The 72,089-nt window shown below is 39.0% G+C and overlaps 1 protein-coding gene across 1 annotated transcript; it reads left to right on the top strand.

Moving 5' to 3' along the window:
* Positions 1-36,238: 36,238 nt before the first annotated feature.
* On the top strand, positions 36,239-62,089 carry LOC115628180 (WD repeat-containing protein 26 homolog). Its single transcript, XM_030524167.1, has 3 exons — positions 36,239-37,261; positions 60,290-61,242; positions 61,298-62,089. Exons 1-3 carry the CDS (start codon positions 36,752-36,754, stop codon positions 61,776-61,778), a joined length of 1,944 nt encoding a protein of 647 aa, XP_030380027.1. The 5' UTR covers positions 36,239-36,751; the 3' UTR covers positions 61,779-62,089.
* Positions 62,090-72,089: the final 10,000 nt, after the last annotated feature.

Below are 72,089 nucleotides of genomic sequence, written 5' to 3'. Positions count from 1 at the left end.
GTAGCCAACTTAAATGCATCGCAAGTCTATTAGGATGGTTCCGAAGCTTAACAACAACATTTAAGTCTTTTTCGTATCTTCCACTGAGCTCTTTGGATTATTTCCAAGTTGCTAGTACAAGCGTATGTCCAAATTGGTTTGAGAACTACATTGTACAAGAGTACTTTGTACTCCAGTTTTAATGGTGAGCGAATTTGTAGAAGCCAATGCAGACTACTAGCTTTTAATTTCATTTGATTTATCTTCGCTTCGAAGTGTTTACTCCAAGTAAGTCGTCTATCCAAATTTACACGAAGGTATGTTACTTCCGTTTCTTGAGTAATGTTGATGTTGTTCAGAGACAATGGACGGCAGGTTTGTCTGTTTAGGGTAAAGGTAACATTTTTGCACTTCTGCTCGTTCACATGTATGCGCCAGTCTGCTAGTCATTTCTCTATGGCTACGAGGTGATATGATATAAGATCTGCTGCTCTTCTTGGGGACTTCAAGAGACTAAGGATGGCAGTATCATCAGCACATGTTGATATTGTTGTAAAGCTGTTTGTCGGTATATTTGCTGTGTGTCGGTCCAAGCACGCTCCCTTGGGGTACACCAGCTTCAATTTGATGGTATTAGGAGAAGAAATCTTTGCATCCACCTGCTAAACTTCTTTGCTATAGGTATAACTCCAGTATTTTATGATTGTTCTGTGGAAGACATTTTTTGATTTTGTGAATTACGCCATCCAGCCAAACGCAGTCGAAGGTTTGGGCGACATCCAGAAAAACAGCGGAACAATACTGTTGTTTTTCAAATGCATTTCGTATTTCAGAGGTTATTCGTTTGACTTGTTCAATTGTTCCATGTTTTTCGCGAAAACCAAATTGGTGCATTGGGATTGCACTGTTAGTGTGTAGGTATTGTTTGATGCGGTTCAGGAGTAACTTTTCAAATATCTTTGATAGATAAGGCAGAAGACTAATAGGTCTATATGATCATGGCTGGAACTTGTGCAGGATAATAGTCCCATTTCATCATGCTGTTGAAAATGATGGTGAGAAAATATACTGCACAGCTCGGCAATTCAATGATCATTTTGGAGGAAATAAAATCGTGGCTCGGCGTTTTTTTTTTTTTTTTTTTTGCTTTGAAACTTGGCCCTTAATGACACTTGTAACTTCTCCTGCCTGGAATACGGTAGGCGTGGTAGCTTCAAGATGATTGGTTATTGGGAGCACAAAGCAATTTGTTGCTGGGTGTGGTTTGAAGACTTTTTCTAAATGGGCGGCAAATAGGTTTGCCTTCTCTTCGTTGCTGCGAGCCCACTTTCCTCTTTGTATACGTAATGGTGATTCACTCTCGATTGGTGCACATCCGCCTGATTTAGCTTTCCAGAATGGGAATCGTTTCCTGATTGGGGAGCGTTGCTCCATATAGTCCATTTGAGCTCGGTTTTTCTCATCTTCTATGGCTTTGCGTAGTAGATGGTTGGCTATTTTTAATCGCTCCTTTGAGCCTTCACTTATTTCGTTGCAGCTCTTCAATATGCCTGTGACATTACAGACACTAGTGCTTCAACTGAGGTAATTATGTCATCTTTGCAGTTAATGTTTGCGCAACCATCAATATGGGAACTTACGTACTTCTTGTATTTAAGCCAATCTATTTTTCTAGAAGTTAAAAAGTGTGGGCGTCCGATTACTGTGGGTGGTCATAAAGGTGAAGAAGGATTAGCGAGTGATCCGATGATAGATCTGTTAAGTGCTCCACACAAATCTGAGCCTGTGGCGCTCTTCTGTCTCACAAGTCTGATTGCCTATTTGGATCAGTGGGCCAATATGTAGGCCAGCCCAAGTCGAGCTTGTTCCGTGGTGTTATTATAGCGTTATATAGTTGTCTTCCTTTCGGGTTAATGAGTCGGGACCACCAATGTGCGTGTTTGGCATTGTAGTCACCAGCTGCTATAAAGCGATCACTTAGTAGGTCGAAGTAATGTACAAACTCTGCCTCAGAAACGGAGAAGCGCAGTGGGCCTATACTGCGGCTAGGCTTAGGCTAGGCTTGACTGGAATGGTTGGCTCTATTCCTTTGATAACCACTTGTAGTCCCTTGCTACTTTTAAGTTGATACGTATAGTAACTCATTTTCTCATCGGCGATGTATTTGGCCACTGATCGATAGTTATTTTCGTCATTGACTTGTATTTTAGTTTTATTTATGCTACCCCTTTTTATAGACGTAACATAGAATTTGTTTTCGCCAATTTTGGTACTGATTTTTTTTAACCAATTCTGTACAATTTGCCTGACGCACATAAATAGGTGGCGGCTTTAGTTGTTTGACCTTAGCTGTTTCGGCGTTATCTTCTTCAGGTAAACTGAGAATCGCGAATGTACTGTTTTTTAGCGCCTCAGTTGGCACAGTGTAGCTGTTATTGTTATTTTGGGTGCGTTGTTTCTCTTAGTTGCTTGTGGGCTTAGTTTTCGTTTAATTTGCACATAGCAATAGAGCCCAGTCTGTATTAACGCTCCGTTAGCGGTTTGTATATTTTTCGGCTGTGAAAGGGGGGGGGTCGCAGTGAGTTAACAATACCGGGCGCTGAGAGACTGCTGTTGTTGTAGTTGTCATTGTAAAAGTCGAAGACACAGTTGTAAGCAAGGGCATTGTACTGGTCGTTGTTGTTATCAGCAATTCATTGGTAAGATAGTAGGGGTCTGGAGACCCACTTTGCAATGTGCTGGGTGAGCATATTAACGCAGGGGAGAGAGAGCGTTCTCTTTCCGAGTCAGCTTGCAGTGATACAGTTGTTGCTGGTAGCGTAACCTCGGGTGAGCGTAAAGTGCCGAAAGTCGACGGTCGTCTTGTGTTTGTTGCTGCTGAGCACGAGTTGGCCCATTTTTTCATTGGTACTTACCGAGCTTGTGCTCTTACTCCTTAGCATTTATATTTTTTAAGCAAAATTCAGCTTTTCCACGTGAAATTTATATGGGTTAAACGAGCACAGGTGCTCATGCATACCAAGAAGCATCTTTTCGCTAATTAAATTGACGTTAATTGCACTTTAATTTTGTTACACGGCGGAGCGATAAATAATACGTCCGTTACAACCATAGAGCTCGTGGAATTTTTAAATACCACCGGCTGGCGGAAGGCTGACCAGCACAATTAGAGATTACAACTCCTAAGTGGGTGAGCGATTAACTTCACCCCCGCCTAACCTAACCAATTACATACTACTTGGGTAGTTGTATAGGTGATAATTTCAATACGAAATAAAATAATACCAAATTGTAAAACGGTATACTAATTTAAAAATCCGTCGGTGCCACACAACTTCGAAATATTTCATATTTTCGAACTTCCTCTCCCAGCCAGCTATCATCAACAGCTGATTGTCGACGCTCACATTTGACTGACTAATTGTGTTTACCCTGTAAACGTTGTAACGTACTAAGTTAAATGAAAGACAGATATGCCATTTGCATTAATATTAGCTCGCGAGCATTTGCGAAAACGCGAATTAATTATTAAAAAAATACAGCGCAAAGTTTGAGGTGCGCATCTGATTTGAATTCCACTTATGTTGCTTATTAAAAATTAAATTTGTTACATTTTTTATAACATCATTTTGAAATTTGTTCAGTTACGGGGTGTGCTTCCATAAATTGGACAAAAAATTTGTCCTGTTGTGGCGATCTATGATTTGCAACTACTAGCATTTGAAATTGAATTCAAAAATTACAAAAATGTACTTACATTTTGTTTCGCTGGTCCGTATTGTATCTATGTTTAAATGACAGTTTATGACCGTTCACATTTTCGGTAACAAACAGACCTGCCACTCGGCGATACACAATTTTACCCAAATTTGTTTAATTAATACACAGTTATTAGGTACTTATTTGAAAGAAGAATTGCGTCAAATATATATTAAATCTTTGACTTTCGTCTGACTCACGTAACAAGACTTAACTCTGCAAAATGTGATATTCGAAAAACGTAATTTTCTATTTGAACCAAGGGAGCATTTCTATTGTGCGGTTGGTTTGGATGCTGTGTATGAATGCTTGTGTTTTAAGTAAACATTTAGTAATTTGCTAATTTAATAATATTTATATAGGATATGCAAAATATTTCTGATGCAGATTGTTCAGAAATACGATAAGGTTTATAATCTAATGATATTCTAATTATTGGTTTTTATGAGGAAAAATATCTTTGTTTGTGTTTTTAATCAAAACTCCTGGCAAAACAAACGAGATTTGATACCACTGTGGCACCGAGAATTGGTTTTGAGGCGAAACTTGGGCGGAAGAGATTTCTGTTTCACCCCTGATTATATTGTTATTCTACTAATTCGAAGTATTGCGCATGAAATTATTACAAATGAAATTGCTATGCTTGTTACCAATGAAGTTTGTACATATAAGTTGAAAAGCAGCGACCCTTTGAATAAGAGCAAGCTGGCATCGCTGCCCACGCATCGAGATGGATTTAAGAGAAAGAGGATAACGGTCACACAGCACGAGGCTAGGAGCTAACGAAAAACGGAAGCTTGAGCTCTTCTTCCGTGAACCGCGAACCCGTGACGTGCATCGAGCTTTTCTCCGGCGAACAAGCAAACAAGTCAGACGTGTTACTCTTGACAAGCACAAAAGCCTTAAGTAGAAACTAACTTCACCTAAGGAAAAATAAATCTGAATATGGCTGTGCAATCCTAGTGAAATCTTGAAACAAATTATAAATAAAGTCATGATTTTACCAATTTTTCACTCGCATTTAATTAATTCAACCCAAAATCCTCCTCCGCTATGAGTACAATTTATATACATATAACTCAGGCACTAGCCGTTCTATATAAAATGTGGTCCACTGCGGCAAGCAAGTGTTGGTCGTGACATTAGCCACGCATTAGCTGACAATATAAAAATAAACGAGCATTCTTGTTTCCCCCTCATCCTCCAGTGCCAACGCCTACAGTAGACACACTTCATATATATTGGACATTAGTCACTATATACTTACGAAATGGTCCACTTAAACAACTTGCATGCAGAATTAACGCCAAAGCACAGGCCACGAGGCGATTGATACCCTACAGTGAGCATCGAGTCCCTCTTGGTACATGGTCCCGTCACAAATTTAAATGTTCTTAACTTTTAGAAGTACTGTAGTATAGATTACCTGATCCTTGATCGATCTCTTAAGCTTCCCACAACGACGCAAAAGAGAAATGCCTAGAAGTGCTAGCTATAGCAACGTACGTATATATGTACGCGACTCTTTCTTACAAGCAATGTATATAAACAACTACATCTACTGTAACAACGCCCTTCGACCATCACACGGTATAGACGGATATAGACGTAAGAGAAGAATGTTACAAATGAAATTTAGTCTATGTTCAGCGGCAACGGCATACAATCGCTTAGACTTTAAGTTTGATTGTTCTACCCAGCAACACTGAAGGCCAGCCACCATTAAAAGTGCAACGTTAAGACATAACTTCATTATATTTCTGGGGCCCAAGCCTCTAATTTTGAAGCGACTCTGGCCGGCGAGTATACCCAGGCCAGAGCGACATTACAAGTGGCGCCTAAGCAGAGACCCCAAAATAAAGTGAAGTTAAGTCACACCGCGACCACGCGGTGAGCTGACACTGTTAAAGCAACGTGGCGGTGACCGCGGGCGAACTTCTGAGCATACATGCTGGAGATGCAGCGACTCATGCAGGGCGCAGACTGGACACCAGAGGAATAGCTGAGGCTTGTACACCAGAACAGAGGAGGTCCGTACGATGGACGAGTATGCACTGGTCATGGAGCGACGGGATAAGCTAAGGCAAGTGAACGCACCGCCGCCGTCCCACGATCACAGCGTTAAATGGCATGACCGTCCTGCAGGCGCTGAGGAATGTTGGGGCATGACGTACGAAGCTGTCCGAATCCACAGCAACTCTATTGCTGTGAAATGACAGGCAGGTAGCTGGCAAAGCTTACGCCGAGCCAGACGCACCAACAACGGGGAAATGGCTCTGGCGTCTGCTGATAGCAGTGGGAGAGCGTCCTGAGAAGTACCCTGACTACGCAGTGCAGAATAGCCGGCTGTACAGGCGCGTCGTCCATGAGCTAGGAGAGGAAGATGTGTCCCCATGGAGACTGTGCGTGGACACGGCCCAGTGGGTGCTGAAGGAGTGCCATGACGACGTGACGACTGGTCGCATGCGTGTTCGCAAAACATGCGCGCGCGTCGCGGACTATTATCGCTGGCCAGGCGCTTCAAAGCTCAACAACGATAAGCCGCTGACAAGATGCACTTCCGGCCAGCGGTAGCAGCGTGCGAGCCATATACGCTGACTTTGTGGGCCATTACCGCGATCCAGAAGAGGCGACGCATATCTTCTGGTGCTCGTAGATAAGTTCAGCAAGTGGACACTACTGGTATCAATTCACTATCACAGCAGCGGCGCTGCGAGAATGGATTCTGGCCCGGTTTGGCACGCCGAGGCAGCTTATCCCCGACAATATCGCACAATGCACAACCTGCTCACTAAAGCAGTTCCTCAGCGAAATGGGCATCCAACACCAGCTGACGGAACCATACAAACCGCAAGAGAACCCAACTAAGCGCAGTAACAGAACAGCAAAAACCACCATCGCGCAGCAAGGCTGATGGCCAACATGCTGCGTGGTACAAACACCTGCCAGAAATCCAGTTCGCGGTTAACATGGCGCATTCTGAAGAATGTGGTTCAGATCAGCATTCATCTTGTACGGATGGCAGCCAAAACGACCACGCTGCGGCCAAATTAATTGCAGGCTCATGGCGGGAATAACAACCTGCTCAGCAGCAAAAATTATACAAAAACAACAACGGAGGCGGAACAGTAGCAGCAGGCTTTCTCACTAGTGGTACCAGAAGAAAAGGGAGTGTGTAACGACGCCCTGGCATCCGTCACTAGAGGAAGACGGCGAGGTGTAGTTTTAAGGGCAAGGAAAGATGGAAGTTAGTCTAAGTGCAGCCACGACGGAATTCAGTCGCTTAGTATTCAAGTTTGATTGTTCTACCCAGCGCCACTGAAGGCCATCCACTATTTAAAATGCAACGCATTGCACCAATACTTCGCTAATTTCTGGAGCAACCCAACTGTTTATCATTACCGCGGTCAATTTATAAATTCGAACATACAGAAATTAGAGGAGTTTAAAGTTTATTTCTACCAAAGAGTTCGTGTGCATAGTATTGCTTCTATGCTAGGCTTGGAAAATGTTTCACGTCCGCTTTAACAGCCAGAGGGTGCTATGCTCAGCATTATTTACGAAAATGTTAGATCAGCCACAACTCATAGAAAACATGGATGTAAGCACATAGACATGGGTCCGATATTTCTGTACGTTTTAACAAAGAAATTGGACAGCCAGACGCATACTTTGTATGAACTATCCATCTAGGACACACGACAACTTCAATCATTTTTTCATGAAGGAATTTCTCTCCTTCCTTGAGCAATGCTTTCTGACATTCGAAACCATCGAAAGCAAGCAGGTCCAGAAAGAAAAACACAAATCATGCGCAGCTGCTACAACTGATGCCGACAAAACATGCACAGTTTGCATATGAGTTGACCACCACGGCTTCCAAAGTCTCATTTTAAGTCAAAACAAGTAAACAAGCTAAAGTCGGGTGTCCAAAATAAAATAAAACAAGCTTTCACAGCGTACACACATAAGGCTATGTGCAATTTGGTGTCTCTAACTCTTATAGTCTCTGATATCCAGGTGTTAATATGGACTGAAAGACAGACAGAGCTAGATCGACTCGGCTCGTCATGCTAATCAAGAATATACTTGTATATACTTTGTGGGGTCTGCCACGCCTCCTTCTGCCTGTTACATTTTCAGCTTCCGCAAACCTAATCTACTCTTGGCAAATATTCAGGGTATTAGGTGTACTCTAATTAGTTCAGTAAAATACGGAAGATTGCAGCAACGCTCATGATTCATAATCCAGACAAGCCACAAACTGATCCAGAGTCTTATCGTCCAATAAATCTACTGCCTTCCTTATCTAAGGTATGGGATAGGCTTGTTGCCAACCGGATTGGTGAAATCTAAGAAAGTGGATGGGGGGACAGTTTAAGGTCCGTGACAGGGACACTAACTCAACCCCTTCCAATGAGAGGTGGAGTTCCGCACGGCAGTGTGCTTGGCTCGCTGCTCTACTTGCTATACACTGCTAGTCAACCCAGACCCGATGAGGAACATATTGAGGATTTCTCGAGGGCTTAAATTGCAATATATGCAGATGACATTGCGGATCTTTGCAACTTGAAAAACTACCGAGAAATAGCAGATAGACTACAGGGTTATCTAGATGCACTGTCAGCTTGGTGCAGAAGTCAGAAGGTCAAGACTTTTAAAAAGGACTAATTCACTGCACGCCTCCTATTCAGCTGAAGCGAGTAATCCTGAAACATCCAACGAAAGCAATTGTGATGTATAATGAATAGAAGTAATAGCTTTCCGATATGGTTTTACGGTATACAGATTTTGGGGATCGCCGCAAAATAATAATAATATAAGCGTATCCAGGTACTGCAAAACGGCAAATTACTAACTGCTCCTGGAGTGGAGGACCAGATTAGAAGGCACACAAGCATAGCAACAGGCTACTGAGACACCACAGTTTGTTTGCAAAGGGACTACTTACTGCTAAACCTTTACAAAGGCTGGGGTTTGCCAAAACGCTTAGATAACAAGAAGCCACCTCTTTCTCCTAGCGCGGAAGTGCTCGAAGTTGGGCTTTTTTGTGTTTGTCAACTTGTGTTGATAAGGTGGTAAATCTGAATGTACGGGTTCAATACTTATGTTAAATTTGCCCTCTTGCGAACAAATTATTTCATTTTATACTAACAACTTGATTTAAGCAATTTATTGATTAATGACGAACTGATGAATAACGAACAACATCGCAAGTATCATGTCAGACGCATGCATAAAATTTAAAAGTGATCATAAAATTTAAGAATTTTTCAACCCGGGACAGAATTAAAAAGATTACAGATTTAAATAAATTTTTTTTAAGGTACTAACAATGTTTGCAGTGGTTTAACGGTTGTTGGCGTTGGTTTAGTCATCGGCATCAACTTCTCATAAAATAAGTTGGCGGTAAATCTGAGACGTTTGAAATGGAATAATTTAAAGGTCAATTTTACAAACTGCAAAATCAAATTCTCTGGTCTTCTTCTTTTTGCTTTTGCTATGAACGCATATAACTTTGTGCCGGAAGCTTGTCTGGGTACAAGGTATTTCACTGTCAGGCTTGCTCGACTGTAGCGTTCTCTCTTGCTTACCTTCACTGAATTCGTTTGAAAAAATTGAAGACAATCTTACACATTCATTCTATATCTATGGAAGGACATATTTTCAAAGGTAAAACAAACTTACAATTCTTACTTGCCTCATAAATCCCAACAAGTGCCGCCCGATTTCAAACTACCTATATTATATTTAAGTAAAAATCAATTACAACTGCTTGGGCAATGTATCGTTACTATATTTCTAAACGTTTTTGAACCGGTATGCAATGTCAAAGCTTAACTAAAAAGTAAAAATATGTTCCCTTAAAAAGTACTCCGCCACAGATGTATCACTTGCAATCATAGGTTCTCGAGAGAGTTCGCACTATCACGAAAGGAAACGACTGCATGGAAGCTATTCAATTTAAGAAGTGCTTTGGTGCTTTTATGCCTAGCTTCTGCCAAACTCCAACACCCGAGCGTCTTTGTTGAGCAGTCAGCAAAAAGTCAGCCATGAACATGTACTTGGTAACCTTTGTCCCGCTAATATACTGAGGTATACGAGTTGGCTCTTACTCATGTAGATACACAAGATATTTATCGTAGTGACAGGGTGAAAGTAAAAAGGTCTATAATTGCACATATAGAACTGTCAGTGTATAAATGTCTATGCGCGTCTATTCGTGTCTGTGTGGACATGTTTGTAGACAACCAAAACACCAGCATCAACAACAGCCGCGGGCAGCGCTTGGGCAGCAAATATATTTATGGCTATAACTTCTTGTTAAATCGGTCTATCATAGTAAAACTTGGCATACGGACACATAATCACTAACTGGGGGTCTTTGCAAAATTCGAGTTCGAAGTTCTAAGAATTACGGGAGTTACGATTTGCGGGGGAGAGGGGGGAGGGAAATTCCAAAATACACATTTTCTGCGTATCCACATAAGGCCATAAGCCTAACGCCTAAATTGGACGAGGTTGCAGCTTCTGCTCCCAATCCTCCTTCTCTCAATGGCCCCTCGGAAACAAGTGTTTGTATCGATGTTATCAGCAGATACGACTTGCGAATCCATTAAAACTTATATTCTAGCAATACTCCTGCTAACGTTGCAATTTCTAAATTTAATTTTTCGGGAAATAGCTCCTTTGAACTGTTTCCGATCGTTTTTGATCCTAAATTTTGGCCTCCTCATATGATAGTTCATGAATTCAAACCGAGAATAAGAACTCAACCAGCTCCAGTTTCATTGCCTCTTGCCCCCTCTTCGTTCACCTTCCGCTTACTCTACATTACCATAATGTTAGAGGTCTTTTATCTAAGCTTAAAAACGAAACATGGTTAAATGACTCTGTTTCTGACTATGAAATTCTGTCAAATATCTTTACCATTTATAGGCGTGCTTGCCCAAATCGTCGTCGTAGTGGTGTACTGATCACAGTCAAATCCAAATATGACTGCTGAAGTAGAATTGATTCGTGTTAAAGTAATTCTACCTTCACATACTGTATCACTTATTCCTTTATTTCTCCTTTTGCTGATTTTCAAGTTTATATGCACCATATAAATTATATCAGCGAAGTCTCTTCTTCTTTACGGGATATGACGCCCTCATTGAAGTCGGTGATTTCAATCTGCAAAATATTCCCTGGGCTTTTCTTAATGGCTCTAATCACCTTGTTCCCTCATCACATCATGACTTTCTTAATTCTGTCTTTGAATTGTGTTTGGTACAAATAAATTTTTAATATTTTAAATAGACGTGCTTGACGACATTCTTGTAAACGAGGGCACGGATGCTGTAATCCTAGATCTTCGCCTGTATCTATTCCCGAAGATCCGAATCACCCTACTATTGAAATTTCGATTTCTCTTTACGAAACTAAAGCCTCTCCCTCATTGGCTTATAAAATTACTTGCTGTTGCTTTCGGAAAGGCGATTAGAATAAGCTCAACAGATTAAATTTAGAAACTGGTCATTTCTGTACGAATCCGATGACATTTAAATCGCGTCTACTTTTTTCTGGGAGACCATTCTCTCCCACTTCGATGTCTGTATTCCCTATACCATTGTACCATCTTCCTCAATTAAGCCTCCTTGGTTTAATCGACAAGTTCCCAATTTAAAGAATAGAAAATCTAGGTATTTTAAAAAGTACAAGCAAACTGGAAATCGGACTTTTTTCTCAATTCTCAGAGTTACACTGAATATCTTGAGCTCTGTAAAGTTCGATTTGTTCAAGACCCTAAGCAGTTTTACAATTTTGTGAACTGCAAACGTAAATCCTCAGCTTTGCCTTCTTTTTCAGCTTTTCTTCTTTTTCATCTGTTAGTTTTAATGTTGATTCATACCATTATAGAATTCCTTATTCTAATTTTATTTTTCCACCCATAATTAGCAGTTCCTGCACTCTGTCAGGTATAAAGTCTGTGCTCAAGGAGTGTTCTACCTCTCTATGCCAACCATTGCTTAAGCTTTTCAATTTACCGTTTGACACTGAAGTTTTTCCAACTATTTGGAAAAACTCCTTCATTATTCCACTCCACAAAAAATGATGCAAGGCAGACATTTCAAACTATCGAAAAAACTATTACTACTACTTTGCATCAAATACCGGTCAACATCATCCAATTTGCTGGAATTTACATCATTGATAAATGATGCATTTCTAGCTAAAATGCAAACTGATGTTATTTATATTGATTTCAGTAGGACATATGATTCAGTGAATCATGTCCTACTCCTGTTGAAGCTTGATCGTATTGGGTTTCCTTCTAATTTTTTGACTTGGATTTCATCTTATCTTAAAAATAGGGCCCAGAGTGTACTGCTCAGATCGGATATCTCTCAACCTGTTCGCGTTACTTCTGGTGGACCTTAAAGTAGTCATCTTGGCCCACTGTTTACTCGTTTTATAAATGACCTTCCTTCTATCCTGTCACATTCTCACATACTGATGTATGATGATGACGTGAAGCTCATCCTATCTTATAACGATCCTCTCTTCCACACTCGTTTGCAGGATGATCAGAAGTGCATGCAGAGATGGTGCTTGGTTAACCAATTTCACCTTAACTTCTCTAAATGTAAGTTTATGTATTTTTATCGGCGCAGACCTCATATAGTCTCCTATACGATTGACAATGAATTATTGCAACGTATTTCTATTGTCCAAGATCTTGGAGTTCTGTTTGATTATAAATTGAACTTCAGTACAAAACGCATCAGGATCGAATTGAGTCTGTTCGGATTCCTTCATTTTACTTTTAGCGGCTTAAACTGGGATCCCAACCTTCGTTTGCCGCCTTACTCGAGCAGACTTCTGCTTATTAATCTTCCGTCATTGGCTAATCGGAGGACTGTCCTTGGAACTGAATTTCTCCACAAACTGATTGCCGGTAGTGTTGAATCTCCTTTCCTATTAGGTCGTCTTAATTTCTCAGTTCCTTCCAGAACGACAAGAAATTATCTTCCGCTTTTTCTTAGTAGGTGTACAACTGATTATGCATCGCACGATCATTTTCGGGTTTTATGCTCGGCTTACAATGAGTATTTTCACCTGCTCTCAATTGAACTGTCTCTTCCTATAATAAAAGCCTTTCTTTTCAGCCATCTCTGGAATCTCTGACCAGGATCGGCTGTGAGACGGGGCATAGTTTGCCGGACAATGGCTAAGGTTAAGCTTTTAAGTATTTCTAAGCTTCTTCTCTCTGTTAAGTTTTTCTTTTTTTTCTCGGTAGATCTATTGACGCCTCTGACCACACTTGGCTGTGAGACGGGGCACAGCGAGCCGAAGTGCAAATAATATTCCCCCACCGGAGGCGTTAATTAGATATTATTGTAATTTGATTAGATTTCTAATTACGCTTTTCTAGCTTATAATATATATAATGTATTTTTATAATTTTTTTATATTTTCCTTATATGTCGACAGTCAATGTTTGTTCACATAAATAAATAAATAAATTGTTATGTGCGGCGCGGCAGTCGTGTTAATTTTTTTTTTTTTGGTTGGCGTCGGATGGAAGGGGGGAAATTTTCTCGGTAAACAGCTGGCGTGTTGATTTTTACACCAAGTACTAGTGCGGGAGAGGCATGAGCAAGTGCTACCAATTGTAGTATAGGAAGTGGTATTGGGTAGTATCGGGATAAGGGAGTTATCGGTTCCTTGATAATGTCAAATTATAGCCTCGGGGATCGTAACGCACAGAGAAAAAAGCAAAGTGGAAGATTTAAAAAAAGGATATAGCTGGTGGACAAGGAGGGAACAAGGAAGCACTCCTTTGGGTGTACCTAGGCTGAGGTAAAGAAGTCGAAAAAAGGGCTATACCAGGAAATAATTTCTTATTATATATGGTAGGCTAAGGACAGCAATAGCGACGGACGGGCCTGAAAAGTGGGCTGTGGGCGACTTACGCAGCGAGCATAACTGGAAGCAGGAGGGATTCATTTTAGCCACGGCAGAGGACAGCGCCAACACCGGCCGCCGACGCTGCATCCTGCACGAGGCCTCGGCCATAGATGGTGCCAAGCCGTCACTCTCTTATGGATCCGCGTTCTTCAGGCGTCCACCAGCCGGCATAATATGTAGGTGTGTTTTGAGAAAAATATAAATATTTATTGTTAGTCCTCTTATGGATCCGCGTTCTTCAGGCGTCCACCAGCCGGCATAATATGTAGGTGTGTTTTGAGAAAAATATAAATATTTATTGTTAGTCCTGCCGCATCTCTGTCGCGGACGAATCCGATCTTGGGCCACAAGCTAGCCGGCGTTGCGACGTTGCGATGATATGGCAAAGGCGGACATAACAAAATAAATAAAAAAAAATACAAGGCAGACGTGAGAGCATTTTGCAATCTCACCAAAAATACGAATGCAATGGATGCGCCCAGTGAGAGGTTAAAACCACCATACGAATGGGTTCTGACTATGCCGACGGCCAACAAGGCAGCGCCCCTCGCACGTCCAAAGAGCCCTAGTCGGCAATAGCAGCGGCAACAAAATTGACACGATCCTGGAAGAAGATGCCAATGCTCACCATACCTAATGGGGCAGCAGTGATATTAATGAAATAGGTGAGTCAGTATACTTGTATGACTATATTATAAGTAGTAACCTACTGAATGTAGAAAACGACCCCACCTTGGTAGATGTTACGTTGGCGTCTGACTTCCTTCCACAATTTAAAACAAGTATAGAAGCTAAAGTCGGGTGTCCCGACTTTGAAATACTCTGTACATATGTGTAGAATAATTATGCGGGTATGTCTCGTGTGCCTATGAAAAGCAGTAAAACCGGCACTACTTGGTCATACATACATATATGGCTATAACTTTCTGTTAAATCGGCCTATCATGATGAAACTTAGCATACAGACTCATAATCACTAACTGGGGGTATTTTTTGAAATTGAATTTCAATGAAATATTCGAGAAGGAGAAGGGTTCTTTTTATTCACATAAGGTATCTGGGACTAAAATTTGGTGTCCCTAGCTCTTATAGTCTCTGAGATATGGGTGTCCATACGGACGGACAGACAGATAGGGCTAGATCGACTCGTCTTGTCATGCTGATCGCATAACTTTCCAGCCTTACAAATCTCTCGGGCCGGACGGCATATTCCCGGCCTAACTCCAACATTATTTGCGGCACATCATGCCTTGGATACTGACTATGTTTAGAAGTTGTCAAAAGATTTCAGGCTCATCAACCTATTCTCGTTTATACAAAAATCTTTAGAGAGACTAATAGATATATACCTCAGACAATCCATTAACAGCAGTATCGGGCTGTCGACTTCACAACACGCATATAGTAGGCAGGCCCACTGACACTGCCCTCCACTCCTCGACATAGTAGGCGGCAGACCGATTTTTATATTTTCATATTATATTTTAATGTGGACAACTCAGCTCGTCACTGGCTGCCACAAATCTCTCAACGAGATGGCTCAGCAGGTCGATCCATCCCTTGATTTTTTTTTTTTTTTTTCGACGGTAGTAGTTATTTATCAAATCTTCTCTATTAGAGACTAACGACAAGTAAGCAAATCTTAATCTAATACATTTGTTTAAATTAATTACAATTAATTGTTTAAATTGCGGCCCTAACTGTTATTGCTGGGTGGGGGGGTCTCTTCGCCGGAGTCGTGTGTGGCTAGTAGCCAACTTAAATGCATCGCAAGTCTATTAGGATGGTTCCGAAGCTTAACAACAACATTTAAGTCTTTTTCGTATCTTCCACTGAGCTCTTTGGATTATTTCCAAGTTGCTAGTACAAGCGTATGTCCAAATTGGTTTGAGAACTACATTGTACAAGAGTACTTTGTACTCCAGTTTTAATGGTGAGCGAATTTGTAGAAGCCAATGCAGACTACTAGCTTTTAATTTCATTTGATTTATCTTCGCTTCGAAGTGTTTACTCCAAGTAAGTCGTCTATCCAAATTTACACGAAGGTATGTTACTTCCGTTTCTTGAGTAATGTTGATGTTGTTCAGAGACAATGGACGGCAGGTTTGTCTGTTTAGGGTAAAGGTAACATTTTTGCACTTCTGCTCGTTCACATGTATGCGCCAGTCTGCTAGTCATTTCTCTATGGCTACGAGGTGATATGATATAAGATCTGCTGCTCTTCTTGGGGACTTCAAGAGACTAAGGATGGCAGTATCATCAGCACATGTTGATATTGTTGTAAAGCTGTTTGTCGGTATATTTGCTGTGTGTCGGTCCAAGCACGCTCCCTTGGGGTACACCAGCTTCAATTTGATGGTATTAGGAGAAGAAATCTTTGCATCCACCTGCTAAACTTCTTTGCTATAGGTATAACTCCAGTATTTTATGATTGTTCTGTGGAAGACATTTTTTGATTTTGTGAATTACGCCATCCAGCCAAACGCAGTCGAAGGTTTGGGCGACATCCAGAAAAACAGCGGAACAATACTGTTGTTTTTCAAATGCATTTCGTATTTCAGAGGTTATTCGTTTGACTTGTTCAATTGTTCCATGTTTTTCGCGAAAACCAAATTGGTGCATTGGGATTGCACTGTTAGTGTGTAGGTATTGTTTGATGCGGTTCAGGAGTAACTTTTCAAATATCTTTGATAGATAAGGCAGAAGACTAATAGGTCTATATGATCATGGCTGGAACTTGTGCAGGATAATAGTCCCATTTCATCATGCTGTTGAAAATGATGGTGAGAAAATATACTGCACAGCTCGGCAATTCAATGATCATTTTGGAGGAAATAAAATCGTGGCTCGGCGTTTTTTTTTTTTTTTTTTGCTTTGAAACTTGGCCCTTAATGACACTTGTAACTTCTCCTGCCTGGAATACGGTAGGCGTGGTAGCTTCAAGATGATTGGTTATTGGGAGCACAAAGCAATTTGTTGCTGGGTGTGGTTTGAAGACTTTTTCTAAATGGGCGGCAAATAGGTTTGCCTTCTCTTCGTTGCTGCGAGCCCACTTTCCTCTTTGTATACGTAATGGTGATTCACTCTCGATTGGTGCACATCCGCCTGATTTAGCTTTCCAGAATGGGAATCGTTTCCTGATTGGGGAGCGTTGCTCCATATAGTCCATTTGAGCTCGGTTTTTCTCATCTTCTATGGCTTTGCGTAGTAGATGGTTGGCTATTTTTAATCGCTCCTTTGAGCCTTCACTTATTTCGTTGCAGCTCTTCAATATGCCTGTGACATTACAGACACTAGTGCTTCAACTGAGGTAATTATGTCATCTTTGCAGTTAATGTTTGCGCAACCATCAATATGGGAACTTACGTACTTCTTGTATTTAAGCCAATCTATTTTTCTAGAAGTTAAAAAGTGTGGGCGTCCGATTACTGTGGGTGGTCATAAAGGTGAAGAAGGATTAGCGAGTGATCCGATGATAGATCTGTTAAGTGCTCCACACAAATCTGAGCCTGTGGCGCTCTTCTGTCTCACAAGTCTGATTGCCTATTTGGATCAGTGGGCCAATATGTAGGCCAGCCCAAGTCGAGCTTGTTCCGTGGTGTTATTATAGCGTTATATAGTTGTCTTCCTTTCGGGTTAATGAGTCGGGACCACCAATGTGCGTGTTTGGCATTGTAGTCACCAGCTGCTATAAAGCGATCACTTAGTAGGTCGAAGTAATGTACAAACTCTGCCTCAGAAACGGAGAAGCGCAGTGGGCCTATACTGCGGCTAGGCTTAGGCTAGGCTTGACTGGAATGGTTGGCTCTATTCCTTTGATAACCACTTGTAGTCCCTTGCTACTTTTAAGTTGATACGTATAGTAACTCATTTTCTCATCGGCGATGTATTTGGCCACTGATCGATAGTTATTTTCGTCATTGACTTGTATTTTAGTTTTATTTATGCTACCCCTTTTTATAGACGTAACATAGAATTTGTTTTCGCCAATTTTGGTACTGATTTTTTTTAACCAATTCTGTACAATTTGCCTGACGCACATAAATAGGTGGCGGCTTTAGTTGTTTGACCTTAGCTGTTTCGGCGTTATCTTCTTCAGGTAAACTGAGAATCGCGAATGTACTGTTTTTTAGCGCCTCAGTTGGCACAGTGTAGCTGTTATTGTTATTTTGGGTGCGTTGTTTCTCTTAGTTGCTTGTGGGCTTAGTTTTCGTTTAATTTGCACATAGCAATAGAGCCCAGTCTGTATTAACGCTCCGTTAGCGGTTTGTATATTTTTCGGCTGTGAAAGGGGGGGGGTCGCAGTGAGTTAACAATACCGGGCGCTGAGAGACTGCTGTTGTTGTAGTTGTCATTGTAAAAGTCGAAGACACAGTTGTAAGCAAGGGCATTGTACTGGTCGTTGTTGTTATCAGCAATTCATTGGTAAGATAGTAGGGGTCTGGAGACCCACTTTGCAATGTGCTGGGTGAGCATATTAACGCAGGGGAGAGAGAGCGTTCTCTTTCCGAGTCAGCTTGCAGTGATACAGTTGTTGCTGGTAGCGTAACCTCGGGTGAGCGTAAAGTGCCGAAAGTCGACGGTCGTCTTGTGTTTGTTGCTGCTGAGCACGAGTTGGCCCATTTTTTCATTGGTACTTACCGAGCTTGTGCTCTTACTCCTTAGCATTTATATTTTTTAAGCAAAATTCAGCTTTTCCACGTGAAATTTATATGGGTTAAACGAGCACAGGTGCTCATGCATACCAAGAAGCATCTTTTCGCTAATTAAATTGACGTTAATTGCACTTTAATTTTGTTACACGGCGGAGCGATAAATAATACGTCCGTTACAACCATAGAGCTCGTGGAATTTTTAAATACCACCGGCTGGCGGAAGGCTGACCAGCACAATTAGAGATTACAACTCCTAAGTGGGTGAGCGATTAACTTCACCCCCGCCTAACCTAACCAATTACATACTACTTGGGTAGTTGTATAGGTGATAATTTCAATACGAAATAAAATAATACCAAATTGTAAAACGGTATACTAATTTAAAAATCCGTCGGTGCCACACAACTTCGAAATATTTCATATTTTCGAACTTCCTCTCCCAGCCAGCTATCATCAACAGCTGATTGTCGACGCTCACATTTGACTGACTAATTGTGTTTACCCTGTAAACGTTGTAACGTACTAAGTTAAATGAAAGACAGATATGCCATTTGCATTAATATTAGCTCGCGAGCATTTGCGAAAACGCGAATTAATTATTAAAAAAATACAGCGCAAAGTTTGAGGTGCGCATCTGATTTGAATTCCACTTATGTTGCTTATTAAAAATTAAATTTGTTACATTTTTTATAACATCATTTTGAAATTTGTTCAGTTACGGGGTGTGCTTCCATAAATTGGACAAAAAATTTGTCCTGTTGTGGCGATCTATGATTTGCAACTACTAGCATTTGAAATTGAATTCAAAAATTACAAAAATGTACTTACATTTTGTTTCGCTGGTCCGTATTGTATCTATGTTTAAATGACAGTTTATGACCGTTCACATTTTCGGTAACAAACAGACCTGCCACTCGGCGATACACAATTTTACCCAAATTTGTTTAATTAATACACAGTTATTAGGTACTTATTTGAAAGAAGAATTGCGTCAAATATATATTAAATCTTTGACTTTCGTCTGACTCACGTAACAAGACTTAACTCTGCAAAATGTGATATTCGAAAAACGTAATTTTCTATTTGAACCAAGGGAGCATTTCTATTGTGCGGTTGGTTTGGATGCTGTGTATGAATGCTTGTGTTTTAAGTAAACATTTAGTAATTTGCTAATTTAATAATATTTATATAGGATATGCAAAATATTTCTGATGCAGATTGTTCAGAAATACGATAAGGTTTATAATCTAATGATATTCTAATTATTGGTTTTTATGAGGAAAAATATCTTTGTTTGTGTTTTTAATCAAAACTCCTGGCAAAACAAACGAGATTTGATACCACTGTGGCACCGAGAATTGGTTTTGAGGCGAAACTTGGGCGGAAGAGATTTCTGTTTCACCCCTGATTATATTGTTATTCTACTAATTCGAAGTATTGCGCATGAAATTATTACAAATGAAATTGCTATGCTTGTTACCAATGAAGTTTGTACATATAAGTTGAAAAGCAGCGACCCTTTGAATAAGAGCAAGCTGGCATCGCTGCCCACGCATCGAGATGGATTTAAGAGAAAGAGGATAACGGTCACACAGCACGAGGCTAGGAGCTAACGAAAAACGGAAGCTTGAGCTCTTCTTCCGTGAACCGCGAACCCGTGACGTGCATCGAGCTTTTCTCCGGCGAACAAGCAAACAAGTCAGACGTGTTACTCTTGACAAGCACAAAAGCCTTAAGTAGAAACTAACTTCACCTAAGGAAAAATAAATCTGAATATGGCTGTGCAATCCTAGTGAAATCTTGAAACAAATTATAAATAAAGTCATGATTTTACCAATTTTTCACTCGCATTTAATTAATTCAACCCAAAATCCTCCTCCGCTATGAGTACAATTTATATACATATAACTCAGGCACTAGCCGTTCTATATAAAATGTGGTCCACTGCGGCAAGCAAGTGTTGGTCGTGACATTAGCCACGCATTAGCTGACAATATAAAAATAAACGAGCATTCTTGTTTCCCCCTCATCCTCCAGTGCCAACGCCTACAGTAGACACACTTCATATATATTGGACATTAGTCACTATATACTTACGAAATGGTCCACTTAAACAACTTGCATGCAGAATTAACGCCAAAGCACAGGCCACGAGGCGATTGATACCCTACAGTGAGCATCGAGTCCCTCTTGGTACATGGTCCCGTCACAAATTTAAATGTTCTTAACTTTTAGAAGTACTGTAGTATAGATTACCTGATCCTTGATCGATCTCTTAAGCTTCCCACAACGACGCAAAAGAGAAATGCCTAGAAGTGCTAGCTATAGCAACGTACGTATATATGTACGCGACTCTTTCTTACAAGCAATGTATATAAACAACTACATCTACTGTAACAACGCCCTTCGACCATCACACGGTATAGACGGATATAGACGTAAGAGAAGAATGTTACAAATGAAATTTAGTCTATGTTCAGCGGCAACGGCATACAATCGCTTAGACTTTAAGTTTGATTGTTCTACCCAGCAACACTGAAGGCCAGCCACCATTAAAAGTGCAACGTTAAGACATAACTTCATTATATTTCTGGGGCCCAAGCCTCTAATTTTGAAGCGACTCTGGCCGGCGAGTATACCCAGGCCAGAGCGACATTACAAGTGGCGCCTAAGCAGAGACCCCAAAATAAAGTGAAGTTAAGTCACACCGCGACCACGCGGTGAGCTGACACTGTTAAAGCAACGTGGCGGTGACCGCGGGCGAACTTCTGAGCATACATGCTGGAGATGCAGCGACTCATGCAGGGCGCAGACTGGACACCAGAGGAATAGCTGAGGCTTGTACACCAGAACAGAGGAGGTCCGTACGATGGACGAGTATGCACTGGTCATGGAGCGACGGGATAAGCTAAGGCAAGTGAACGCACCGCCGCCGTCCCACGATCACAGCGTTAAATGGCATGACCGTCCTGCAGGCGCTGAGGAATGTTGGGGCATGACGTACGAAGCTGTCCGAATCCACAGCAACTCTATTGCTGTGAAATGACAGGCAGGTAGCTGGCAAAGCTTACGCCGAGCCAGACGCACCAACAACGGGGAAATGGCTCTGGCGTCTGCTGATAGCAGTGGGAGAGCGTCCTGAGAAGTACCCTGACTACGCAGTGCAGAATAGCCGGCTGTACAGGCGCGTCGTCCATGAGCTAGGAGAGGAAGATGTGTCCCCATGGAGACTGTGCGTGGACACGGCCCAGTGGGTGCTGAAGGAGTGCCATGACGACGTGACGACTGGTCGCATGCGTGTTCGCAAAACATGCGCGCGCGTCGCGGACTATTATCGCTGGCCAGGCGCTTCAAAGCTCAACAACGATAAGCCGCTGACAAGATGCACTTCCGGCCAGCGGTAGCAGCGTGCGAGCCATATACGCTGACTTTGTGGGCCATTACCGCGATCCAGAAGAGGCGACGCATATCTTCTGGTGCTCGTAGATAAGTTCAGCAAGTGGACACTACTGGTATCAATTCACTATCACAGCAGCGGCGCTGCGAGAATGGATTCTGGCCCGGTTTGGCACGCCGAGGCAGCTTATCCCCGACAATATCGCACAATGCACAACCTGCTCACTAAAGCAGTTCCTCAGCGAAATGGGCATCCAACACCAGCTGACGGAACCATACAAACCGCAAGAGAACCCAACTAAGCGCAGTAACAGAACAGCAAAAACCACCATCGCGCAGCAAGGCTGATGGCCAACATGCTGCGTGGTACAAACACCTGCCAGAAATCCAGTTCGCGGTTAACATGGCGCATTCTGAAGAATGTGGTTCAGATCAGCATTCATCTTGTACGGATGGCAGCCAAAACGACCACGCTGCGGCCAAATTAATTGCAGGCTCATGGCGGGAATAACAACCTGCTCAGCAGCAAAAATTATACAAAAACAACAACGGAGGCGGAACAGTAGCAGCAGGCTTTCTCACTAGTGGTACCAGAAGAAAAGGGAGTGTGTAACGACGCCCTGGCATCCGTCACTAGAGGAAGACGGCGAGGTGTAGTTTTAAGGGCAAGGAAAGATGGAAGTTAGTCTAAGTGCAGCCACGACGGAATTCAGTCGCTTAGTATTCAAGTTTGATTGTTCTACCCAGCGCCACTGAAGGCCATCCACTATTTAAAATGCAACGCATTGCACCAATACTTCGCTAATTTCTGGAGCAACCCAACTGTTTATCATTACCGCGGTCAATTTATAAATTCGAACATACAGAAATTAGAGGAGTTTAAAGTTTATTTCTACCAAAGAGTTCGTGTGCATAGTATTGCTTCTATGCTAGGCTTGGAAAATGTTTCACGTCCGCTTTAACAGCCAGAGGGTGCTATGCTCAGCATTATTTACGAAAATGTTAGATCAGCCACAACTCATAGAAAACATGGATGTAAGCACATAGACATGGGTCCGATATTTCTGTACGTTTTAACAAAGAAATTGGACAGCCAGACGCATACTTTGTATGAACTATCCATCTAGGACACACGACAACTTCAATCATTTTTTCATGAAGGAATTTCTCTCCTTCCTTGAGCAATGCTTTCTGACATTCGAAACCATCGAAAGCAAGCAGGTCCAGAAAGAAAAACACAAATCATGCGCAGCTGCTACAACTGATGCCGACAAAACATGCACAGTTTGCATATGAGTTGACCACCACGGCTTCCAAAGTCTCATTTTAAGTCAAAACAAGTAAACAAGCTAAAGTCGGGTGTCCAAAATAAAATAAAACAAGCTTTCACAGCGTACACACATAAGGCTATGTGCAATTTGGTGTCTCTAACTCTTATAGTCTCTGATATCCAGGTGTTAATATGGACTGAAAGACAGACAGAGCTAGATCGACTCGGCTCGTCATGCTAATCAAGAATATACTTGTATATACTTTGTGGGGTCTGCCACGCCTCCTTCTGCCTGTTACATTTTCAGCTTCCGCAAACCTAATCTACTCTTGGCAAATATTCAGGGTATTAGGTGTACTCTAATTAGTTCAGTAAAATACGGAAGATTGCAGCAACGCTCATGATTCATAATCCAGACAAGCCACAAACTGATCCAGAGTCTTATCGTCCAATAAATCTACTGCCTTCCTTATCTAAGGTATGGGATAGGCTTGTTGCCAACCGGATTGGTGAAATCTAAGAAAGTGGATGGGGGGACAGTTTAAGGTCCGTGACAGGGACACTAACTCAACCCCTTCCAATGAGAGGTGGAGTTCCGCACGGCAGTGTGCTTGGCTCGCTGCTCTACTTGCTATACACTGCTAGTCAACCCAGACCCGATGAGGAACATATTGAGGATTTCTCGAGGGCTTAAATTGCAATATATGCAGATGACATTGCGGATCTTTGCAACTTGAAAAACTACCGAGAAATAGCAGATAGACTACAGGGTTATCTAGATGCACTGTCAGCTTGGTGCAGAAGTCAGAAGGTCAAGACTTTTAAAAAGGACTAATTCACTGCACGCCTCCTATTCAGCTGAAGCGAGTAATCCTGAAACATCCAACGAAAGCAATTGTGATGTATAATGAATAGAAGTAATAGCTTTCCGATATGGTTTTACGGTATACAGATTTTGGGGATCGCCGCAAAATAATAATAATATAAGCGTATCCAGGTACTGCAAAACGGCAAATTACTAACTGCTCCTGGAGTGGAGGACCAGATTAGAAGGCACACAAGCATAGCAACAGGCTACTGAGACACCACAGTTTGTTTGCAAAGGGACTACTTACTGCTAAACCTTTACAAAGGCTGGGGTTTGCCAAAACGCTTAGATAACAAGAAGCCACCTCTTTCTCCTAGCGCGGAAGTGCTCGAAGTTGGGCTTTTTTGTGTTTGTCAACTTGTGTTGATAAGGTGGTAAATCTGAATGTACGGGTTCAATACTTATGTTAAATTTGCCCTCTTGCGAACAAATTATTTCATTTTATACTAACAACTTGATTTAAGCAATTTATTGATTAATGACGAACTGATGAATAACGAACAACATCGCAAGTATCATGTCAGACGCATGCATAAAATTTAAAAGTGATCATAAAATTTAAGAATTTTTCAACCCGGGACAGAATTAAAAAGATTACAGATTTAAATAAATTTTTTTTAAGGTACTAACAATGTTTGCAGTGGTTTAACGGTTGTTGGCGTTGGTTTAGTCATCGGCATCAACTTCTCATAAAATAAGTTGGCGGTAAATCTGAGACGTTTGAAATGGAATAATTTAAAGGTCAATTTTACAAACTGCAAAATCAAATTCTCTGGTCTTCTTCTTTTTGCTTTTGCTATGAACGCATATAACTTTGTGCCGGAAGCTTGTCTGGGTACAAGGTATTTCACTGTCAGGCTTGCTCGACTGTAGCGTTCTCTCTTGCTTACCTTCACTGAATTCGTTTGAAAAAATTGAAGACAATCTTACACATTCATTCTATATCTATGGAAGGACATATTTTCAAAGGTAAAACAAACTTACAATTCTTACTTGCCTCATAAATCCCAACAAGTGCCGCCCGATTTCAAACTACCTATATTATATTTAAGTAAAAATCAATTACAACTGCTTGGGCAATGTATCGTTACTATATTTCTAAACGTTTTTGAACCGGTATGCAATGTCAAAGCTTAACTAAAAAGTAAAAATATGTTCCCTTAAAAAGTACTCCGCCACAGATGTATCACTTGCAATCATAGGTTCTCGAGAGAGTTCGCACTATCACGAAAGGAAACGACTGCATGGAAGCTATTCAATTTAAGAAGTGCTTTGGTGCTTTTATGCCTAGCTTCTGCCAAACTCCAACACCCGAGCGTCTTTGTTGAGCAGTCAGCAAAAAGTCAGCCATGAACATGTACTTGGTAACCTTTGTCCCGCTAATATACTGAGGTATACGAGTTGGCTCTTACTCATGTAGATACACAAGATATTTATCGTAGTGACAGGGTGAAAGTAAAAAGGTCTATAATTGCACATATAGAACTGTCAGTGTATAAATGTCTATGCGCGTCTATTCGTGTCTGTGTGGACATGTTTGTAGACAACCAAAACACCAGCATCAACAACAGCCGCGGGCAGCGCTTGGGCAGCAAATATATTTATGGCTATAACTTCTTGTTAAATCGGTCTATCATAGTAAAACTTGGCATACGGACACATAATCACTAACTGGGGGTCTTTGCAAAATTCGAGTTCGAAGTTCTAAGAATTACGGGAGTTACGATTTGCGGGGGAGAGGGGGGAGGGAAATTCCAAAATACACATTTTCTGCGTATCCACATAAGGCATCTTGTACTAAAATTTTGTGTCTCTAGGTCTTATAGTCTCCTAGATATAGGCGTTTATACGAATGAAAAATCGGAAAACCCCCATAGGGGGAAAATGGGGGGAAAATGAAAAAAATAAAACAAACTCGTATAGCGTACACACATAAGACATCTTTGTGCAAAGTTTGGTGTCTCTACCTCTTATAGTCTCTGAGATCCAGGTGTTCATACGGACAGACTGACAGACGGACAAACAGACAGGGCTAAATCGACTCGTCTCGTCATGCTGATCAAGAACTTTATGAACTTTATGGGGTCTGCCACGCCTCCTTCTGTCTGTTACATTTTTCAGCTCCCGTAAACCTAATACAAGTATACTCCTGTACATTTCATGTACAAAGCGCAAAGTTGAAGCTGATGCTTCTTGCATTTTTGGCAAGTCAAAAAACTTCACAATGCTATCACACACTATGAGGCAACTGTTGTCGTACACCCGCTTTTAGTGCCGGCAGCGCCTTTGGGTTATTGAGATCGGTGACTTCGTAAGTCTTCACCGTGCCTAGCGCTTCTTTGTCAAAGACAACAAATGGTTAAACTTTTCAATATTGGAAAGCGATGGGTCATTATCAACCAAATTTTCGAAAAAGCCTACAATATGTATCAGCCAGCTCTAAATTTGGCAGATCTCTTAAAATGTTGTATGAGATCGGATAAGATGATTCTCTGCCAAACTTGGAAGAACGAATGCTGAAATCTCAATTTGTAGCTTTGGTTTTGAAGGCGAAACAAGCATAAAATTGCACATTTTGTGTAAGTCGCCTGACACGACTTGGTTGAACCCGGGTACTTGGGTCTGTATGAATGGGAGCTTGATCGCGCTAATCAATCGTTCGTATATGAATGTGCCTTATGATTCAGAGTCGATCAGTGCACGTGCTGTATGGATCATGCCTGGGTGAAGAACATTCACCAGAGGATGCCCAAAAGGGCACCTTGAATGTTGTACACTCGCTTGCGGATTTAGGAGGAGCATCACGATGCAGAAGAGTATGATGGTGCTCTTTGCACGTGAAACAATTATGGACACTAGTTTGATCCTTTCACTGATGCCCCCTGGCAAAACAGTGAAGACAGAGTTTTTGATGTTTAACGGCAGCTGCGAATCCCCTTCTTAGTGCACACCGATGGCACAATAGGAATAGGATGGTCTTTCTTAGCTCATAGCGGACACGTTGGACACGAAAGAGCTCACTATTTTGAATGAAAACTCTTTTCGTGAAGGATTGCATTGACTCTGCTGATGGGTAGATACGAGTATGTACGTGGACTCTCGGCAATACACGATTAATAGAAATGTTTTAATCCAGTTTTCAAGAAAGTTAGTTGGGCCGAGCCGAATGATGATTTATCCGAATCGAATAACCAATGTTTGTACTGTTATGTTTGTTGGATTGAAAGGGGGCTTCTTCTTTATAGTCAACAATTTTCCACATTGAACGTCCGTACGGCTTTAAGAAATATTGAATGAGAGGTGCGCCAAGCGATGAAGTTAGCGCTTGAAGACTCCAAGTACTCCCCAATCTAGGCCCTTATTGGACACTTGAACGACTCCTGGAATCCACTGCTGAAGCGTGTACCTTCTGTACCAGCGTTGCAAGTAGATAAACTCCATTCAACACAACCTGCCACAGCTTGAGGATGGCCTCCACGTCTACCAGCACTGTCAACAACTTATCCTGCCGTAAGTTGTCGCTTCCTACTGCCTGGAGTAGAAAGGGCCTCTCTTGTGGATCATGCAGATCCTCGCTTAGGAGTCACTTGCTATTAATACCTTTTGACCAGAGCTTGCATCTCTGGAAACATATATATAAAAAACCGCAATCTTCAATAGCTTCTGACTCCGATTCATTTCGGAATAGAGCTATTTCGAGATTTTCTGGGCGCAATCCATTAAAGACGACGCAGTAGCGCTGGGTGTGTGACGAGTAGCAGCAGGATAGTGTGTTGCTTACCCAGTTGCCAAAATATTGAAAAAACGGTTTGATACGTCACCTAGCATACTTTTGTCACTTGAATCCGCCCTAAAGCTTCCCTAGAGCCGGCTTTTGATTTTGAAATCTTCACCGAATAGGAATTTACTTCCAAGATTGCTAAAGTTCAGATTCTGACCTATGGAGCTTCGATGGGAGGTAGAGAAGGGAGACTTAAATGGTACTCATTTGTTAGTAAGTCATCTATACAGCGTTTGAACCGTTACTCCTCCTCTAAGACCCGGGATGCCATGCTGTATGAATATTGTTGGCAAAACTATAGATGCAAATTCTCTCTTGTAACCAGATGTCTTAATCTGAATGTCTATGTTGTGTTCTGCGTCTCTGCTGTGTTCTTTACTTGTAGTCCTGTGCGAAGAGAGTCCGAGTATTAATTATTTAAACGATACAATTGAACTGATTCTGTGGTATTACTTCACCAAATAATTAGTTGTTATTTGCGCTGCGACTCATTGACTCGTCGTGACGAAAACAACTCTCAACGTTGTTTATCTGTCGTAGCACGCATTGGAATGCTATAAAGTACTGCGGCCTTCTCGAGAATGTGTTTTCAATGGCACACACGACCCAAAGAAATGTACTTCTTTATAAAGACAACGTACATAGACTGAGTGTCGGGCTGTCTAGCCATTCTCCTTTTCAAAGCCACAAACTACATAAAAGCTGTGTTATACGAATTTTAGAGTCTTAGCCGGCTGAGGATACACGAATAAATAAATTCGAGGAATACATTTTTTTTTAAAAGAGCTTTTTCTAGGGTGCACAAACTTTGGCAAGACAAATTTGGAACGTCTTCCGACTCCCGAAATTTACGAATAGTGTATCTAGTTGCGGCTATTCTGGGATGGACAAAGAGCTTGAATTTAAGCTCACGAGCAATGTAGACGGAATAGTACTTAGTGCTTATATGTCCTTTTCTTAAGTTGCTTTTTCGATTCTTCGGAATATCCAAATGTGTGAGTATAACATTTGCTATCTGATTTTTATCACCAAAAAACATCGACTCGTAGATTGCCCTGACATTGGTTATTTTAAAGCGTAAAGATGAAGCAGAATATCAGTCATTAATTTGAAAATTTAAAACCAATAAATACGAGGGTGCAACAGAAATGTCTATCGAACAAATTTCGGCACAATATCAATTATCTCTTTTAGGAGGTTTCAAATCTTTTTGCTAAAGATTTGATTAAATATACTAACAAAGACATTTTTCCGCATAAAAATAATCATTGAAATCTAAAACTGAACAATGTGCATAAGAAATATTGGGCATATTCTATGTAAATATTCGTAAATTAGCAAAACTAAACCTCAAGTTAAAACACTAGTATTCACACACAGCATCCAAAACAACCGAACATGGCCCAAATACAAAATTAAATTTTTCGAACATCACATTTTTCTGAGTTAAGTCTGATTTTGTGAGTCAAACACGAAAAGATAAATAAATATGTCTGCTGTTGATCACAGAAATCTTACAAAGTTTTGTGGCACCCGACGGTTTTTTTTTAGTAATTTCAAAAACAAGCGTAGCCAAAATATCAAGTTTTTGTGGCACTCCTAAAAAAAATTTTTTATAAATTGTGCATTCTATCTATTATGCTCTCTTTCCCAGGCTTACGTTACATTGGGCGCATTCACCAGGCACAACTGATAGCTTATCACTGATCATTGATCACTGATCAGTCCCTGATGAATGGACTGATCACTGATCATGATCACCAAATGTTGTGATTATAATCACTGCAAATGTATCACAAAAATAGAGTGATACATTAGTGATAAGATTCGATCAGCTGTATACACATATGTATGTGTTTGTTTGGCCATTGGCAAGTGCGTTGAAAATGAAAGTCGCTTTGTTTTTAAATTAATTAAATGACGTGGTCGATTTTGAAATGAACAATAGTGGAAATCTTCCTTTTTTGCGTAGTATAGGCTTAGGAGCAATATAATGTCCCTAGCACACCATTTGGTATCTTCTGCTGAAATAATTAAAACAAATACAAAGTTATTTTTCTATAACTAATTAGATCGACTTGCCTTATGAATTCATATTTTCGTTATACCAGCTGTTTTCGTACAAGGGTTCTACGCCGCAAGTAATAATTGCCTGCATTGCGCTTAGCACTTCCATGCCATGCATTTCAACGGCGCCGTGACTTACACAAAAGTATCACTGAATCACCAGAATGTATCAGTGATCACAGATTTTAGTGATAAGTTATCAGTTGTGCCTGGTGAATGCGCCCATTGCTAGACTAGCAATGTCTGAAGTGAAGCTTTTATCTAAAATTATTATTTGCAGTATGGTTTTTTTTTATGAGTTCGATTTCACCTATGACACCATTTGATTTATGTCACTAATCAGAGCATTTATGCCATGTAAAACTCAGTAGTTCAGAAAAATTTTGCAATATCTCTGACTTGGCATTTTTATGACAAGATTTTATTTATATACATATATTATAAAAAAACAATTTTTTTTTTTTCGGGAATTGGTTAATAAAAAAAATTATTAAGCAGAATTTTACATTCTGTGGAAGGGAAAATACTCCAAAAAACGTTAACAGCCATTTGATTAGGCACATTATCATGAAGCATTACAGTCACTTTTTTTTTTTCACAGTGACGGCTAAATTCAAATATCGGTCTTTATTGTGAATCTGAAACATCTTAGTGGCCATGGAAAAAAACCTTTTTGTGGCCGTCTTTTAAATAAAAAATGTTTTAAATATGTATGTTGTGTTTAGGCACAGAGTATTCACGCATTAGTGATGAACGGTGTTCTGGATCAGATAGCCCGCTTTACAAGTAATCGCTTGAACAAGAAGTTGCTGAGGGAAAAAGTGGCTGTCACAAAATTTCTGCGATACATTTTTGCTACACCTGGCTGTAGTCACTGTTTTTCCTAATGCATTTAAATACTCGTTATTATTGTCAAATTCCGTACTTTGACCCATATCTAGAGCTCATACAAAATAACTTAAATTATAGGTCGATTCATTGGATTTTGTGATTTGAACCACTCCGAAAACTAAGGTACATTACATGTGAATTATAGTTTTTTCTAATGTGTATACACCAGTATTTGAGTAGTCGTATATTATTGGAAGTGTTCAATATCGCTAGTATATACTACTACATGTATTGCGTTGTTGTAGTCTTGTCCAGATATACATACATATGTATGTATGTATGTACATACACATACTTATGCGTTTCATGTTCGTTATTTTCTCTGTGTTCTTATATACAAATATGTATGAAAATCCGAAAGTTTTTGGCACACATGGCAAGAGTATTAAAACAATAAAAATAATATTAAAAACAAATTTATTTTGATATGCAAAGAAAGAAAACTGCAACTGTACATATATATGTATGTAAATATGTATACATCTATTTTTATTGTATACGCATGTACGTGAATACTTACATACATATACAATCTAATTTTTTATGAAACCTGAAAATCGTGAGGCTTGGTATTCAAAAATTTATGAACACGTAAAATATACCTACATATACATACATATTTACACATATGTACCTATGTATGTACTTGCTGGCGTATGTATGTACATATGTAAATACATTTTGATAAGAATGTAATACTCTGCACCTGAAAGATACAAGAGTATATTTAATTTGTGCGTAGTGAAAAAGTGTAAAAATGAGAATGAAATATGACTCGATCGTGCATTGTCTGTTCTTATGTATGAAAACCTGGATCTCAGGCCTAGAGGCACCCAATGCCTTATACATATGTATGTATATAAATACAAATGTACCAGTTTTTTATAATGCACCACCCCACTGCCCACACCCCCCGCAAACAGATACCTTATATGTATGTATACGCAGTACAAGTGAATTTCATAATTTTCCTTCCACTTCCCTGATAAAAATGCTTTTCCATAACTCTAATAATTGAAATTTGGCAATTACAACCTGTTATGTTGCTTAAGTATCCGTGTATCGAGCTTTATCGAGATAGACAATTTTAAATGAAGATCCCATAAGATTAATCCCTGCCCATACTCTAGCAACAGCTGTTGTGGTTGCTACTTTGGCTCAGCTCAGTACTGCACACATGCACAAACACATAGTTTGAAGCTATACCATTTTTGTTGAACTAAATTGTATTTAATTTTTTTTTATACTCTGTACATGAAATGTACAAGCCGAAAAATGTAACAGGCAGAAGGAGGCGTGGCAGACCCCACAAAGTATATATATTGTTGATCAGCGTGACAAGACAAGTCGATCAAGCCCTGTCTGTCTGTGTGTCCGTCCGTATGAACACCTGGATCTCAGAGACTATAAGAGATAGAGACACCAAATTTTGCACAAAGATGCGTTATGTGTGTATTCTATACGAGTTTGTTTTAGTCCTGAGACTGAGAAAGGACGAGTTTGTTCATTTTTTCTGATCCTCCCCCCCACTCCCCCCCTATTACCGATTTTCTATAACTTCCGTAATTCTTGGAATTTTGGTAGTCACATTAGGTTAGTAATTATATATCCGTATACCAAGTTTCATTATGATAGAATGATCGGAAAGAAAGTTATAGCCATATAACCAGGCCCAATGCACACATACATACATATGTACAAGTACACAAACACGCATAAGGCACGATTGTGATGCATGCATGGAATATTTTATATTTAATTAGTTAATATTTAGTTAATTAATTAAATTAATTTAGTTAATTAATTTAATTAAATTAATTAATTTAATTACTTTTTTGTGGGGTGGTACAGGGTATTTAAGAGTTGAGCCTGCTCGACTTTAGCATTCCTTTCTTGTTTTTATTTTTTATAATTATTGTAAACATATGTACAGAGTATTTCAAAGTCGGGACACCCGACTTTAGCTTTTTTACTTGTTTTAAATAAATATTAAATACAAATGGAGTTCCCCGACTTTAATATACTCTGCACCTATGTATGTATGTCTATGCATGCCTGTGTGTGAGCATGTGCGCAGTATAGCCAAAGCAGCACCAACAACAACAGCTACGGAGTGGTGGAATGGAGAAAAGTTCCCAAATACACATGTGTATAATCATCTATATCACGGATACTCTAAGAGCTAGACACTAAATTGGTTTACAGAATACGCAGAAAATGTTCATTTCATAATTTTTTTCATCAACTCGCCTACCGCACAATTACTGATATTCGTAACTCCCGTATGCCAAGTTTCTTCATGATAGGTCAATTTGAAGTGATGTTATAGCCATAATTGGGCACACAGGCACATGATCAGTAATTGGAAGTATTTGCCAAAGCTCAGCCTCAGAACTACGGGAGTAATTGAAAATTGGTAATTGCGGTGGAAAGGGGGAAGTAGGAAAATTATGAAAAATCCCATTATCGGGCGGGGGGTGCTAAATCAAAAAAAAAAAAAAAAAAAAAAAAAAAAACGATTGAACTCATATTGTGTGGTGTGTATATACATATATTCCATCGAAGAAATACCTTTTGGAAAAGAAATGCGAACTCTGAATTTTTTTAAGTCAAAAAAAAAAGAAGTTTTATTAACTTAAAAAAATTTTATTAATTACATTATTTAATTAAATTAAATACAAATTATTCAATACATATATACAAAAAACACAAAGAAGAAGGCGTGGCAGACCCCACAAAGTATATATATTCTTGATCAGGATGACAAGCCGAGTCGATATAGCCATGTCCGTCTGTCTGTATGAGCGCAAAGATCTCAGAAAGTATAAAGCTAGAATTACTAAACTTGGTATCCAGATTCTCCTGAGCCCGAGAAAGGACGAGTTTGTTCATTTTTTCTGATGCATCCCCCCACTCCTCCCCTTATTCACGATTTTATATAACTCCCGTAATTCTTGAAATTGTTAACTAAAATTTGGTGGTCACATCCAGTTAGTGATTATATATGACTCGACTTGTCATCCTGATCAATAATATATGTATATACTTTGTGGCGTCTGCCACTCCTCCTTCTGTATGTTACATACATTCGCAGAAAACTAGTATAGCCTTTCACCCTTCGGGTACAGACTATAAAAATCAAAAAATAAAACAAACTTGCACACACATAAGGCATCTTTGTGCAAAATTTGGTGTCTCTAGCTCTTATAGTCTCTGAGATCCAGGTGTTCAGACGGACAGTCAGGCAGGGCTATATCGACTCGATTTGTCACTGTGATCCAGAATATATATATTTTGTGGAATATATGTATATATATTACGTGGATTCAACCAATTTTTGATTTTTTTTTCTGGTGTAATTATTATCTATTCCTGCTAGAAAACTCTTTTAAACTTATATTGTTAAAAATTCAGATTTATTATACAAGGTGCGTTCGAAAATAAACAGGACTTTTTGAATCTATATGTCGACTGGTGCGTTAGAATCTGCTATTTTTATCGATTGTCCAGTGAGAATTTCATGACATTTCATCGATTGGAAGTGAAGTTATTGCGTTTTAAGTGTCAGTATGTTTGTGTTATCGGTGCGAAAATGAGCTTCGAACAAAGAGCCAACATTAAATTTTGTTTTAAAATTGGTAAAACTTTTACCGAAACGTTTCAGTTGATGGAACAAGTTTATGGCGATAATTGCCTATCCCGTAGCAGAGTGCACGAGTGGTTTCAACGTTTTCAAAGTGGTCGTGAGGACATAAATGACGATCAACATGTGGGCCAATCAAAATTCGTGATCACCGAAAATTCCATCAGCCGAAATCATCATTGAAATTGATGGAAATGGAATTGAACATCTCCAAAACATCGATTTATTGCATTTTGACCTAGCATTTGGGCTTACGAAAAGGTGTGCACGGTTTGTTCCGCACAAATTGACTGACGACCAAAAATTGCTCTCATCGATCGACGCTTGTGACCGATTATTTGACCATTTTAACAATTAACCACTCGCCGTATTCACCTGATATGGCACCGTGCGACTTCTACCTTTTCTACTTTTTAAAGTCCTGTTTACTTTGGAACAGGGTTCGTAAAATGTGCTCGCAACCCGTTTGGACAGAGGCGGCGAGTACGATCGGGTCGTCTGGCGAGGTAACGGGTCGTGCGGGTACGCCGTGCTTCGGCGCGGGTCGCTGCCGACAGCAGCAGTGTCGTACGAGCCGGTCTGCAGTAGCAGAGCGCTCGTTCGTGGTAGGCAGGCATGTATGTGTGATGTGTGAAATTTGTCTTATGGTATGCTTGTGTGTATATATTTTTTAAGGCGAAATGTGCGCGATCTCTTTCACTCTGTACCTGCTGCCTACTCCGTTTCAGCTTGACGCAGCTGTTTTGCCTACGTTTGCACAGTGGTACCTGATACTGTTTTTAAGGATCCGTGGCGTTGCAACTTGGCGTAATTTAAAGGCACTTTTTTACTATATACTCCTATACCAATAAAACCTACAGTCAATTCGTATACTTCATTCACATAACGGCACCTGCAGCGATTCACATATGCTAGTGTATTTTTATGGAGGTGCACATACGTATGTAAATTAAGACGTAAAGATTTGTTTTTGTTACCATTGTTTCTATTTAAAAGGATGTTGGCCGGGGCAGTTATTCAGTTTTTTACAAGATTGAAAGTGTTGAAGACGCATTACAACTTAAAAATAGTGAAATGGGCAAACTTACCAAATATTTAAATACTTCTTTGTTAGTGGAAAGCAGTAGTAGTAAAACTGTGACGTGCAAGATGTGCCAAAAATCTGTGATAAGTCGTGTCCAAATGTACTAAGCGATATTTTAATAGCGAAACTAAATGCGGAATTAATAAACGAAATTTCTTTCGAATAGTAAAAAATATTTTAGAAACAAGTTTATTTATTTGCAAATGATCTTTTTATTTCCTATAGCCAAAAAAACGAAAGACATTCATTCAGAAATCTAGTATCAGGTACCACTATGCAAACGCAGACAAATCTGCTGAGTGAGGCTATAAGGGATGAAATGCATCGCGCACATTTTACCTTGAAATATATACACACAAGCATACCATCATACAAATTTCACACATACATATGTACGACCCGATCGTACCAGCGGCCTCTGTCGGCAGCGACCCGAAAATACCCGCGGCAAAATTTCTCGCGGACCCGAACGGGATTTGCCCGCATTTTACGAACCCTGCTTTGGAACACACCTTGTAAGTTTTCCATAACGTTTAAATCAGTCCGCTTCCCTGGGTGTTACATTATCAGGTGGGCATCAACTAAAATGTTATAAATGTTATAAATGCTATATGCTTACTCAAGAAAGTTTTTAACATCTGTTGCCCCTTGCAAAATCTACTGAAAGCTGTTATATCTCAGTGGGAATATCGTATAAAAGTATTACATTCATTGCCTTCGAAAGCTACCTGACTTAAAATATATATTGTACTAGATGTAAAATAAGCTGACACAGACTAAACAATAAATGTTAGTATAAATATTAAGAACATTAAGTATTTTTCATTCTATTAATATAATGATAATATTAATTCAATTTTTTCTACTGAATTTTGTTTTACTAATTGGCAGCTCTAGAACAATACGCGATTTAAATCTAATTTAATATTTACATATGGAAAATATACATAGATATCAAAAGTCGATCAAGTTGTTCTATACCTAACTTTTTCAATATTCTGCGGGTTGCTTCAAATTATCTAAACGCAATCATAAAATTGCGGGGGAGAGAAGGGCTGCTTGTTGCCGCGTGGTTCTCAAAAAGTACTCAAAATTGATAAAAATAACAAAAAGGCTGCAACTGGTGCCTCAGCCGAGGACCAGCCGCCGCGCAAAAAGGGACGTCGCTCAAGAGGTTCTACTCCGGTTGCGGCCGTGAACAGTACACAGCAACCCGATAACAGCATTGCGACCGCGGCAATAGTAACCAGCGTAGCTTCGACGTCACGAGCAGCCCAAGAACTTTTGCAAAGTTTGGCCGAGAAACCACCAACAAGCTCTATTTATAAAATAAACACACAAAATTGTGAAGATTTTGCTGCTGCCGTAAATAAGCGGAATTCCGAAACAGCGCAGACGAATCCAATGGAAAGTGACCAGGGAAGGATGATGCAAAATTCTTCAGCTTTGACGTCCACATCGGCTGAATCTGGCTCTGCAGCCGGTTCTTCAGATGACTCGGCTTTGACTGGCATTAATAATGTGACTCAAGTTGAAAGAAATCAGGATGGAGGCAACAGTGGCAGTAATAGTAACGCTGCAAATGATCTCCCCTTTACATCTAGTAGTGCTAATACGAACAATGCGAATGGGCACGATCTTAAACAAAATGGATTCACTCCCAACAACAATGGCAACAGTATCGTGGACGTGGAGAACAACCAAGAAAAAAACACCTTTAGTGGCGTACAGTTGGATAAGTCAAATCAAGAGATTATACGACTTATAGGTCAGTACTTGCACGACGTAGGGCTGGACAAATCGGCAAAGATGCTAATGAACGAGTCTGGCTGCTATCTGGAGCACCCATCGGCTACGAAGTTCAGAGAGCATGTTCTATCCGGAGATTGGACAAAAGCGGATGCAGATCTAAAGGTATGTAGAACTCCAAAAAATCTAATCAATAATTCATAATATTCATAATTCATATGTAGCCCAGTCATCTTCGACAAAAAAAAGGGGTCAGCCTCGGAATTTGAGATAATACGCTGAAAATTTGTATACTCCTTTGTTTTGGCATTCTATATGTTGCCTCAAAAGTCAATATTCAAGGTCAAAGGTCACTGTAATCGGGCTTTCTCATATATCTCGCATATATCGCTTCCTATGCCTTGGATGAGATTTGCACATATTACAAAGCTGTAGAGGATAAAATTCTCTAAAACTTTTGTATTAAGCATGAGTTACGGTTAATCGTATGTTGTATAAAGTTCTTTTTTTTTTACTAAAAAATATTATTAGTAAACAATGGCTATTATTCATGTCATATTATTTATATTTAACTAGCAGGTATTGCCCGTCTTAACCCGGCTCAATATAATGTTTCCAATTGTATTTCTTTTGTGTGTGCATAACCTACCCATATGTTTTCACCTTATAAGTTACCAGTAGGAAGGCATTTAAGGTATTTAAGTGAACATTTTCTGTTCTTGACAAAAGATTGTTCAGTAGTCCGTTACATTTTTGTTCTTGCCAAACTATTTCGTTCAACGAACATGACCACTAAACTAATATTTTTTAAAGCTCGTTTTCCCCCTTTGGAGCTAGAATTTCCCAAAAGCCTTTTTTAGTGTGCTCCTACACTATGATGGATACTATGAAAGGATACTTGAGTCCAAATTTCAACTTTTACCGTTTGGGCTGTGCGTTGATCACCAATTAGTCAGGACAAACTGTTTTATATATAGAGATAACGCAACGTTTTAAGATAGACTATGTGCAAAAAAGGGGAATAATTATAAGGGTATATCCTAATTTTAACTTCACATTTGAGTCTTTTCGTGCCATATTGAGTCAATACGGTCACGCACAAGCTCGGAATATGAAACACGGCACTCGTGTCAATGCCGTGCAGCGATGAGCCACGATCAAAAAGCACTGACAATTCTCATCTCAATTTGCTAGAGTAAAACTTTCGATAGTTGAAGCCACCGACACCATCAAAATATCGAAGTTTGAATGCAATAAGCAGAATATTTAAATAATAAAATCTAATTATTTATTGAGATCAATAAGAACAAATCATATACATACATACATACATCTGCCCGCAATGCGAAGCAGAATATGCGTAGCTCCGTTATTCGGTTTCTGCTTTACTATCGCTTACGCAGTCGTTGCTTAGCGACGGTAACTGTAAACTTTTGGCGTTTTGCCTTTGCAATTAACATTAATTGGTCCAAACGAAAGATGTGCGAGCCAAGAACTTGAAGTTGTTGTTGTTGTTTTGTATGCACACATAGACACGAACTGTTGCTTGTTGTATGTATGTGTGAGTGTGTGTATGTGATGTCCCCAACTATTTGATATTTGATATATAGCAAGTAAAAAACATATTGCTATATTTTAATCGTTGAATGCCAATTTGTTGATATAGTTATGTTGATTACATTACCCAAATTTGAAATCGATCGGACAAAATTTATAACACAAACTAATCATTTGAAAAAGTGAATAAATATTAGAACCCCAATAATAAAATTAAATGCGATATATCGAAAATATCGATACTTGTGTTGATATATCGTAATACATGTAGAATACAAATACATCGAAAAACATCGTTTGAGAGCTATTGATTATAATACTGTATTCGATTGTTCACTGTACACATATGTACATACATACATACAAATGTATTTGTATGTGTACTGTAACTGTAAACTTTTGGCATTTTTCGTATGCAATTAACAGCCGTAAATTATCAAAACGAAAGAAGATTTGCGAGCCAATAACTTGTTGTTGTTGTTGTTGTTTTAAAAATATTGATTTGAAAACATAGAACACTATTTATTACAATTAAACAACAGTGTTCGATGGCCCACTGCATACTTACAAATCTATATACATGTATGTATATAAGAATGTATGTACGTACATACATACTTATTGATGTACATATGTACATACTATACATACAGACGTATGTACATATGTATGTACGTATGTAATACATATGGTGCTGGTGTAATTCATAATGCGAAATTCTTTCTAAGGGGAGCAATGTCCCCCCTGCCCAACCTGCGTACGCCCTTGTAGTCCGTTGTCCTAAAAACCCCTTATGCCAAATGTACTAAACAAAGAAAAAATAACATAAAAATGTTTATGTTATAATGTTAATAATTTTTAATTAATTAACATTTCTTGCCCTGTCAGTGCAAGACGAATATACTTTTATACATATGTATGTACATACATGTGTACAAATGAACATTCACACATTAGTGTCTCACATTTTGCTTTGGCTACTTCAACCGTTTGCACGCAACTACACGAACAGCTGCTTGTATGTATGTGTGTGTATGTATACTTAGTTGTCCCCAACTGTTTGATATTTTGTATTGTTTGTTCTGCCTGCATTTGTAAAATGCATATTTTAAAAATCGTTAAATGCAAAGTTGTAATTTTAGTTACGTAGATTATATTACCCAAATTTGAAATCGATCGGACGAAATTTATACCACAAACTTTTCATTTGAAAAAATGAATAAATATTAAAACCCCAATAATTCAAGCTCCAACACAAATTTCGAAAAACCGAGTATGCAGTTTTGTTTATATTCTTTTATAGATTATAAAAACCAAATTTAAAGTTGATCGATTCAGAAATGCAGAATTTTTAAACAAACTTTGGAGCTACTTTTCCCCCCTTTGGAGCTCCAAAATCCCTTCTTAGTGCGCATCTACACCATGATAGGATACATGAGCCCAAATTTCAGCTTCCTAGCTCTTACCGTTTGGGCTGTGCGTTGATTGCCAGTCAGTCAGTCAGGACAAACTGTTTTATATATATAGAGTATGTATGTACATACATAAACATGTATCTACATAAAATACATACATACATATGTAATGTGCATACATATATATATATATATATATATTACAAAATTTGGTGTCTCTATCTCTTATAGTCTCTGAGATCCAGGTGTTCATACGGACGGACAGACGGACAGACAGACAGACAGGGCTAGATCGACTCGTCTCGTCATGCTGATCAAGAATATATATACTTTGTGGGGTCTGCCACGCCTCCTTCTGCCTGTTACATTTTTCAGCTCCCGCAAACCTAATATACTCTTGTACATTTCATGTACAGAGTATAAAAACAGAACAAATGGTTTTTTCGGCAAAATCAATTTATTTAATTTAAAATAGTCTCTTTCTGCTTCAATACAGCTTTTTGCACAATCTAAAAGCATGTCGAACGAGTGTATTAGCTCGTTGGCCGGTATGGCCGCCAGTATGCCGGTGCAAGCCTTTTGAATGGCCTCTACGTCTGCAAAACGCTTTCCTTTCATGAGCAAATGCATTTTTCCGAGAAGATAGAAGTCGCACGGTGGTTAAAATGTGATTTTAGGTCAAATAATCGGTCACAAGCGTCGATCGATGAGAGCAATTTTTGGTCGTCAGTCAATTTGTGCGGAACAAACCGTGCCCAAATGTTCGGTCAAAATGCAATAAATCGATGTTTTGGAGATGTTCAATTCCATTTCCATCAGTTTCAATGATGATTTTGGCTGATTTATGATGAATTCACGCACAGTTTCGATGGAATTTTTGGCGATCCCGAATTTTGCTTGGCCCACATTTATGTCCTCACGACCACTTTGAAAACGTTGAAACCACTCGTGCACTCTGCTACGGGATAGGCAATCATCGCCATTAACTTGTTCCATCAATTGAAACGTTTCGGTAAAATTTTTACCAATTTTAAAACAAAATTTAATGTTGGCTCTAGCTTATTTTCGCACCGTTAACACAAACATACTGACACTTAAAACGCAATAACTTCACTTCCAATCGATGAAATGTCATGAAATTCTCACTGGACAATCGATAAAGATAGCAGATTCTAACGCACCAGTCGACATATAGATAGCGCCACCAGGGGCGCTAGATTCAAAAAGTCCTGTTTACCTTGGAACCCACCTTGTATATATAGCTATAACATCCCTAATCCCTATAATCACTAACTGGGCAGTTTTGCTAAATTTTAATGAAAAACTCCCAGAAATACGGGAGTTATGGATAATCAGTGATTACGGGCGCTAGGGGAAAGGGAGGGAAATTTAAAAATACACATTTTTTGCGTATTGACATATTTCAGCACGCGCAAACCTAATATACTCTTGTACATTTCATGTACAGAGTATAAAACAAGAGAGAACGCTACAGTCGAGCAAGCCCGACAGTGTAATACCCTGTACCCAGGTAAACTTCCGTCACTGAGTTATATGCGCCCATAGCAGCAGCAAAAAGAGGAAGAAGAAGAGCGAACTTGCTGCTGCAGTTTGGGGGGGTTGTGCTGGCGAGGATTTGTTTTGCTAATAACTTTTCTTAGAACTGACCGAATTGAATAAAATTTTATACAACAGTAGACCATTATATATAAATTATGTGTGCAAAGTTTGGTTTAGGTAGCATTTGAAATGTGGACGCTATTGACGAAATTCTATAGCGGGGGAAGGGGGGGGGGGGGGGGGGGAATTAAAAAAAAAAAACATAAACTCGTCCTTACTCGGACCTAGGAGAATCTGGATGCCAACTTTGGTTATTCTAGCTTTTATAGTTTCTGAGATCCTCGCGTTCATCCAGACAGACGGACGGACATGTCTAGATCGATTTCTCTCGTCATGCTGATCAAGAATATATATACTTTATGGGGTCGGAGATGCTTCCTTCTATATGTTACATACTTTGCACAAACCTAATATACCATTTTTACCCTACGGGTACAGGGTATAAAAACAAATGTATATTATCAAGCCAACCTGATTTAGTAAAGGAATTTGGATGTTCCTCAATTCAATGGGGTCGGAGCAATTTTAACAGGAAAGTCCCAGATGCCTTATGTGAATACGCAGAAATTTATATTTTGGAATTTCCATCCCTCCCCCTCTCCCACGCATTTAGTGATCTTTCATAGCTCCCGTAATTCTTGGAATTTTGAACTCAAATTTGGTAAATACCCCTAGTTAGTGATTATGTGTCAGTATTGTGAGATTCATTATGAAACATTATGATAAATGTATTCTGAAGAATTCTGTGCAATCATCACCCCCAAATAAAACAAGTAAAAAAGCTAAAGTCGGGTGTCCCGACTTTGAAATACTCTGTACATATGTTTACAATAATTATAGAAAATAAAAAAAAACTAGATAGAACGCTACAGTCGAGCAAGCCCGACAGTAAAATAGCCTGTACTCTCCACAAAAAGGAAAAATTAAAAAAAAAAAAATTTAAAAAAAATTAAATTATTAAAAAAATGAATGAATTAATTAATTAAATTAAATTAGAATACATGTATATGTTCAGTTTAAACAGCATACATTTATATCACGTACCTATGCGTGTTTATATGCGTGTATGTATGCAGCACAAAGTTGAACAAAAGCAGCAACAACAACAACAGCTGCGGGCAGCGCTGCCGACAGAGCTGCAGGCAGCGCATGAGCAGCGATTTTACTTATGGCTATAACTTTCTTCAGAATTGACCTATCATGATGAAATTTGGCACACGGACACATTAGTACTAACTGGATGTACCTACCAAAATTAAATAATTTTAAAATTCCGAGAATTACGGAAGTTATAAGAAAAAATACGAATTGCGGGGGAGTGGGGGGGTGTATCAGAAAAAATAAACAAACTCGTTCTGCCTAGGGCTTATAGGAACCTTGATACCAATTTTGGTTATCCTAGCTCTTGTACTTACTGAGATCCTTGCGCTCATACAGACAGACGGACATGGCTATATCGACTCGTCTTCTCATCCTGATCAAGAATATATATACTTTGTGGGGTCTGCCACGCCTCCTTCTGCCTGTTACATTTTTCAGCTCCCGCAAACCTAATATACTCTTGTACATTTCATGTACAGAGTATAAAAACAGAACAAATGGTTTTTTCGGCAAAATCAATTTATTTAATTTAAAATAGTCTCTTTCTGCTTCAATACAGCTTTTTGCACAATCTAAAAGCATGTCGAACGAGTGTATTAGCTCGTTGGCCGGTATGGCCGCCAGTATGCCGGTGCAAGCCTTTTGAATGGCCTCTACGTCTGCAAAACGCTTTCCTTTCATGAGCAAATGCATTTTTCCGAGAAGATAGAAGTCGCACGGTGGTTAAAATGTGATTTTAGGTCAAATAATCGGTCACAAGCGTCGATCGATGAGATCAATTTTTGGTCGTCAGTCAATTTGTGCGGAACAAACCGTGCCCAAATGTTCGGTCAAAATGCAATAAATCGATGTTTTGGAGATGTTTCCATCAGTTTCAATGATGATTTTGGCTGATTTATGATGAATTCACGCACAGTTTCGATGGAATTTTTGGCGATCCCGAATTTTGCTTGGCCCACATTTATGTCCTCACGACCACTTTGAAAACGTTGAAACCACTCGTGCACTCTGCTACGGGATAGGCAATCATCGCCATTAACTTGTTCCATCAATTGAAACGTTTCGGTAAAATTTTTACCAATTTTAAAACAAAATTTAATGTTGGCTCTAGCTTATTTTCGCACCGTTAACACAAACATACTGACACTTAAAACGCAATAACTTCACTTCCAATCGATGAAATGTCATGAAATTCTCACTGGACAATCGATAAAGATAGCAGATTCTAACGCACCAGTCGACATATAGATAGCGCCACCAGGGGCGCTAGATTCAAAAAGTCCTGTTTACCTTGGAACCCACCTTGTATATATAGCTATAACATCCCTAATCCCTATAATCACTAACTGGGCAGTTTTGCTAAATTTTAATGAAAAACTCCCAGAAATACGGGAGTTATGGATAATCAGTGATTACGGGCGCTAGGGGAAAGGGAGGGAAATTTAAAAATACACATTTTTTGCGTATTGACATATTTCAGCACGCGCAAACCTAATATACTCTTGTACATTTCATGTACAGAGTATAAAACAAGAGAGAACGCTACAGTCGAGCAAGCCCGACAGTGTAATACCCTGTACCCAGGTAAACTTCCGTCACTGAGTTATATGCGCCCATAGCAGCAGCAAAAAGAGGAAGAAGAAGAGCGAACTTGCTGCTGCAGTTTGGGGGGGTTGTGCTGGCGAGGATTTGTTTTGCTAATAACTTTTCTTAGAACTGACCGAATTGAATAAAATTTTATACAACAGTAGACAATTATATATAAATTATGTGTGCAAAGTTTGGTTTAGGTAGCATTTGAAATGTGGACGCTATTGACGAAATTCTATAGCGGGGGAAGGGGGGGGGGGGGGGGGGGGAAATTAAAAAAAAAAACATAAACTCGTCCTTACTCGGACCTAGGAGAATCTGGATGCCAACTTTGGTTATTCTAGCTTTTATAGTTTCTGAGATCCTCGCGTTCATCCAGACGGACGGACAGACGGACGGACGGACATGTCTAGATCGATTTCTCTCGTCATGCTGATCAAGAATATATATACTTTATGGGGTCGGAGATGCTTCCTTCTATATGTTACATACTTTGCACAAACCTAATATACCATTTTTACCCTACGGGTACAGGGTATAAAAACAAATGTATATTATCAAGCCAACCTGATTTAGTAAAGGAATTTGGATGTTCCTCAATTCAATGGGGTCGGAGCAATTTTAACAGGAAAGTCCCAGATGCCTTATGTGAATACGCAGAAATGTATATTTTGGAATTTCCATCCCTCCCCCTCTCCCACGCATTTAGTGATCTTTCATAGCTCCCGTAATTCTTGGAATTTTGAACTCAAATTTGGTAAATACCCCTAGTTAGTGATTATGTGTCAGTATTGTGAGATTCATTATGAAACATTATGATAAATGTATTCTGAAGAATTCTGTGCAATCATCACCCCCAAATAAAACAAGTAAAAAAGCTAAAGTCGGGTGTCCCGACTTTGAAATACTCTGTACATATGTTTACAATAATTATAGAAAATAAAAAAAAACTAGATAGAACGCTACAGTCGAGCAAGCCCGACAGTAAAATAGCCTGTACTCTCCACAAAAAGGAAAAATTAAAAAAAAAAAAATTTAAAAAAAATTAAATTATTAAAAAAATGAATGAATTAATTAATTAAATTAAATTAGAATACATGTATATGTTCAGTTTAAACAGCATACATTTATATCACGTACCTATGCGTGTTTATATGCGTGTATGTATGCAGCACAAAGTTGAACAAAAGCAGCAACAACAACAACAGCTGCGGGCAGCGCTGCCGACAGAGCTGCAGGCAGCGCATGAGCAGCGATTTTACTTATGGCTATAACTTTCTTCAGAATTGACCTATCATGATGAAATTTGGCACACGGACACATTAGTACTAACTGGATGTACCTACCAAAATTAAATAATTTTAAAATTCCGAGAATTACGGAAGTTATAAGAAAAAATACGAATTGCGGGGGAGTGGGGGGGTGTATCAGAAAAAATAAACAAACTCGTTCTGCCTAGGGCTTATAGGAACCTTGATACCAATTTTGGTTATCCTAGCTCTTGTACTTACTGAGATCCTTGCGCTCATACAGACAGACGGACATGGCTATATCGACTCGTCTTCTCATCCTGATCAAGAATATATATACTTTGTGGGGTCTGCCACGCCTCCTTCTGTGTGTTACATACATGCGCACAAAACTAGTATAGCCTTTCACCCTTTGGGTACAGGCTATAAAAAGAATAAAAAAAATTGGATCGATTTTACCTCTCTCGGTATTCGAACTCACGTAAAGGGTGTAAAATTGCACATTTACATAGCAATTGCGTCTGTGTGAGTGTATGTATGCCTATGCGCATCTATTCGTGTCTGTGTAAGCATTTTCGCAGTCAACCAAACAGCAACATCAACAACAGCCGCGGGCAGCGCTTGAGCAGCGCTGCAGCAGCAAATTTATACTCTGTACATGAAATGTACAAGAGTATATTAGGTTTGCGGGAGCTGAAAAATGTAACAGGCAGAAGGAGGCGTGGCAGACCCCACAAAGTATATATATTCTTGATCAGCGTGACAAGACGAGTCGATCTAGCCCTGTCTGTCTGTCCGTCCGTATGAACACCTGGATCTCAGAGACTATAAGAGATAGAGACACCAAATTTTGCACGAAGATGCGTTATGTGTGTATTCTATACGAGTTTGTTTTATTTTTTTGATTTCAGATTTGATTGATTTCCCTCCCTCCCCCCTCTCCCCCGCAAATGCGATTTTCTCTAACTCCCGTAATTCTTGGAATTTCGAACTAAAATTTTGCAAATACCCCCAGTTAGTAATTACGTGTCTGTATGCCAAGTTTCACTATGATAGACCGATTTACCAAGAAGTTATAGCCATAAATATATTTGCTGCTGCAGCGCTGCTCAAGCGCTGCCCGCGGCTGTTGTTGATGTTGCTGTTTGGTTGACTGCGAAAATGCTTACACAGACACGAATAGATGCGCATAGGCATACATACACTCACACAGACGCAATTGCTATGTAAATGTGCAATTTTACACCCTTTATGTGAGTTCGAATACCGAGAGAGGTAAAATCGATCCAATTTTTTTTATTCTTTTTATAGCCTGTACCCAAAGGGTGAAAGGCTATACTAGTTTTGTGCGCATGTATGTAACACACAGAAGGAGGCGTGGCAGACCCCACAAAGTATATATATTCTTGATCAGGATGAGAAGACGAGTCGATATAGCCATGTCCGTCTGTCTGTATGAGCGCAAGGATCTCAGTAAGTACAAGAGCTAGGATAACCAAAATTGGTATCAAGGTTCCTATAAGCCCTAGGCAGAACGAGTTTGTTTATTTTTTCTGATACACCCCCCCACTCCCCCGCAATTCGTATTTTTTCTTATAACTTCCGTAATTCTCGGAATTTTAAAATTATTTAATTTTGGTAGGTACATCCAGTTAGTACTAATGTGTCCGTGTGCCAAATTTCATCATGATAGGTCAATTCTGAAGAAAGTTATAGCCATAAGTAAAATCGCTGCTCATGCGCTGCCTGCAGCTCTGTCGGCAGCGCTGCCCGCAGCTGTTGTTGTTGTTGCTGCTTTTGTTCAACTTTGTGCTGCATACATACACGCATATAAACACGCATAGGTACGTGATATAAATGTATGCTGTTTAAACTGAACATATACATGTATTCTAATTTAATTTAATTAATTAATTCATTCATTTTTTTAATAATTTAATTTTTTTTAAATTTTTTTTTTTTTAATTTTTCCTTTTTGTGGAGAGTACAGGCTATTTTACTGTCGGGCTTGCTCGACTGTAGCGTTCTATCTAGTTTTTTTTTATTTTCTATAATTATTGTAAACATATGTACAGAGTATTTCAAAGTCGGGACACCCGACTTTAGCTTTTTTACTTGTTTTATTTGGGGGTGATGATTGCACAGAATTCTTCAGAATACATTTATCATAATGTTTCATAATGAATCTCACAATACTGACACATAATCACTAACTAGGGGTATTTACCAAATTTGAGTTCAAAATTCCAAGAATTACGGGAGCTATGAAAGATCACTAAATGCGTGGGAGAGGGGGAGGGATGGAAATTCCAAAATATAAATTTCTGCGTATTCACATAAGGCATCTGGGACTTTCCTGTTAAAATTGCTCCGACCCCATTGAATTGAGGAACATCCAAATTCCTTTACTAAATCAGGTTGGCTTGATAATATACATTTGTTTTTATACCCTGTACCCGTAGGGTAAAAATGGTATATTAGGTTTGTGCAAAGTATGTAACATATAGAAGGAAGCATCTCCGACCCCATAAAGTATATATATTCTTGATCAGCATGACGAGAGAAATCGATCTAGACATGTCCGTCCGTCCGTCTGTCCGTCCGTCTGGATGAACGCGAGGATCTCAGAAACTATAAAAGCTAGAATAACCAAAGTTGGCATCCAGATTCTCCTAGGTCCGAGTAAGGACGAGTTTATGTTTTTTTTTTAATTTCCCCCCCCCCCCCCCCCCTTCCCCCGCTATAGAATTTCGTCAATAGCGTCCACATTTCAAATGCTACCTAAACCAAACTTTGCACACATAATTTATATATAATTGTCTACTGTTGTATAAAATTTTATTCAATTCGGTCAGTTCTAAGAAAAGTTATTAGCAAAACAAATCCTCGCCAGCACAACCCCCCCAAACTGCAGCAGCAAGTTCGCTCTTCTTCTTCCTCTTTTTGCTGCTGCTATGGGCGCATATAACTCAGTGACGGAAGTTTACCTGGGTACAGGGTATTACACTGTCGGGCTTGCTCGACTGTAGCGTTCTCTCTTGTTTTATACTCTGTACATGAAATGTACAAGAGTATATTAGGTTTGCGCGTGCTGAAATATGTCAATACGCAAAAAATGTGTATTTTTAAATTTCCCTCCCTTTCCCCTAGCGCCCGTAATCACTGATTATCCATAACTCCCGTATTTCTGGGAGTTTTTCATTAAAATTTAGCAAAACTGCCCAGTTAGTGATTATAGGGATTAGGGATGTTATAGCTATATATACAAGGTGGGTTCCAAGGTAAACAGGACTTTTTGAATCTAGCGCCCCTGGTGGCGCTATCTATATGTCGACTGGTGCGTTAGAATCTGCTATCTTTATCGATTGTCCAGTGAGAATTTCATGACATTTCATCGATTGGAAGTGAAGTTATTGCGTTTTAAGTGTCAGTATGTTTGTGTTAACGGTGCGAAAATAAGCTAGAGCCAACATTAAATTTTGTTTTAAAATTGGTAAAAATTTTACCGAAACGTTTCAATTGATGGAACAAGTTAATGGCGATGATTGCCTATCCCGTAGCAGAGTGCACGAGTGGTTTCAACGTTTTCAAAGTGGTCGTGAGGACATAAATGTGGGCCAAGCAAAATTCGGGATCGCCAAAAATTCCATCGAAACTGTGCGTGAATTCATCATAAATCAGCCAAAATCATCATTGAAACTGATGGAAATGGAATTGAACATCTCCAAAACATCGATTTATTGCATTTTGACCGAACATTTGGGCACGGTTTGTTCCGCACAAATTGACTGACGACCAAAAATTGCTCTCATCGATCGACGCTTGTGACCGATTATTTGACCTAAAATCACATTTTAACCACCGTGCGACTTCTATCTTCTCGGAAAAATGCATTTGCTCATGAAAGGAAAGCGTTTTGCAGACGTAGAGGCCATTCAAAAGGCTTGCACCGGCATACTGGCGGCCATACCGGCCAACGAGCTAATACACTCGTTCGACATGCTTTTAGATTGTGCAAAAAGCTGTATTGAAGCAGAAAGAGACTATTTTAAATTAAATAAATTGATTTTGCCGAAAAAACCATTTGTTCTGTTTTTATACTCTGTACATGAAATGTACAAGAGTATATTAGGTTTGCGGGAGCTGAAAAATGTAACAGGCAGAAGGAGGCGTGGCAGACCCCACAAAGTATATATATTCTTGATCAGCATGACGAGACGAGTCGATCTAGCCCTGTCTGTCTGTCTGTCCGTCTGTCCGTCCGTATGAACACCTGGATCTCAGAGACTATAAGAGATAGAGACACCAAATTTTGCACAAAGATGCGTTATGTGTGTATTCTATACGAGTTTGTTTTATTTTTTTGATTTCCCCCCCCACTTCCCCCCTATGGGGGTTTTCCCGATTTTCCATTCGTATAATCGCCTATATCTCGGAGACTATAAGACCTAGGAACACCAAATTTTAGTCCCAGATGCCTTATGTGAATACGCAGAAAATGTATATTTTGGAATTCCCCTCCCTCCCCCCTCTACCCCGCAAATCGTAACTCCCGTAATTCTTGGAATTTCGAACTAAAATTTTGGAAATACCCCCAGTTGGTTATTATGTGTCCGTATGCCAAATTTCATTATGATAGACCGATTTAACAAGAAGTTATAGCCATAAATATATTTGCTGATGCAGCGCTGCCCGCGGCTGTTGTTGATGTTTGGTTGACTGCGAAAATGCTTACACAGACACGAATAGATGCGCATAGGCATACATACACTCACACTGACGCAATTGCTATGTAAATGTGCAATTATACACCCTTTACGTGAGTTCGAATACCGAGAGAGGTAAAATCGATCAAATTTTTTTTGTTTATTTTCTTAATTTTTTTTAATTTCTATATTTATTCTAAACATATGTACAGAGTATTTCAAAGTCGGGACACCCGACTTTAGCTTTTTTACTTGTTTTCTAAAAGTCCTGTTTACTTTGGAACACACCTTGTATACTATATAATCTCTGGCCAAGCACTGCCTGCAGCTGTTGTTGCTTCTTGCACTCCACTTCTGTTTTGCACAGATCGAAAACAGAATTTTCGGCATATTTTACTGTTTTACTATCAAAAGGGTAAAAATGCAGTTCATGCAAGTGATGTGTACGGAGAAGATGTGTTGACCAAACGGCAATGCCAAAATTGGCTTGCAAAATTTCGTTCCGGCAATTTCGATCGAGGATGCACCACGTCCTGAAAGGCGTCTTGAAGCCGATGTGGAAAAAATAAAATCGTTTATCGATGCAAATCGTCGAATAACAACTCGAGAGATTGCTGAAAGATTAGATTTGTCTAACGCGACTATTCACAAGAACATGAAACGTCTAAGACTAATTTCAAAGCTAGACATATGGGTTCCACATGTGACTGTGATTTGCTTATCAAACGTCAAAGAAGTGATCCATTTTTGAAGCGCATTGTTACTGGCGACGAAAAGTGGATTGTTTACAAAAATGTAAAGCGCAAGAGATCATGGTCTAAAAAGGATGAACCAGCTCAAACCACTTCGAAGGCCGGTAGTCACCAAAAGTCTGAAGTTATTGTGATCAGCTGGACAAATTGAGTAATGCACTCAAACAGAAGAGTCCAAAATTGATCAATAGAAAAGGTGTAGTGTTCCACCAGGATAATGCGCGACCTCATACAAGTTTGATGACTCGCCAAAAGCTTTTGCAGCTTGCTACCACACACTCCAGACTTCGCACCCTCGGACTATTACTTGTTCCGGTCTCTACAAAATTGTTTGGATGGTAAAACCTTTACCTCAAATTAGGACGTCAAAAACCACTTGTACCAGTGTTTTGCCTGCAAGGATCAAACATTTTATGAGCGTGGAATCAATCTCTTGCCCGAAAGATGGCAAAAGGTATTGGATAAAAATGGAGAATATATAATTTCATAAAATGTTTTACACAATAAATAAATCGTGTTTAAATTAGTTCAGTTAAAAGATAATTTTTGAAAACTTCGATGTTTTTTTAAAAGAGACATCGACATCGATGTTTTCTCTTCGACTTACATCCCTAGTGTCAGGGCGACAGGAGATTGAAGTGAAACTTTGTGATTCGAAATCGATTTAAATTGTTAAACATCGATTTGGGAATCAAAAAAATAAAATAAACTTGCACAGCGTACACAAAGTTTGCTGTCTCTACTTCTTATAGTCTCTGAGATACAGGTGTTCATACGGACAGACAGACAGACAGGGCTAGATCGACTCGACTCGTCATGCTGATCAAGAATATAAATACTTTGTGGGGTCTGCCACGCCTCCTTCTACCTGTTACATTTTCAGCTTTCGCAAACCTAATATACTCTTGTACATTTTATGTACAGAGTATAAAAACTGAACCGTTCAATAAATTTCCAAAAATCCATCTTTTATGTCGGTATGTAAATATTGAATAACTTTGTCATTAGTGAACCGATTGACTTAAGTAGACCAGTGTTGAAAACCTCAGTTCAAGAAATTGTACAGAACCAAATTAAATAAAAATATCTCATACTTGAAAATCGGTTGTTTATTTTCGAAGATATTCAATGTTTACATAACGACATAAAAGATGGCGCAACGAAATAACAAACTACGAAAAATTCTATGTTTATATATTTAAACTAAAAAAGAGCAAAACAAAGAATTTTAAACGATAAATGTATTTGAAATGGAACACAGTCGTTGTTCAACCGCAAATGAAAGCAAACTTATCTGTCCCTGTTAATTATTTCGTTCACAAAAGTCAACGTTGTCTTCTACAAATAAACATAACGGGAAAACCTTGCAGTACTTTTGGAAAATTCTTCCTTTGCAGCTCAAGCACACTACAATCGAAATATAGGAGAAAGAGAGAAAACGAAGAATTGCATTTTGTGGACAATATAATGTGCCAAATCTTTGTTCTATTTAAGTATTTCGCGCATCTTATGTAAGTGTTTATGTACAATCCAGCAACATCATACAATTACAGACGGACAGACATGGCTATTTCGACTCGGGCTGTCACCCTGATCAAGAATATGTACTTTGTGGCGTCTGCCACCTTCTGTTTGTTACATATGTATGTACATTCTTACAAAACTAGTATAGCCGTTTACCCTTTGGCTATAAAAAGTAGCAAAACGTTTAAAGCTAACAGCTGGCGTTTCATCTTTGTGTTGGTCGGCCTGCACTTTTATAACTTTCGTGCAAATTTGTTTGTATTAAGGTCCGTCTCTTTTCGTTACCGCATGCCTTTGTAATACTCACATTTTTTAACAATTGAAAATTATAAATTTATGCTTGCCTACCAGGTAGTCATAAATAAGCGGAAGGCAAATCAACTGCTGATGATTGCGTGATTGTTTTAATGCAGCGAAATTTTTAATCGGAAGCACAACAACAACATCTGCAACAATAATAGCCTGTAGAGCTATAAGTAATTTCTAAGGAAAACTATCAACGACACACGCACTACGTGTGTTTTGTTTTGCATCAGTCTGCTTGTGCGTGTGACTGACACCACATGTGTTACAAAACAAATAGAGGCAGACAAATAATTCATTACAAATCAAAATTAAAAAAGAAGAAAAAGGATGTACCAAAGTTGTCGCCTGTCGCAGTCGGTCGCTTTTTTTACGAGCTCCGCTTTCTTTTTCTAAATCTATTTACATATGTATATGTATACTATTGATGCAACTACAGTTGCTCTACTTCTACAATAACAATAACACGAAGTTTTTCTCTTCGATGATTTTCTGCCAAGATTTTGTTCAAAAAAATCCGTTTCTAACAGTGAAATGTTGATACTCTAAATGGGAATTCAAATAAACTGATTCCTTAATTTACGAAATAAAAACGAATTTTTAAAACAATTTGTTTACTTCCTCCGCATATTTTTGTGGTTGTGTTACATCGGAGAGCGGTTTAGTTTTTTCATTCTTAAAGCTACTTTAAGACCAAAAATAAAATAAATATCTTACAGCCCCTCGTCAGTGGCAGTAATTAAAATAAAAATAAAAACTGTTAAATCAATCAAACAATTTAGTCGAGATATTGACTAAACTAAACTAAAACGAAAGAAAAAACATTCACAATTGATCAAAGTTCACTCAATAATACATAAAACAAATCAGTCAAAATATCTAGCGCAGCAGTAATTTCACACCTCTTCAAAAATAAGCATCACTCAAATGGCACCAGCGCTGAATCGCCAGCGGGAACAAACTTCTGCGGACCTTAAAATCACCCGATCTTCGGATGCTCCTTCTCCCCTCTTGGTTCAGCTCATTAACCAGAAAATGAGCGAGCAGGCACATCACGGACAGCATTCGTCAATCAGAGGAGCGTATAGAGCATGACCTCCAGGATAGGCCGAACGTGATGTCCGCTGAATTCGAAAAACTCACCCAACGTGAACAGCATCTGGAATCAGAAGTTGGTGAGTTGTAACAACTCAAGGATAGAGCTATTGAGCTGGAAGGTGAACGAGATGGCAGCAAAACTTTCTATGCAAGCAAATCAAAGTATTACTTGTGATCCATGTAGCCACGAAGAAAATCTTAAAACTTTTTTTCATACACTGTGCTTTACTAAAAACTAAAACTCACACCACCACCTAGAGTTAAAGAAATTTTCCGGATCAAACAGAATAATAACAAGTAAAAAAGTTAAAGTCGGATGTTCCGACTTTGAAATACTCTGTTTACAATAATTATAGAAAATAAATAAATTAAGAAAATTAAAAAAAAAAAAACTGATCGATTTTACCTCTTCTACGTACTATGTTATTTGTTAGTTCTGTTAGAATTATCTGTTGCAAAACTACTGTTAGGTTATTAAATTTAATCATAATTTATAAATTGCATGTGCTAAGAAAATCCCATTAATATATAGTCCCAAATAATATAAGCAGATCCACAGCGAATAGCAAAACACTAATTAGGGTTCCAGCAAAGCAAAAGAACGGTTTACATATATGCCAAAGTCTTTGCAACAAAATTGAAGAGTTTTTGTATTTGTTTCTAAAGTCTAATGTTGATGTAATATGTGTGTCGGAAACGTGGTTTGTCCCCCAACTGAATGATGTTTTAATTGCATGTGATGAGCATGACCTATATCGATCTGATCGAGAAGGCGATGCGGGTGCTATATACATAACCAAAATCTAAAGCAATAAGAAAATAACCCTCTGGGAGTGCGATAGAGTACTTGTTTCTTGATGTCACTGGTAGTGGGAGCCCAACTGGTATGCTAATTGGCTGCCTTTATAGACCAAATCGTTCCATCGGATACTCAGTGAAATTGATATTATTATGATATATTAGGTTTGCGCGAGCTGAAAAATGTAACAGGCAGAAGGAGGCATGGCAGACCCCACAAAGTACATATATTCTTGATCAACATGACAAGACGAGTCGATCTAGCCCTGTCTGTCTGCCTGTCCGTATGAACACCTGGATCACAGAGACTATAAGACCTACGGACACCAAATTTTAGTCCCAGATGCATTTCTCCCATGCAAATTGCGATTTTTTCTTGGAATTTCGAACTCAAATTTGGGAAATACCCCCAGTTAATAACGTACGCCAAGTTTCATTATGATAGACCGATTTAACAAGAAGTTACAGCCATAAATATATTTGCTGCTGCAGCGCTGCCCGCGGCTGTTGTTGATGCTGGTGCTTTGGTTGACTGCGAACATGCTTACGCAGACACGAATATACGAGCATATACATAAATGCACTCACTCGCAATTGCTTTGTATATGTGCAATTATACACCCTTTACGTGAGTTCTAATACCAAAATGAAATTTTTATACTCTGTACATAAAATGTACAAGAGTATATAAGGTTTGCGGGAGCTGAAAGTATAACAGGCAGAAGGAGGCGTGGCAGACCTTATCAAGTATATATATTCTTGATCAGCATGACGAGACGAACACCTGGATCTCAGAGACTATAAGAGGTAGAGACACCAAACTTTGCACAAAGATGCGTTATGTATGTACGCTGTGCAAGTTTGTTTTATTTTTTTGATTCCCCTCCCCCCCCCCCCCCACTTCTCCACTATGGGGGATTTCCCGATTTTCCATTCGTATAATCGCCTATATCTCAGAGAGATATTATTATTTCTATGTAAATGTGCACTTATATACACTTTACGTGAGTTCGAATACCGTGAGAGGTAAAATCGATCAACATATTTTTTTAAATTTTATAAATTTTTATAATTATTCTTAATATATATACAGAGTATTTCAAAGTAGGGACACCCGGCTATAGCTTCCCTACTTGTTTTGTTAGTGATACTAAGAATATTCTTGTATGTGATTTAATTTACTTTACGTATTTATATTACGTATTACGAATTTAACCCACATTTGACTGAACAAATCGTGTACTTTAGGGATTTTAGGTACATTAATCTTGAACTAATATGTAGTGCAATTGACTTATGTAACTAGAACACCATATATTCACTGACGGGCGTAAATTCTCAATTAAGACAACTGTCCATCCTTTCATAGTGTAGATGCCCACTAAGAAGGGATTTTTGCAAAATTCGAGCTCCAAAGGGGGGAAAACAGGCTCCAACGTTTGTATGAAAAATCTACAATTTTCATCTGTTTAACTTTAAACTTAGTTTGTATACTCTCAGAAAAATTCCAAGAAAAACTACTATACTTTTGGGGACTGAAATATGGGAGTTTTCCTGTAAAAAAATGGGGCACAAAAGGAAAACGCGTCAACAGCCCACAGCCCAAACGGCAAGAGCTATGAAGCTGAAATTTGGGCTCAAGGATCCTATAATAGTGAAGGTGCCCACTAAGAAGGTATTTTGGAAAATTCAAGCTTCAAAGGGGGGAAAACAAGCTCCAAAGTGTGTATGAAAATTCTGCATTTCTGCACCGATCAACTTTAAATTTGATTTTTATAATCTATAAAAGAATACAAACAAAACTGCATACTCGGATTTTCGAAATTTGTGGTGGAGCTTGAATATTTGGGTTTTTAATATTTATTCACCTTTTCAAATGAAAAGCTTGTGTTATAAATTTTTTCCGATCGATTTCAAATTTGGGGACTGTAATCTACGTAACTAAATCTATAACTTTGCCTTCAAGGATTTTCAAAATATGCATTCTACAAATGCAGGCAGAACAAACAATACAAAATATCAAACAGTTGGGCATAACTAGGTATACATACACACACACACACATATATATACAAGCAGCTGTTCGTGTAGTTGCATGCAAACGATTGAAATAGCCAAAGCAAAATGTGAGACACTAATTTGTGAATGTACACACATACATATGTACACATCTATGTACATGTACACATCTATGTATGTATGTATGTTCATTCGTCTTGCACTGACAGAGCAAGAAATGTTAATTAATTAAAAATTATTTAACATTTTTAAAAGTAATTTTTTCTTTGTTTAGTACATTTGGCATTAGGGTTTTCATTAGTAACTTTATGCAGCAACAACAAATTACAAAGAACGCAAATATCAAATAGTTGGGGACATCATATACACACACTCACACACAGAACAAGCAACAGTTCGTGTCTATGTATGAAAAAGTATAGAGAAATATGCATGCATATGTACATGCGTATGTACATATGTATGCCTGTGTACGTACATATATAGCATGTATGTACATTCGTATGTATGTATACATTGGACAATCGAGCACTGTTGTTTGATTGTAATAAATAATGTTCTATGGTTTTAAATCAAATTTTTAAAACGAAAAACAACAACAACTGCAAGTCATTGGCTCGCGCATCTTCTTTCGTTTTGATCATTTACGCCTGTTAATTTTAAAGGCAAAATGTCAAAAGCTTACAGTTACCGTCGCTAGGCAACGACTGCGTAAGCGATAGTAAAGCCGAAACCGAAAGCGGACCTACGCATATTCTGCTTCGCGTTGCGGGCAGATGTACATATGTACAGGGTTCGCCATCTCTTATGTCGGTATGTAAACATTGAATATCTTTGAATATAAACAACCGATTTTCAAGTATAAGATATTTTTATTTAATTTGGTTCTGTACAATTTCTTGAACTGAGGTTTTTAACACTGGTCTACTCAAGTCAATCGGTTCACTAAAGACAAAGTTATTCAATATTTACATACCGACATAAAAGATGGCGCACCCTGTATGTTTTTATATGATTTGTTCTAATTGATCTCAATAAATTATAAGATGTTATTATTTAAATTTTCTGTTAATTGCGTTCAAACTTCGATGGAATTATTGATTGTATCGACGGATTCAACTATGGATAGTTTTGATGCTCTAGCACATAGAGCATCCGACACATGCCCATCTCTAGCACCTCAGCTGATCGCATATCTACAGCGACTTATGATTTTAGTGTTAGCTAACAACGCTACAAATATACTCTGAACAAATCTAAGAGTCATTTATCGTTAAGCCTATTTTGTGAGTTTATTCATGCGATTTACAAAAGCAGAAACATACCTTCACAACAATCATATTTGGAATTGAAGACACAAATTAGTGTTGAATTAAAAAATTTAATACATACTTATATATGTATGTATGTATAAAAGCGGATAACGCCTGCATGTAAAATTTAAATGTATGTACATATCATCGTTGCCGAACGCACCAATGTTGGCGGGACGTCCCGATTTATAAATCAAAATTAAATGTCCAGCGTCGGACTTTTCGGGGATAACTCGACCGTGCGTACAACATGCTGAGAAAGCACACAGTTAAGTCAGGACTGGCATTCCGCCCGGTGCGTAACGAAGATATGTACATATGTATGTATGTACGTATAACCATACATAGTACTTATTGTATTATATTTGCTATTTCGAAAATGAACTCTTTAAAAAACTTTAGAGAGCGTCGAAAGAAGTTTGTCCATTTTGTATAAATCCATCAAGAACATTTGAAGAAAACTCCCAAAGGTTAGTGGAGGTTGAACGGGATTTAATAAAACCATGTTGCGAATCAGAGAAAATCGACTTTCAATGATGTATCTGAGATGCAATCATTTTTCGAACATTTTTGGTATAGACGATAATTTAATTTGCAAGGATTTTTAGCATTAGATTTTTAGTCTTTATAGCATTCAGTGTTTACTAAATTAAATTTTGACCTAACGATAGAATATTGAGAAAAGACTAAATTTGACCCAAATTTTTTCAATTTTTTATGGCGAATCAAATTAATAAATACCTAGCCCAACATTCATTGCTGTGCAATAAACAATCTGGTTTTCGAAAATTTAGAAGTTATACTACTGCCATTCTAGATGTTACAAAAAATATTAGAGAGCAACTTGACGATAGTAATGTTACATTGTTGACGCTTCTACCACAATATCCTAATTATGTTTACAATAATTAAGAAAATAAAAAAAATTAAGAAAATTAAAAAAAAAAATGTGTTCGAATTTACCTTTCTCGGTATTCGAACTCACGTAAAGGGTGTATAATTGCACATTTACATAGCAATTGCAGTTGTGTGAGTGTATGTATGCCTATGCGCATCTATTCGTGTCTGTGTAAACATGTGTGCAGTCAACCAAAGCACCAGCATCAACAACAGCCGGGCAGCACTTGAGCAGCGCTGCAGCAGCAAATATATTTATGACTATAACTTCTTGTTAAATCGGTCTATCATAGTGAAACTTGGCATACGGACACATAATAACCAACTGGGGGTATTTAGTATTTAATTTTAGTTCGAAATTCCAAGAATTACGGGAGTTAGAGAAAATCGCATTTGCGGGGGAGAAGGGGGAGGGAGGGAAATTCCAAAATACAAATTTTCTGCGTATTCACATAAGGCATCTGGGACTAATTTGGTGTTCTTAGGTCTTATAGTCTCCGAGATATAGGCGATTATACGAATGGAAAATCGGGAAAACCCCCATAGGGGGGAAATCAAAAAAATAAATCAAACAGCGTACACACATAACGCATCTTTGTGCAACATTTGGTGTTTTTAGCTCTTATAGTCTCTGAGATCCAGATGTTCATACGTATGAAAAAAATGTTGATACAAAAGTTTTAGAGAATTTTATACTCTACAACTTTGTAATAGGTGCTAATCTCATCCAAGGCATAGGAAGCGAGATATACGATTTCCGTGACATTTGACCTTGAATATCTTAAGACGTGGCCACGATATTAAATGTGACTTTTGAGACAACATATATAACACCATAACTAAGGTGTATACATTTTTTCAGCTTATTATCTCAAATTCCGAGGTTGACCCCTTTTTTTGGCTAAGATGACTGGGCTATATGTTAATGTGCAGTTATACACCCTTTACGTGAGTTCGAATACCCAAAGAGGTATAATCGGCCAAAAAAATTGCTTGTAATATTACTATTTCGTTCCTTTTTTCAAATTTTTTCATTTTTTTACATTTATATTATTCTACATACATACATGTTCAGAGTATTTTAAAGTCGGACAGAAGCATGAAAAACAAAAAATTTCAAAGTTATAAATTTTAATAATTGTCCAACCTAGAACAGAATTTAAATAATTTAAACATTCCCTGCTTTCGTTATTAGCAAAATAATTTGCTATTGTATTTTGTATTTATTACATACATTTATTTATTTTCAGGATTTGGAGCCATTGATCGACAATGGAAAATTATCGACAATAGTAGAAATGAAATTTATATTGCTGGAACAAAAATATTTGGAGCATTTGGACGATGGCAATCCTTTAGACGCACTAAATGTACTACGCAGTGAGCTTACGCCTTTACAACATAACATAGCACGTGTGCATCAGTTGTCGTCGTATATGATGTGTTCTACCAACCACGACCTTTATCATCGCGCTAAGTGGGAGGGCAAAGGCTTTTCATCTCGGGCATCGGTCATGGAACGGCTACAAACATTTATGCCTCCCTCTGTAATGATGTCACCACGGCGATTGCGTACGCTTCTGCAACAAGCAATTGAGTTGCAAAGCCAGCATTGCCCTTGCCACGACATGGCATGGGAAACAAATCTTCAGACCGTATCATTGCTGACGGATCATTGCTGTACCATGGACGGTTTCCCAATGCAGACTATTCAAATATTAACTGATCATTGCGACGAAGTTTGGTTCTGTAAGTTTTCGCCTGACGGGCTTAAACTAGCTACTGGTAGCAAAGACTCTACAGTAATCATCTGGGATGTGGATCCATATAAGCTTACGTTAAAACACCGACGTGTAATCGATAGCCAGGCGCAGTTGAGTGTTAGCTTTGTCAGTTGGAGCCCTGACTCAAAATTAATTTTAGTGGGTGGCACAGAGGACTCCCCTGATATTTTTATATGGAATGTAGATGATGGAAAACTGGTTGTGAAATTCTCGCAATCAATGGAAGATAGCCTAGCCTGCGGTGCTTTCAGTCGCGATGGTACTAGATTTGTCTGTGGAGGACAAAAAGGACAATTTTATTTGTGCGATTTAACAGGTGCTATCGTGGACTCCTGGGAAGGTGTGCGGGTCAATAGCGTTGCATTTCGCGCCGATAACAAGACTATTTTAGCTGCAGATAATCACTATCGTATAAGAGGGTAAGTGGAATTTATAGTTAGAACTTTTTTGCGATAAACTATGTTTCCGTTTTAGATACCATTTTGACAACCCACGTTCAGACTACGATATCTTAAAGGAACCGCATCCAATTATGACCTTTAGTATAAATTCAGCTGATCGCTTGGCGTTGCTAAATATTTCTAATCAAGGCTTGCATCTCTGGGATATCGAGGATAAAAGCTTGATACGCCGTTTCCAGGGGATACGTCAAAGCAATTTCGCAATTCATTCCTGCTTTGGTGGCGTTAATGAAAGCTTTATTGCAAGTGGAAGCGAGGATAAGATTGTTTGCATTTGGCACATAAAGCGGGAAGAACCACTAGCAAAATTGGCGGGCCACACTAAAACAGTAAACTGTGTATCCTGGAATCCAATTTATCCGTCCCTGCTAGCTAGCGCAAGTGACGATGCAACTGTGCGCATTTGGGGACCGAATCCCTCTACCAGTAATACAACAACGGAGAGCGAAGACTGCTCATCAAGTTCATCGTCATCATCGTGGAATATGGCGTAAACTGATACTGAACTTGCGTTAATTTGATAATATGTACTTTTAAGCAACATTAAAGTCTATTTAGATGAAGTGCTTTTCCCTATATAGACGCGAAAGTATATTTTTGAAAAGCACAATCTATCAACTGAAAATTTCAGAATAAAGTTATATATTTCAAAACGAAATATTTAGCTTCATGCGGAACCATATACATATGTTCAAGAAAAAATAATGTAGCGGAAAGCAATGAGTTTTTCTGAAATAATCTTTGGATGGGCTGTAAGTAGCTGTCCCTTAGAGTTATAAATTAAATAAATGATACAAAAATATAATGCGGATCGTGTCGTAAAGCTACTGCTTAAGGTATAACTTACTCAAAACATCATTTTATTTTAATATCATAGTGTAAAAATCAATGTCATTTTTAGCTTTTGATAAATTTGATGAAACGTGGTTTTTGCTTCTAATAAAATCACGTCATGCTCTTTATTGTGCAATTATAATATTACTGAATAGCAAGCTGTTTTTAATTTTTTTTGTTATGCTTTAAAACATCTGTGTATGACCTTGCAGACAGACTCTACATAGAGACGAGTTGATGAAATGAGTCAATATAGCAATTTTATATATCAATTTGTATAACACCCACTCTTAAGAAGAGATGATTTATCATGTTTTATAATATAGCAAATGAAGAAGCTAAATTGGGATGTCCTAACTTTAAAATACTCTATACATTTGTGTATAATACAAATACATAATAATAGAAATGAAAATAATTGAAAAAACGAGAACGAGGGAAACACCCTGCACCCAGACAAACTTTAATCGCTTAGTTTTATGCGCCCATAGCAGAAACAAAAAGAAGAAAAGCAAACTTGATGCTGCAGTTTGTGGGCGTAGTACTGGAGTGAAGTTGTTTCGCTAATAACATTTCATATAATTGACCGATTTGGATGAAATTTAAAACAAAAGTAGATAATCGGATATAGATAACGTGTGCAAACGTGTATAACTGCACATTTAAAAAGGCGTTTTATCTATGGGAGTATGTGAGTGTCTGTGGAAAGCAGTAACAACAACAACAGCTGCTGTCATTATGACTATAACTTGGAAATTAGCATAACAGAGTTAAAAATTTGGTATGCAGACACGTAATCACTAATTGGAAATATTTGCTCAATTTGGGTCAAAAATTCCAAGAATTACGGGAATTATAGAAAATCGCTAATTGCTGTAGAGCGGGAGTTAAAAAATTGTAAAATACACTTTTTCTACGTATTCAAGAGCATCTTGGACTAAAATTTGTGTCCTAGGTGTTATAGTCCAGAGCGTAGCGTATACATATAGGCAAGGGCGTACGCAACGGCCCCCCCTACAAAAAATTTTTCCATATAAAGTCGACCACACGTTCATTATTATGACGCACTATTTCGCCTTAAGATGGATCTGCGTTGGATTTGTTGAAGTTTTTTCATCGATCATATGCATAAATTATTTTTTAAAAGCATCGGGTATTATTTAATCAAAATTTTAATTTTTTGGCCCCCCCTTTGGTAAAAGCTACGCCCTTGCATATAGGGCATTTGTATAAATTAAGAAGTTCCTGACGTTGGTGATTATTATGCTCGACCGACTAAGGAGTTATCATTCAATTAACACAGTGCACTGTTGCACTAATAAAACACAAGAGCTCGTGTATTCCGAACGGTTTAATATCCAAAAGTCACCTAACTGCTAAGAACATTATTTCTTATAACTAAAGCTAGCCCTGTACCTCAAACATGCTGACACCGCGCCTCGTGCATGGTGTCTCATATCAGCTGCTTGCATCACAGAGCGTTGCACTCTGCCACGACGGTTTTCGGTGTGCAATATCCGCATACATTGCTGATCTTGCACTATTATCACGCCAGCTCTGCTGTGTCGATTTGGCAACTTCTTTGTTGCTGAGTGGTCGTGTTAACTCCTCCCACACTTAAGTGAAGGACGTCCTCGGACTTCTTATAACCATCAATGACCGCCAGGATGTCCTGTTGACTTCGAAACGCCTGACGCTTCTTGTAGAATTTGAAAGAGGCGTAGCAGCAAACCAAAAGGACAGTCATAGTCAATCCAGATATTATAGGTTGCTTTATCAATTCCTTCTCGATTTTGCCGATGTAATGCGCGTTTTCGAGATTCAGCCTTTGCAGGTATGGTAGGCTTAATATCTCCTGGTGGGCCGTTATGTTGACCAGCGTTGACGCTGCTGGGCCAGGAGACTTGTTCACATAACTCTTGAGGTTACGGTATAAAGAACCATTCAACAAGACATCTTCGTCGAAGGTAAGGAGGAACGTGCCGGTCACAATTTGCACTTCGTTATCACTAGTCGTGATAGCCGCTGTTTCGTCGTTGATGATGATGACGCCGTCGTCGATGACCGTGAATGGCCCGAGATGGCTGGGTCGAGTGGTGCAATGGGCCGTGCCGCCAGAGTGTAGTTGTTGAGCGCACGTAGCATAGGGCAATCTTCTACAGAAAGTTGTTGTGAGCGCAGCGCTGCAGTTTCCGATTGGAAATATCTCGTTCCCGCAATCAGCTATGATGTTTTCGTCAGCTATGTTAAGGATGGTGTTATTGTGTTGTACAGGGTACAAGAGAATCTTCTTACATATTAAACTTGGCTTAGGATATTTAATTAGAAAATGTAAAAAATCATTACTTAGCATAACTCTGATTTGTGCCACTTCCATCAAGTCAGTAATTGTAATGTTCGTAGAACGCTCATTGATTATGTTATTTAAATCGTTAGTGTCTAATATTGCTGGGTTAATAATTCCAATCTTTGTGAGTGTAACAGATAACATTAAAGTTTCAAGTTCCGAAATTAATATTCTATTTCTTGAGAGCAAAGTTTCGTATAAGTGTTCCGTGTTTATATGGCTATTCTTTGAATTCTTTATTAGCATGTTTACTGTGTCTGTTAACTTGTTTAGCTGTTGTTGCGTTTTTGTATTAATATTTACCTGCCTATTTGCAAATTCAATGAGCTCCTGTTGCGTCAGTTTCAATTTTTCAAAGTCGTCAAAATCTGGAGTCCCAGCTACTACCTTTAAAACAGTGCCTAACATATTAATGCTTCTGGCATGCCGGTGGTGAATGTCTATTGTAGCTAGGAGTGTTCTCGTGTGCCGTATGTCCGAGTCTAGTATCTGTCTCATGTGTGATTGAGGAAAATGGTTCCTCAACTTCTCTGTTTCGCCCATCATTTCCGCGTACATTGTCAGATTAGTCGAGTGTTTTAAATATTGGAAATCTTTCCAAATTGTCGTGTCCCCGTCCATGATTGGTATGTAGTCCGCGTTCGAGTAGTCAGTCAGTTTAGCGTTTGTCATCGTGACGAGAAGTAGCATAGTCCAGATCCTAAGTAAGAAAGGAAACCCATATTATAGTCACCTTATATTATCCTTATGAACCACCCTCCCTTTAATCAAGACTGTGGTCCCCAAGTCTGCTTCTACCGTTTCTTCGTTGTATAAGGATGTTAGTTTATTTCCCAGTCTCTTATTTGATCTTACGAGGACTCTGTCTCCCACCTGGAAATTTCTATTTTGTCTTACTTCATTTAACCTTTGCATCTGTATATTCTGTGCTTTAAGGACCTTATCTCTTATCTCTGCGTCAAGCTCCGGAGGAGAAGAATGAATCACATCAATAGGTCGTTTGTCGGTAACTGAATGTATTGTCCGGTTGTATTCTATAGTTGCCTGAAGTATTAGTTCGGTTGTATCGGCAATATTTCTCCCAGCTCTCAGACATCTTGCGATTTCAACAAGAGTACTATGGAATCTCTCTACCTGTCCATTCGAAGTGCTATGAAGCGGTGGTGCGTTTACAACCTGAACGTTAAATCGATTATTTAGAAGTGATCTTATTGTTTCTGATTTTATGGAGGGTTCATTATCGCAATATATTGTTTTAGTGTACTTGTAGAAGTTCATGAGCTGCAAGATCGCCGGTTGTATGTCTATTATTGTTCTGGAGGCGATAGGTTGGACAATCGAAAACTTTGAAAGCTTGTCTATACAAGTAAGGAAGTACTTCTTGTCAGTTGAAAATATGTCAACGTGCAATATCTCGCCCACACGCAACGGAATAGGTGTCTCCCCAAGTACTTGCTTCTGAGGGTGCCGATCATACTTCTCTCTTTGACAAATTCTGCAATTTGCAACCACCTCGTTTGCAAGTTGGGTCATCTTGGGAAAAAAATAATCCTGGAGAATCTGCTTCACGTTTTCCTGAGCGGCCCTATGAGCTCTATTGTGCTCTGTGACAACTATTTCTTTCTGTTCGCCCTTATTCAAAATATCGGTTACCATGTGTTTTGCATAACGGAATGTCGTCGTGGGATAAGTTTCTATCAGTTTATGCTGAATGAACGCCAGTATTGGTAGTTCACAGAAAATCGCGTTAACTACGTCCTTCTTGACCACGTCACATACCCTCTGAATTAACGTTTCTCTACTTGAGAAATGTATGAGGTGACGAGTTTTTTCACCAAACATAATAACAGTCTTATCTGAGGCAGATCCACTTTCTTCTATCACTATTTGATTCCGAAAGCAGTTGACTGGTTTGTCTGTTGATTCAACAGTGTAGGTGAGTGACAACTCGCTATGTATCGTTGCAATATCGGACTGCGCTTCCTCTTCCAAAGCGTGGATGCCCTGTCTCGACAGTGCATCTGCAACGTAATTCTCTTTCCCTGGCTTGTAAAATATTTGAGCATTATGCTCATCAATGTAAGCTTTCCATCGCTTAATCTTTGCGTTAGGGTTGCGGTCAGAGACCGCGAATGTCAGGGGCTGGTGGTCAGTAAAAATATTTAGATTCTTCACTCCGTACAAGTAATTTCTGAGGTTCTTCAGAGCCCATACTATAGCCAGCAACTCCCTTTCATTTGTGGCGAAATTCAGCTCCCTATCCTTTAAAGTCCTAGATATCATAGTTATGGGTTTTCCATCCTGAGACAAGACTGCCCCCAAACCAAAGGACGAAGCGTCGGTTGTTAGGTCAAACGGCTTCTTATAATCGGGATAGAGTAGCATTACGTTCTCCGATGCGAGAACCTCTTTAAGCTTACTGAATGCCTCACATTGTTTTTGATCGAAATCCACTGGTATTTTCTTTGACTGGCCAGCGCTAACTTTTCCATTTTCTCCCTTTAGGATGTTACTCAAAGGTCTCGCTATTGATGCGAAGTCCTTAATGAAGCATCTGTAATAACTTGCCAGTCCAAGAAAGGATCTGACATTGAACAGCGTGGTTGGCTGCTCGTAGTTACGGATAGCTTCCACCTTATTAGGGCATGTAGTGATACCACCACGTGATACCACAAAGCCCAAGAATTCTACACTGTCCTTAAAGAAATTGGATTTTTCTCGCGAAACCCTCATGTTGGCCTGGTACAACTTGTCCAGGACCCATGCTATGTGGTTTACATGATCGTTCATGTTTTCTGAGAAGATTATGACGTCATCAACGTAAACATAGCATGATTTCCCGATCTGTTCCCTAAGCACATCGTCGATGGCCCTCTGAAAAATGCTTGGTGCATTCAAGCCAAAAGGAAGCCTGCAAAATTCGTATTTCCCGTTTCCCACTGAAAAAGCTGTTTTCTCTCTATCCCTTTCCGCGAGTAAGATTTGATGGAAGCCTGATTTCAGATCCAACGTGGTGAAATATTTTGCTTTCCCTAAATTTGACAAAATGGAAGTTATATTTGGTATAGGGTATTTGTCATCTATTGTTTTTAAGTTTAACTTTCTAAAGTCTATCACTAATCTTTTCTTTCTATTCCCATGTTCGTCAGTTCCTTTTTTATCAACGACCCATACGGGGTTGTTGTATGGTGACCTTGATGGCCTGATTATGCCATCCTTGAGCAAGTCACGCATTTCGGAGTTTACAAAGTCTGCCACGCCCATGGGATAGGGTCTGCAAATACGTCGGTTCGGTTTTTTAACATTTCTCGGAATTCTAATGTAATATTTTGGGGAACTTCAATATTTTCAATTTTTGTGAAATTGACGCTTGCACATTTAAGAAATTGTATTTTTTCTGATTCTGAATCAGTTATTAATCTTTCGTTTTTAAAGTCTAATTTTACGCTTGTTTGTTTTAGTAAGTCCAGTCCAATTATTCCGTCAAATGTTGTAAGATTACAAAAAAGGTTGCGTTTGTGTTAAAAAGATGCAATACGCATTTCTGATTCACTGTATTAAAACCGTGAATTGATTTTACCCGAAAAGCTTCGTCTACTGGTACGACCTCCTTTAATTCTTGTAATGGTTTTATGTAATTCTTTGAAGCCCCCGTGTCTATTAGAAGTTTAACATTTCTCCCTGCAATTGTTCTTTCTATAAACGGTAGCAGGGAGTTGTGCCTAAAAAATTAACTTGGTCATACACTACAAGGTCATCATTAATGTCCTCTGCCTCCTGGTTTGCGTCAGTCTGGTATTCGAAAGTGTCTGTGTCCGGCAGAGAGTCATCTTGTGTCAGATGATTCATTCTTTGGTGCTTTGGTCCCGTAAACCTTGCAGTTCCACTGTTTGGTCTTTTGTCGGCCTGTCCTTGAGTGTTACCATGGTTTTGGTACTGCATGACCTGTCTAAATCTTGATGAATTGTCTACCTCCATTGGCTGAGGTTGCTCCTGCCTCTGAGGAGGTCCGTTAAGAGGTGCCTGTCGTTTACTAAAGTGGGGGTTCTTCCAATATGCGTTATTACCGTTTTCCCCTGCTGGCACCCTGTCTCTAGCTTGTTGCCTATGTTCATTCCTTTGGGCCCTTTCCTCTATGCTTCGAGCATAGTTACTGGCGAACGTGTAGCGTTCGTGATTGGATTCAACCTCTTGGGCCAGAGCCAAAGCGGAAGGAAGATCTTTTGGTCCTGCCGAAAACAGGACGTTGCTCAATGACTTCTTAGTTCCTGAAATGAACACTCGTAAAGCGTCCATCCTATACTTTTCATTGAGTGCGACAGCTATGGTGTTGTCGTAAGTCATGATCGTTTTATTTGTTAATAAGGTGAGTTTCTTTTCTACTTCGTCGTAGTACTGTAGGAGTGTCAAATTTCCCTGTTGGAGAGTTGACATTTCCTGCTCTATTAAATATATGGGGCGTTTGTCCGCATACGTAAAGTCGAGACGATTTATAATCGCCTTAAAATTCAGGGGCGTGTCAAATGATGCTAGCACCATGTCCGCTGGTCCCTTGATCTTATTCCTCATAATACCTAAAGCCTGGTAGTGCGTTGAACTACCGTCATAATTTTCGTAAGTTTTATAAGCGGTGTGGGCCGCTTTCCTCCATGAGACGTACGTCTCATGTTTTCCTTCGAAGTCCGGCAAAGATTTCACAATGTCTAATGTTTCACTGCACTTAATCATTGCACGGATTTCCGCGTCCTTGTACTTTTCTACCTCTGGAGCCCCAACACAGACACTGCCTAAACGTTGGTTCAGATCTTGTATCTGCGCCTCAAAACTTCTTTTCTGAGCGGCAAGTGCATTGTTGACTGCCGCTTCTATTACTGTCTGTAGCTGCTCTGAAGACATAGCCATACCTAACGCTTTTTCGTTTTGGTTTTTCACACGGACTTTACTATCAAGTTTTTTAAATTTGTCCAGCAAATCTTCTATATCGCTATCACACATAGGTTCTGTCGCTACACAAAGATTGGTATTTTAACTTTGTAACAAATTTTATTATATTCTTCTTTAAATTTGAATTGATTTTTTTGTAAAAAAAATTTGCAATATTTTTTGTATTTATTTTTTTGAGTGTAAATTGTCAATGAGCGATCTACTTACATGCTCTTATCTAGATTTAATTCTAGTGTTGCCGCCGCCGTCGGTGTTGCCGTTGCCGCTTCTGTTGCTATTGTTGTTGTTGCCGGTGGAATCTTCCTTCTATTCCGTTGCTGCCGTCAGTGGTGACGTTGTGTTTTGTTGTTGCCAAAACAATTTTGTCTGTCGCTGCCGTCGGTGTTGACGCTGTATGCTGCTTCAGTTATTGTTGTTACAACAAATTTTATTTAAACACTTTATTATTTAACTTTTTTTTCTGATGCTGCCGTCGGTGTTGACGCTGTATGTTGCTTCAGTTATTGTTGTTACCACAAATTTTATTTAAACACTTTATTATTTAACTTTTTTCTTTTTGATGCTGCCGTCGGTGTTGACGATGTATGCTGCTTCAGTTGCTGTTGTTGTAACAGTTTTATCAAATTAATTTATTATTTAATTTTTTTCTTTTGCCGCTGCCGTCGATGGTGACGTTTAATGCTGCCGCAATTTGAGTGACTTAGGTTTTTTCACGTTGGGCGCCAATTAAGAAGTTCCTGACGTTGGTGATTATTATGCTCGACCGACTAAGGAGTTATCATTCAATTAACACAGTGCACTGTTGCACTAATAAAACACAAGAGCTCGTGTATTCCGAACGGTTTAATATCCAAAAGTCAACTAACTGCTAAGAACATTATTTCTTATAACTAAAGCTAGCCCTGTACCTCAAACATGCTGACACCGCGCCTCGTGCATGGTGTCTCATATCAGCTGCTTGCATCACAGAGCGTTGCACTCTGCCACGACGGTTTTCGGTGTGCAATATCCGCATACATTGCTGATCTTGCACTATTATCACGCCAGCTCTGCTGTGTCGATTTGGCAACTTCTTTGTTGCTGAGTGGTCGTGTTAACTTATATAAATTTTGGTGTCTCTCTTATAGCCTCCGTTACAAGACGTAACGCTGATCAAGAACATATATACTTTGTGGGGTGTTCCACGCATTCATATTTCCTAAAACACCGATATATCGAAGTTGACTTCGATGGTTTTTTCCGCTCTAATGCACCACTAACCATATAACATATAGATGCGTCTTTTAAAACAACGAAAACGTCCCAGTGAAATTGTGAACTACAGCTCCCAAAGCTGTTCGGCTATGAGACAAAGTACAAGTACAAAGCATCGATGTTTTACACAATCGATCCATTGTCAAGAGCCATCGATTGCATTCCGATAAATCGCGACAAAAAATCGCTGCATCGATTCATTTATTTTTATTGTTTTTTTACGCTATTTATGTCAAAGTTATATATGGCTTTATTTCCTGAGTCTCCAAAAAGATTCCGTTTTCTTTTGAATTCTTTTTAAAATAATGCTTTCAATGGTTTTGCCAAAGCATCGATGATCGTCGATATATCACGTTTAAAAAACATCGAAAAAGTCGAGTAATCATAATCAATACATCGACGATATAAAAATAAATCGATATTTTTTTTAAGAGCCCTAGCCGCTAGGGATGCTCATGTAGAAAAAACTCTGATGTTTTTTTGGATCGATGTATTCCGATATGTCAACGAAAAACATCGATGTTTTCTTGACGAGTATCTCAGATAAAACCCCCAGATGGGTTTTCTTGGATTAAAATTCATAATGGCAGCAGGTGTGGTACCCGAGCCTAAATTGTATGAGCCTGTGGTCCGAGAATGAGAGATAATTCAGAACCCTCCAGACCATTATTCTATGCGAAAGAAAGTCGGACGCAAATGGCGTCTAATACCTCGCTGCGGTTTTTAGTTACGAAGCTGGGGTCGTTTCCTTCGTTACAGATCAGTAGGTTATTACCTATAATATAGTCGTCCTCCCAGGATCGTGCCAATTTTGTTGTCGCTGCTTTTGCCGACTAGGGCTCTTAGCGGCTGCAAGGGGGACTGCCTTCTTGGTCGTGGGCCATGTAGACAGAAGCCATTCGTATGGTAGTTTTATACTTTTCATTTTTGTCCCTTAGTCGTAGACTGATCGTTGTTAGGTCGTGATCGCTGAATTGAGGAATTAGAATGTCGTTAAGTTGTTTCTTAGCTAGAATACATGTTCTATGTTTACCCTTTTATGTCGACACACATTGATTGTCGACATAGGAACATGAAGATTTGACAGACTTAATACAGTTAAAATAAGCAACTCTATAATGGTATGAATCACCATTAAAACTAATAGATGAATAAATTGACGAATAAGTCAACAATAGCCGAATCATTGCTTGCATTTTCATTATGAAGGAAAAAAGAAGAAGGCAAAGCTGACGATTTACGTTTGCAGTACACAAAATTGTAAAACTGCTTAGGGTCTTGAACAAATCGAACTTTACAGCGCTCAAGATACTCAGTGTAACACTGAGAATGGAGAAGAAGAAAGTTCGATTTGGCTATTTGTATTTTTAAAAGTCAAAACAAGCTCTAGTTTGCTTATACTTTTTAAAATATCTATATTTTCTAT

Source organism: Scaptodrosophila lebanonensis, unplaced genomic scaffold (genome assembly GCF_003285725.1).
Source record: "Scaptodrosophila lebanonensis strain 11010-0011.00,11010-0021.00 unplaced genomic scaffold, SlebRS2 tig00000110-arrow-arrow-pilon, whole genome shotgun sequence".
NCBI classification, from domain to species: domain Eukaryota; kingdom Metazoa; phylum Arthropoda; class Insecta; order Diptera; family Drosophilidae; genus Scaptodrosophila; species Scaptodrosophila lebanonensis.
The sequence above is the reverse complement of the archived record's forward strand: the minus strand, read 5'-3'. Positions and strand labels throughout refer to the sequence as shown.

Excerpts from the sequence above, each read along its gene's own strand:
- LOC115628180 (XM_030524167.1), top strand. The coding sequence starts at position 36,752 with ATGGAAAGTGACCAGGGAAGGATGATGCAAAATTCTTCAGCTTTGACG. Across the intron at positions 37,262-60,289 it reads AAGCGGATGCAGATCTAAAG|GATTTGGAGCCATTGATCGA; the intron begins GTATGTAGAACT and ends ATTTATTTTCAG. Across the intron at positions 61,243-61,297 it reads AATCACTATCGTATAAGAGG|ATACCATTTTGACAACCCAC; the intron begins GTAAGTGGAATT and ends TTTCCGTTTTAG.